The sequence below is a fragment of the Olea europaea genome, chromosome 6 (genome assembly GCF_002742605.1).
Source record: "Olea europaea var. sylvestris chromosome 6, O_europaea_v1, whole genome shotgun sequence".
Lineage (NCBI taxonomy): Eukaryota > Viridiplantae > Streptophyta > Magnoliopsida > Lamiales > Oleaceae > Olea > Olea europaea.
Window position 1 is genome coordinate 25,235,341 of NC_036242.1, and position 71,794 is coordinate 25,307,134.

At 33.2% G+C, this 71,794-nt stretch overlaps 2 protein-coding genes and 1 long non-coding RNA gene across 4 annotated transcripts; all 3 read right to left on the reverse strand.

Moving 5' to 3' along the window:
- Nucleotides 1–19,326: 19,326 nt before the first annotated feature.
- LOC111396253 (phosphate transporter PHO1 homolog 1) lies at nucleotides 19,327–25,255 on the reverse strand. Of its 2 annotated transcripts, none has more exons than XM_023022629.1 (13): nucleotides 24,762–25,255; nucleotides 24,347–24,647; nucleotides 23,622–24,030; nucleotides 23,475–23,523; nucleotides 23,311–23,382; nucleotides 22,848–22,977; nucleotides 21,401–21,521; nucleotides 21,061–21,310; nucleotides 20,832–20,981; nucleotides 20,577–20,729; nucleotides 20,213–20,491; nucleotides 19,721–19,857; nucleotides 19,327–19,561 (listed from the first exon to the last, which is right to left on the reverse strand). In XM_023022629.1, the coding sequence occupies exons 1-13, from the start codon at nucleotides 24,984–24,986 to the stop codon at nucleotides 19,471–19,473; spliced, it is 2,367 nt and encodes a 788-aa protein (XP_022878397.1). In that variant the 5' UTR covers nucleotides 24,987–25,255; the 3' UTR covers nucleotides 19,327–19,470. The 2 variants fall into 2 exon arrangements, with proteins under 2 accessions (XP_022878397.1, XP_022878396.1); XM_023022628.1 differs by having other exon boundaries at nucleotides 23,311–23,400.
- An 8,275-nt stretch (nucleotides 25,256–33,530) lies between these two features.
- Nucleotides 33,531–34,440, reverse strand: LOC111395312 (uncharacterized mitochondrial protein AtMg00810-like). The gene is made up of 2 exons (XM_023021293.1): nucleotides 34,336–34,440; nucleotides 33,531–34,100 (listed from the first exon to the last, which is right to left on the reverse strand). The coding sequence occupies exons 1-2, from the start codon at nucleotides 34,438–34,440 to the stop codon at nucleotides 33,531–33,533; spliced, it is 675 nt and encodes a 224-aa protein (XP_022877061.1).
- A 23,527-nt stretch (nucleotides 34,441–57,967) lies between these two features.
- LOC111396543 lies at nucleotides 57,968–59,313 on the reverse strand. The gene is made up of 3 exons (XR_002703026.1): nucleotides 59,093–59,313; nucleotides 58,555–58,858; nucleotides 57,968–58,149 (listed from the first exon to the last, which is right to left on the reverse strand). It is a non-coding gene; the product is annotated as an uncharacterized LOC111396543 (long non-coding RNA).
- Between the last annotated feature and the right edge of the window lie 12,481 nt (nucleotides 59,314–71,794).

The window sequence follows — 71,794 nt, forward strand, 5'->3', positions numbered from 1 at the left end:
CTAATATGACCTCATTCTCATCTTATTAAATGAGCATATAAGAGAAAAACTATAATTATCTATTGAGGTGACACCACATCAAAGTTCATTTGGGTGAAATTCATCCAGTATTTTTGTTACTTTTAGAGATGCTTATACTTTAGTACTGGTTTTTATTAAGAGCTTAAAGTTTAACACTCATTCAAGTAACAACCAACATTATATTATTAGGATAGGGTTATCGTAGATTTTATAATGTTGAAACTATTCACATATCGAATAACTTGTTGTTATCCTTTAGACTCGTGAATTACTTGTTGAGTAATGATATGTAAGGTTGCCATCATTGATAAAAATCTTTTATTTTAAGAGTTTCAACCTCATCATATTCAAAGTAAATATTACTAAATTTCTATTTAAAGGTTTAGTTAAGGAATCCGCTGGATTCTCAATTGACATAGCATAATCTAAGGAAATTATTTCACTATTGATTAATTTTCTAATGTATTTGTGTTTCAAACTCATATGCTCATCTTATTAAATGAGCATATAAGAGAAAACTATAATTATCTATTGAGGTGACACCACATCAAAGTTCATTTGGGTGAAATTCATCCAGTATTTTTGTTACTTTTAGAGATGCTTATACTTTAGTACTGGTTTTTATTAAGAGCTTAAAGTTTAACACTCATTCAAGTAACAACCAACATTATATTATTAGGATAGGGTTATCGTAGATTTTATAATGTTGAAACTATTCACATATCGAATAACTTGTTGTTATCCTTTAGACTCGTGAATTACTTGTTAAGTAATGATATGTAAGGTTGCCATCATTGATAAAAATCTTTTATTTTAAGAGTTTCAACCTCATCATATTCAAAGTAAATATTACTAAATCTCTATTTAAAGGTTTAGTTAAGGAATCCGCTAGATTCTCAATTGACATAGCATAATCTAAGGAAATTATTTCACTATTGATTAATTTTCTAATGTATTTGTGTTTCAAACTCATATGTTTAGACTTTTCATTGTATATCTCATTGTATGCATTCAATAATATGCCTTGACTATTACACATGGTAGATATTGAAGATGTATTATTCGGTCCCAAAAGTATTTCATAGGGAAAGTCCTTAAGCCACTCAACTTTTTTCTCGATATCTGATAACACTACAAATTCAGATTCCATAGTTGAGTAAACAATACATGTTTGTTTCTTTGATTTCCAAGAAACAACATCTCTTCCAAGAGTAAGCACCTAATTGAAATAGATTTACTCTTACCCATGCTAGATATCCAATCGATATCGATAAATCCTTCTAATATAACCAGAAATTTAGAATATTGTAGACTTCAGTTCTTGGTTTTCTTTAAATAGCTAAAAACTCTTCCAATGTCCTTCTTATGTTCCTTGCTCAAATTGCTTGTAAACCTACTAAGTTTATTAATTGCAAATGCTATGTCCGGTATTGTGCATTGAATTCGTACTTTAGACTTCCTATAGCACTTTTATACTCCAATTAAGTAATTTCTCTTCTATCATTCTTTATAAGTTTTATATTTGGATCAAGAGGTGAATTAGATTATTTTATTTTCAAATGTTTTAATTGACTCGAGAAAAAATCCCACTAGTTTTTGTAACTTTGATACCCAATATGGTATTCCCTTGTCCAAAATCTTTCATCTTAGATGTGGAACATAGAAATCTCTTTGTTTCATGGATTCCATCCATGTGATTACTTATAATCAACATTTTATCAACATACAAGCAAACAAAGATTATATATTCAATACACTTTAGAATATAAACATTTATCTAGATTATTATTTATGAAACCAAATGAATTAATAGCTAAGTCACATTTTTTATGTTATTTCTTAGGTGCTTGCTTTATATAGGGTTTCACTGACTTACAAACTTTATGTTCATTTTCGAATTTAGTGAACCTTTCCGTTATTTCATATAAACCTCCTCATCGAGATCCCCATTTAAGAATGCATTCTTGATATCTATTTGATGAACATGCAAGTCATGTATTGAAGTTAATGTGAATAAAATCTTGATTGAAGTTATTCTAGCTACCCATGTATAAGTATGAAAATAATATATTCAATCATTTTGTTGATACCTTTTAGTTATTAATCTAACTTTAAAGGTATTGAGAGAACCAATAACTTTGTATTTTCTCCTAAGCACCCATTTATATCCAATAGGCTTGGATTTGAGTGGTAAATTGACAAGTTTCTATGTATTATTTAACATAGTTGAATTTATTTCATCTTTAATTGTATCTTTCCAAATGATGCTATCATGAGAAGCCATAACTTCTCTATAAATTTTAGGATTGATCTCTACTTGTAGAATGAAAGGGTTGTTCTTATAACATTTTTAACATGGAAATTTCATCTAGTCCTAAAGACTTCTCAATTCGAGTTCTTTTAATTCTCCATGGTTCACTAAATTCATGAACATCTTTAGAAGATGTTTCATCTCGCTTTTCACTTTAGCTAGAGATCTTATTGTAAGTTTCCCTTAATTCTTTATTCGAGAATAGAGAGTTATCAAAGAACTCAACATTACTTAATTCAATGATTATATTGGTCTCCAAATTTAACAATTTATATTATTGCTATTACTAGCATAATCAATTAAGGCACATTTAATGCCTCTTAGACCCAATTTGGTCCTATTAAGGTTCACGTTCTTACAATATGCAGGATACCCTCACACTCTGAAGTATTCAATGTTAGGTATTCTTCATTACCACAATTCATAAGGAGAAACATTTGTAAATTTCAAATGAATTCTATTTAATATCTTATATGTACCCAACAATGCTCCACTCCATAAATTAAATGGCAACTTAGCAATGTTAACATGTCATTTATCATTTTAATGAAAGTTCTATTTGTCCTTTTAGCCAAACCATTTTATTCGAGTGTCCTAGGTGCATAACATTGATGAATTATGCCTTATTATTCACAAAACAAATTAAAATCACTAGAAAAATATTTATTCCTCTATCACTTAAGAGTTTTATTTTCTTACTTAAGTGATTTTCAACTTTATTTTTTGATCTTTTAAACATATCAAAAGTTTCATATTTATGTTTCATCAAATAAACATAAGTATATTTAGTGTCACACTCCGAATTTTAAATTTTAATTTCGTGTGGGCTAAATTCAATGTTGGTAATTTAGCAAATAAAATAGTTCATCTCTGGCTTTGATGTCACACTAAATTTCAAAAGTTAAAGTAATAAACACGATCCACTTATTTGTATAAATGATTTATTTTGCATACCTATACTTTTTAAAATTATCGTAAGTTATTTGGGTCAACTATTTAAGTATTCTAAAAGTTGATAAAAATATTTAGATATTATACTCATTTTGTAGCTAGTGTTAAACAAAATAAATTAGCTGAAGAAGAAATAATTTTGGATTAGTCATATTCGAATTATTTTAATAGAAAGAAAAGTATTTTAAATTCTATATTTTATTAATATAATTATAATGTGTGTGTGTGTGTGTGTGTTTATATGTGTGTGTGTGTGTGTGTGTGTGTGTGTGTGTGTGTGACACACACAAGAGAAAAGGGTGCACTCCCTACACACACACACAAGAAAAAAGGGTGCACTCCCTATAAATTCACATACACAATCTATTAGAAATAATTTATTTTTCTATTCTACAAGTCATATTTTCAGATTTTATTTTGATGTGATTGAGGTAAGAATATATCGTACAAAGTGGTAAATTCTTATTCCTTGATATTTTTATAATTTTTGACATAAAATGCTATGAGGCCTTCGGTCGAACTCTATGTTAAATCCTTTTGGATGGATCGTTAGATCAAAGATGTTAAATCTTACGGGATGGACCGTTTGGTCAAAGATATTAAATCCTATAGATATGAGGATTCTTAAGAAAATTCTTGAAATCTAAATCTAAAAAATGTTGGCATGTTATGTCAGTTTTATATTTATATACTGTGAATAAGAATGTGTACGTATTCTTATTGAATGAAAATTTTACTCTTACTAAATTTTCAGATTAGAACGGGTCGTGTGGACGCTTGGCAGATTGATCGAGTGATACGTATGAGGTAGCCAAGTAAAAATTTTAGAAAGAATTGTTGCCAATTTCTATTTGAAGAATAATTTTATTTTATATTTAATTCCGTGTATGTTATTTTAGTAGTTTCGACATTTAAGTTATTTCCTACATATATAAAAAAGCGAAGAAATATACATCTTCTTGGACTTTTTTTTTTCCAATTTCATCATTTCTCCATTTTCCCACGCTATCGGTCATACCTCTTTCCTTCTCCTCAATTTCTTTCTCCATTTTCCCACGTTATCCCCATACCTCTTTACTTCTCCTCCATTTGTCCCACACAATCACCCATTTCTTGCAAATTATTTTTGACATATACATGTTCGGTTAGAATTTCAAAATTTTGTTCGATCTTTACTTAATGCTTTCACGAGGATTATAAGAGTTTGTTGTGGGTATAGTAGAGATTTTTTGGCCGATTTGGGATTTTTTACCCATATAGGATAATTTTGCTTTTTAATTCAATTTGAACGATTTGTTCTCATGGTTTATGTGCTCTAAGGTTTGAATTCTTCTGATTTTGATTTCTTTTTTTCTTTTTTATGTCCTGTGAGTTATTAAATTCCAACTCTATGATTGGTCTCAAATTGAAACATTCTATAAGGATTGATTAAGTGATAATTATTGCATTGTAAAAAATACTACGTGCTTTTTATGGTAAATAGGATGTGTGGGTTACCTAGCTGAGGTACTCCAATGGAGTCTAATATGTAGCTTTCATTGGTAGAACTAATGAACTTATAGATTTAAATTTACTGTTGTTTTACTCAAGTAAAAGTATTCTTAGTTCATTTTGCAGATGGTGGGAGATTTTTTTGATTAGCTGAAGTCAAGAAGTATTCTTGGTTCAAGAAGTAAAAAGTTATGCTGGCATGGAGTATTCCTTCATTTGAGTATGGAATCTATGAATTTGAGTTTAACATGAATATGATATTTCCTTATTATAAAGGAAAGTCTATGTTTCTCTTTTCAGTTTTCTAAAGCTGCTAAGCAATTTATATGACAATGTTTTCAGTAATTTATCTTGAATTTATTAGATTTATGATGTGCTTAATTGATTTCTGCTGAAAATTTATTAGTTTATGTTTGCATATTTTTTGGTTGAAAATATGTAGATGACACGGTGTTCAAATTGCTTTGTGCTGCTGGGCTACGGAGTACAACTCCGTAGCACATAGAGCAACCAGGTTCGTGCGCGTATGAAGCAAAAATATAGCTATGGAATTTGTCAAAACATTTGAAGCGCGAAAATATAGCTGTGGAATATGTCAAAACATTTGAAGAATCTTTTCTAGTTTTGAACTCAATTTCATAAATAATTGTCCTCTCTTGAAGCATTTAATTATGTCAACTATTGATGAGAAAGACAAGAAAATTCACCTCCCAAAACATTTAAGAAGAAAAATAAAATAAAATTTTAAGGCTAAAGCAGCTCTGTTTGACGGGAGCACACTTTTTAAAAAAAAAAATTCTCTTTTTATTTTTTTTATTTTTTAGTAGTGGCCCTTATTATTATATAAATATTTTTTAAATATAGATAGTATCCAAATACCCCGGAGATCATATTTCTTTTAGGACAAACAAAATATTGTCTAATAAGTTTTTTTGGACATACAAAATATAATATCAAGTTTCATATTCATACAAAATATTGTCTAATAATAATATTTCATTAATGTAGATGAATGAATCACTAACAAAAGTTGAACTTTATTCATTATAAACATTTTTTTTAAAACCAGTTTCGAAATGTCTTTCACATTAACAAATGAATTTCTAGAAAATTCACACACTTATTTCTAACAATAATTAATCATCAACTAAAAAAATCCCAAACAGTTCCTACTGTACAAACACCACTTTTCTTTTGAAACCACTTCACAAGTTGCATCTATTTTAACCCGTGTAAATGATCTACAATTTTTTTTTCCAATTTCCAAAGTATTCTTTTTTTTTTTTGTTTTACATTGCGTACCATTTTCTAATATAAAATTTTCCCATTTACAGGTTTTTGTATTTATAAGTATTGAACCGTTCTTCCTACTCAAGGCAATCTTGTAAGGATAATTTTTGTATTTTGCTGATTTTTGTTTATTCTTGTTGTTGTTGTTGTTGTTGTTGTTGTTGTTATTATTATTATTATTATTAATTCTTCTGTCATGTTTATAGAATTTGCTCTTTATCATTTGTATTAATTTTTGGATATCTTAAGAATTTTTTATTATTTTAGAATTCCTTTGCAGTTATGAAAATTGCGATATCTACATTTCTCGATCAAGTATAATATATTCAGTTATATGCCTAACAAATTTCTGAGACTTAATTTTTAGCTACCACATCTCTATATTCTCAAATATATGCTTTTTCAGAGCGTTTTCATGCTAGAAATGATGTAGGGTTGATTAAAAATATTGAATTGGCAATGTCAACAAAGGTTTCAAGGGAAATGATGGTAAAGATCACTCACATGTTAATCCCAAGCTAGAGAAAGGATTGTAACTCTAAACAAATTAAAAACCAAGATTGTAATCATGAGTTGTCTGTTTCCATATTGTCTATCAATAGAGTGCATCTTTTAGATAACACTGCACAAGAGATCAAATTTGAAGCATTTCGTCTTATGGTAAAATTGTTCATTTTATAATATAGGTTTCAAAATTTGATTTGATGGTAGCTACATGTCAAGAATGTCCATCATAAGTTTCAGCATTCTTGTCTTAAAAAAAGCAATTTGATTAACAATGATTTGAAATTCGAGTTTTATAAGAAATAATTGCAATGTAATAGTTGGCCGTTTTATGTTACATCTCTTTCCCTAAAGCTTATGCAACTTGGTTTAATTAATATAACAAAAGTTTTATAGTCATTCACTATTGTATGCATATGTTGAAAATCAAAGAGGAAGAATTTTGGTCGGGCTTCCTAGAGTTCTACGAACATTTTTGGATCTCAACATAACCCCATTTCAAGGTGTGATTATACTACTGGCTTTTAGTTGCTAGAATATTCCATCATGGTGGAGCAATACCCATTTCTGCACCTCAGTCCCACCCGATTCAGTTACATGATGTTTTTGGTGAATTTTTTATTGTGAAGAAAAATGTGTGGCAGATAAACATTTCTCTCAATGAAAAAAAGTAACTAGATTATGGTTGAAGAAAGGGATTAGAAGTATTATTTTGTTTCTTTCTTTTCTGGTATTGCCCTTGGTAAAAGTTCCATAAAGGTTACCTTTTTGTCTCTGTTGAGCATAGCCAAATGCAGTTATTTTTTTTGTCTCCCCATTTTTTGACAGTGGTTAAAAGCTTATTTTCTTCAACAGTTGATTAAAATCTATTTTACTTTGGTATTGGATCGTGTACATATGAGAATACAGATTTGGCATTTTATTATGGTGCAATGTCGAGGAGAATGCATTCGCCGCGTAAGTGTTGCTAGGCGAGTGAATGATTTGTTTATGTGCTAATTCAAATATTTGTTTATAATAAGTAACAGTTGACTAGGGGTAACTTTCAAGTTAATTGGAAATCCATCTTAGTTAATTTAAATACCAGTCATTTGAGAGTACCGCTATGCTATGCATTATTTTCTGAAATTATATATAAATTATCGTAATAGCATTTGTACTTTCTATGTTGGGGCCCGAAGCAGTATCTAGATTGTTATACCATCAAATTTACTTTTCATCTTCTACTGTAATTGCACTTTTGTTTGTCGCCAAGTGAGATTTACACCTAGCATTGGAGAGGCAAATGAAATAGATGGATGCTCCCTGGAATCGTTCTCATTATTATGCTACTTCCCTAGTCTCAAGTTAGGTTCTCAAGGGTACAACTACTTTTCACCAATGTGTTGATGAACAGTCATTTGAGAGTACCGCTATGCTATGCATTATTTTCTGAAATTATATATAAATTATGGTAATAGCATTTGTACTTTCTATGTTGGGGCCCGAAGCAGTATCTAGATTGTTATACCATCAAATTTACTTTTCATCTTCTACTATAATTGCACTTTTGTTTGTCGCCAAGTGAGATTTACACCTAGCATTGGAGAGGCAGATGAAATAGATGGATGCTCCCTGGAATCGTTCTCATTATTATGCTACTTCCCTAGTCTCAAGTTAGGTTCTCAAGGGTACAACTACTTTTCACCAATGTGTTGATGATGTAGGTATAATTTCAATTTTCAATGTGAGCACATCATGCCTTTTCCCTTTATGCTTTTAGAATGGTTCAAAGTGGGGGTGTGTGGCCTATTTCTTCACGTTGTATGTGCGAATTGAAAGTAGAAGAATATAAAATGCACGTGTGCTCGTTGATTCTAGTATTATGCTAATTTTTACTAGGAAGAAATAAATTCAAGATTGGTGAAATACTTCCCTTGAGATTTTATTTATTTATTTATTTATTTATTTTTGGGATTTTGGGAAAGGGAGAGGGTGTTTACTGTTACTTTTGATAGATGAAGAAGTCGAGGGAAGGAAGGAGTCTTGTGTTGTGCCTGATGGATAGGGATAGATTGCACAAATTCAATGTAGAAAAAGTGTCGTAGTTTTATCTTTTTATTTTCAAGGTTGCTTAAAATCATTCTCAAAGTTCATTATGTATTATAATAAATTTGGAATTGCGTGATGTTATTTGATTTTAATACCCTTTTGCAGGTTTCCTAAGGATATTCAATAAATTGGAGGAGGTTACTAGCAGTTGATGATACAAAACATCGTATGTTGTCTTCTCTCTCCATTTTTCATTTTTCCTAATGCTCGAGGGTAGGGTGCTTTACTATTTGTAATACAGAAATCATACATAAGTACAACATTAAAATGTCGTGGGGTTTCGAATGACTGCTACAAAAATGGGAAGGAAAAAAAGTGATTCGGTTCAAGAAGATTTGGTTATTACTCATCCATCATTCTTATAATTTCGAGTTCAAATTTGGTGTCTCCTAGAATGTTCCTTATACTTAATGCTCTAAATTAATTTGCTTTACTTTCCATCCACTTATTAAAAAAATAATCATTAATTGTATTTTTTCACCAACTTTTAGCATTTTAAGTGAGACCGTCAGTTAAGCCATTTGAGTTTTATTCTTTCCAACTACATTACTTTGCAATGTGATTTTACATTTTTAAACAATGATTAGTATGGAAAAAATTTAATTTCCATTTGCTTCTAAGATTTTAATAAATACGATTGCTGTTGTAGTGGAAATATTATGTTGTGCGAAATCGATCTACTGCACCATTTCTTTCGAGTTATCACACCTTCGTTAGGCCATGACATTCGTTTGATGAGTGTTATAATTATTCTGTACATTAAGAGTATGTTTTAGTAGAAGTTCCAGTTGGATCCATCAATTCACTCTTTTTCTATGGTGAATTTATATTTGAGAGCCCTTTTTATATAATCTCCATGGAGAATTTGAGAGCCCCTTTTTATGTAATTCCAAGGTTATATTTCTACCTATTTAATTGCATTCCTAATATTTCTATGGCAAGTTCGAAGGAAATTGATTGTTGTTAGATTCACTGATTCTTTAACAACTGTCGTTTGTATTCATTCATAGTCGCCATACACTTATATTTAACATTCACCAACCAACATGCAACACACGTTTTCCTCACTAGTAACATGTTAAATTGACAATTTAATTCGTAGTATTTTAAGCTAGATAAACTTCAAAATTTTATTTTGAATTGTTGAATTCATCTTATTGATTTGATACCAAACATTAGTATTAAATTTCGCTTAAACTATAAAAGAAAGATTTTGGTAACACTTCAAATCTTTTAAAAAAAAAAATGTGTAGTGGATTTGGAATGGAAGGGTAGGCATGATTTTGGGTTGAATTTAGAGAATGACCATGAGCATGAACCTGAGCCACTAGTTGAGATTGGCATAGAGTCCGGGCCTGACCTGAGATAGAATACTCCTTCGAAGATGAAGTTCCATTAAAGAAGATTTGCAAGATTCATAGAGATTAGAAATTTAGATTCAAGTTCCTTAGTACTGTGATATCTTTTCCTTTACGTTATTGGAAATTAAAATTTGTCGGACTATTGTATATCCAGATTTCAAGGAGTTCTTAGATTTGATAAGAAGGGAAAGTTGAGACCTCGATTTAAAGGTCATTTCAAAATTCTAGATAGAATTGGGAATATAGCATATCGTCTAGCATTGCCACCTAGACTATCGACGATACATAATGTATTCCATGTGTCAATACTTAGAAAGTATGTGCATGACCCCGAGCATGTGATAAACCATGATTCATTGGAGGTACAGAAATTTAACGTATGAAGAGACTCTTTTGGAGATTATCGAAAGGAAAATACATGCATTAAGGAATAAAGAAATTGCCTTGGTTAAGGTTCAATGGAAAATCATAGAGTCAAAGAGGCTACTTGGGAAAAAGAAGAAGAAATAAAAGCCAAGTATCCAGAGCTGTTCGACTAAATAAGGTAATTTTGAGGATGAAATTATTTTAAGTGGATAGGGATGTAACACTACGAATTTTAAATTTTAATTCCATGTGGGCTAAATTCAATGTTGGTAATTTAGGAAATACAATAGTCCATGTCTAGTTTTGATGTCATACTAAAGTTCAAAAGTGAAGTAATAAACACGACCCACTTATTTGTATAAATGATTTATTTTGCATACGTATACTTTTTGAAATTATCATGAGTTATTTGAGTCAAATATTTAAGTATTCCAAAAGTTGATAAAACTATATCGATATTATACTCATTTTGTAGCTAGTGTTAAACAACATAAATTGGCTAAAAGGTTGAACCCCAACCTTGAGGGTCCCCCACCACCCCACCCTTGGAATATCGTGAGAGAGGTTAATCGCGAGATGTGCCCCAAGAGGTCAGGGAACAAGAGTTGTCTGTACACTGGTGCCCACAAAGAGTCACAATCCATGTTTCAGGAATCGAACTCTCATACTACGACTGCCAATAAGGCTAAGTATACCCCACCCTTGTTCTTTGCACCACTAGGATATGCCTCGGTGGACAAATATATATATACATATGCATATACACATGTATATATATATATATATGTATATATGCATATATATGTATATATGCATATATATGTATATATATATGTATATATATATATACATATATATATATATATATATATGTGTGTGTGTGTGTGTGTGTATATATATAAATTTATATACGCACAATCTATTAAAAATAATTTATTTTACTGTTCTACAAGCCATATTTTCAAATTTTATTTTGGTGTCATTGAGGTAAGAATACATCATGCAAATTACTAAATTCTTATTTCTTGACATTTGTATAATTTTTGGCATAAAATGCTACGAGGCTTTCAGGTCAAACTCTATGTTAAATCCTTATTGATGGACCGTTAGGTTAAAGATATTAGATCTTACGAATATGGGGATTTTTAAGAAATCTCTTAAGCTCTAAATCTAAGAAATATTGGTATGTTATATCAGTTTTATATTTATATCACGTGAATAAGAATGTATGCATATTCTTATTGAGAGTTTTTAAAATACCCACTCTTACAATATCTTTTAGATGAGAACGAGTCATTTGGACGCATAGAAGACTGACCGAGTGATGGTTATGTGATCGCCAAGTAAATTTTCTGGAGAAGATAATTGTCAAACTTTTATTTGAAAAATATCTTCATATTGAATTTTGTGCACATTGTTTAATAGTTATTTTTATGCATTTTTCAACACTTAATGAAAGTGATATTTCTTTTTAAATTAGACAAAGAAGATGTTGGTAATACCTCGAGCCTGTTTTTATAAAAGATAAAATAATGAAGATGAAAAAAATCTCGGGGTGTTACATTTAGAGTGATCATCTATAAATGTAATAAAATACATATTTTTATCTCTAGTTAGCATACTATTTAATTTACATATGTCCGTAAGAATTAATTCTAAAATATTAAAAGTCGTATTTACAATTTGATAAGGTTTATTAGACATTTTAGATTCGATATATTTAAATAAATGATCTTCATTATATGATATAAAGTCGCATTTAAACATTCTTTTCATGATACTCTCACTTATGTAACCTAATCTAGCATGCCATAATAAATGAATCAACAATATAAACAAAATCAACTTTATTAATAATTTTGTAAATAGTACAAAGTTTGACAATTCTTTCACTAGAATAGCGTATTTTAACAAATTTTCTATTTAGGGATAATACAAGTTTATCGGACTCATAACACTTTTTATGTCCTGGTTTCCTAAGAAATTACCACTAGCCAAGTTCCTATTCAGTTCAGGAATATATAATACATTTGTTAAAGTAACTGTTTTCTTGAAAGTGAAGATAATTTCTACAATTATTTCCCAACCACTTTAGAGTGGCATTGGTTACTCATTTGAATCTTTTGATCTACATTCGCTTCATAATAGGTCTTGAATAAAGACTGATTATATGATACATGTACAGTTGCACATGTATCATACCACCAACCAAGAACTTTTTCCTTGATTGCATTGATTTCACTTACGTTGGCTACAATATTATTTCTTTGATGAAGTTTACTTTTTTCTCGAAGTTGTTTTGCTTTTGGTTCCGTCAATCCTTTACATAATGTTCGGGTTTCTGACATACTAAGCAACCTCCTTTGGACTGTTTTTAGCAGGTATTATCTCGTTGGATTTATTTCAAGGTTTGTTCTTCTAAGAATTGTTAATCTTATCTCTTTCCCTTTATTCTTCTTCAATTCGAAGATGTTTTTGCATTTGCTACAAAGAATAATATTCAACACTATGCATTATTTTTTTCCGATATCTTTCCAAGTCCCCAGGAGTTTTGCAATGATTGCTTTTACTAGAAAAGATTCCAGGATCTCAATTTTGACCGCATTCAACTTGTTGACAAGAACTTGTAACTCATATTCCCCATGAGGAATGTTTTAAAAGAATTTGAAGCCCAAATACCTTGAAATTAGGAATTACTTAGTACATTCTTCTTCGGCTTTGTATTTGTTTTCCAAAGCATCCCATATTTCTTTTGTTGATAATGTATTTGTGAAAAGATCATATAATTGGTCGAATAGAGCGCTAAGAATATGACTGCGACATATAAGTTCATCATCTTGATGCTTTTATCTCTCCATCTTTACGGTTTCGGTATCTTCATCCTTTGGATTCGCAAGTGGTGCCAAATCTAGATCAAGAATGTAAAAGATTTTCAACGCCGTAAGAAAGAACTCCAACTTGTGAAATTTGTCGCATCAAATCAATCTAGACGGACAAGATCTTCATTCATTTGATTGTCGCCGTCGTAGTTTTGTATTCTATTGCAAACTATTGTTTGATATTGTTTAAAAATTGTTTCCACACAGATGGAGAACAAAAAACAAAAAAGATCGGAATTAAAGAAAAAGCTTTAAACATGATATCTGTTGTCGTTAAATATTACTTGCCTCCTCTTGGATTGAATTTGATTGTCAAAGGGATATTGACAATTGGTTTGAAAGATTAATCAAATCTTGCAAATAGTAAGACACTTAAGCACTTAGTGTTTTCTATCAAAATTTCAAAAGCACTTTGAAAGAAATTTGAATATGAAAGAAAGAATATAAATTCTATTTTTTAAAATGAAGATATGATCTTAAGTTGTTAAATTATATTTTTGATGTGGTAATCTAACATGTATTTATAGATTTCAATCAACACCCACGAAAATAGCGCAAAAGACCATGTAAAGTTGCCAGTTTTTCACCAAATGCCAACAAGAGTTCAAACAAAAATCAGCCTTAATGGCTATTTTTCAGTTCTATGCGATCGCATAGAACAAACCTATGCGGACACATAGGTTAATTGCTTGCATGGCATATAAGCCCTGCATGTTTTTAAACGATCGCAGGCCACAAAGGCTTATGCTATCTCATATGCCATGGTTTTGGTCTCCGAATCCCTTTTTCATTCCAAAGCCTATTTTACTGATTTTAAACAATAATTTCAACAACAACAGTAAACCAATCATGCAAACAATCTGATTTATGGGAGGTATAGCTTGCAACTTTGGCATTTAACGAAGTTTATCAAATAGGCTTATGTAAACACCAAATATTGAACTTTAATCAATTCCAAGGACGTGTAAATACGAACTTCACTCAAACTGAAAAACTGTATATAAATATGAGAATGAAAGAAGATAACAAATTATTTTCCATGTCTACATTCTCCTTAATTTATGAACTAAAAACAATTCTAGCTACACATTCAACGAAAAATCCTTTCTATTTTAATTTTTTTTCCTCCCTTCTTATGACCCAACATACATTTGGGTTCTCATCATTGAACATTTGGCAAGCAGGTCCATATAGTTGTGGATAGTAAATAAATTGACTTCCCCATTTGACCCTAGTTCTCATCACCCTCTTCTTCGCTGTCGTTACCATCACTACCATCACCTTTCTCTTGCTTTTCTCCACTATTGCCTCCCTTCCCCTTATCGCTACCAACCTCTTCCTTGTTTCCACTATCTCCACCACCATCCTTCCCCTTTTCAAAACTGCCATCCTTTTTACTGTCATCATTTCCATTATTACCATTACCTTTCTCTAACTTTTCTCCATTTCCGCTTCCCTTCCTTATATCATCTTCGTTATCTACCCATGGGAAAATTTTGTCAATATGTAGGGTTACATATGTAATATTGATCATTAGCGACAAAAATATCCCTCACCAAAGCTGTAGATTTTAGTATTGCCTTCCTATCATTTTTGGCACTAGCTGCACATCAATTTTTCCCTATAATTTGAGTACTTAATCAACCATAACAACAAAATTAAGGAAAAAGAGAGATTAAAAAAGACATATAATGAATGATGTAAAAGAGAAACGGATTATCAGTGGATTATAACGAAATTAATTCTATGGAAACTAATGTAGGAATTTACCAACATAAAGGACAATGACAATTTCATTGATAACTTCTCTAAAACTATTTTTGGTAGCTGTCATAGAAATTCATTGGTAATTTTGATAGAGTTGTATATGTAGGTATATATGTATGTACCGATTCGATCTGAGCTCCTGGAATTGGAATAAGTTCGACAGTGAATGACAAAATCTTGGTGATCTTCTCTATCTAATGAATAGGGATTCTACTTTAAAATCATTCACCCCCCTCGAGTGTATGCTTCAACAAGAATCACACAAGGATAGATTAGAAACCTCTGGTAAAATGCCCATCTGTAACCTAGCAGTTCACATAGTCTAGGGATTGACGAATTACCCATTTAGTGATTTTGGCATTGGACATTCCCAAAATGGGTACACACACACATATATGTATGTATGTATGTATGTATGTATGTATGTATGTATGTATGTATGTATAACTTTTTTCTTAGATTTTTCGAGAAGATTATTTTTGTTACTTTATGTATTTTTAATGTTGAAACATTTTGTGGATTACCCTTCTCTAGAGATTACAAAGTCATTGTCTATTTATTTATCCTTTGTTTTGAGACTAATGTAGTCTTTTACTTTATTGTTAATGTAATTTTGGATACGGTTTGACTTATGGTTATTTTGATGATCCCTTCCTTTCATTCAACTTTAGTGCCCATAATGATACTTTTTTTTTTGTTCAAGTGTTTTACTAAAATAAAATTAGGACTTCGGTGTTATTTTTGTACTGTTCATGCTGTTGTAGTTGCTATTGTTTTTGGGGGTGCCTTTCAATTCCAATATTAAGATTTAGTGTTATTTTTGTATTGTTCATGCTACTGTGGTCGCTGTTGTAAATTTGTTTATCCAAAATTGGGATTTGGTGGAAATGCCATGTCAAATAATTTTGAAGCTTGATATTTTGGGTATTGTTGTTGGCATCGCCAAGGTACTTACTGTGGAGTTTTCCCTATTTCAATTTATTTAATTTTGCTAAATAAGTGTGCTGCCTACTTAATATTTTCTTGCAAGTTTAATGTTTTCCTATCGATGTGTCTCCGTAGTTGTTGTACTTTTACCTGTAGCCTAATAATTTCCCCAAGGCAACTATAAAAGCATGTTACCATGGACTTGCCAGTTCTACAAGGATGGTTCTCGAGCTTCTTTCATGTATTTTTTATTGTAGTTCGTCATGCCATCTAAGTGACGTTCGTGTAGATCTTACATAAAGCTTACAGAAAGGGGATTCCTCTCTCCATCAACTTGTTAGTGTTATAACCTAAGTCCAATCAACTTTGGATATAAACACTTTTAATATATAGTTGATGCAATTTTATGACATATTTATTATTTGATTAATACTCAATTAAATTAAATAATAGAGTCCGCATATTCAAGTTTTGATAACTTGTTAATTACAAAGAGTTGTGATCGTGCGATACAAATTACATATACTGAATCTTAAATTATCCATGGTCATAAGCAATAATGAGATACGAATATCATTATTACGGATAGACCATCATGTGTGACATTTCTTACTTGTGAAGTAAGTATCTAATCTCACAAACTAAAGTGTGGTGACATTTAAATGAACACGTGAATGTTTTGTTATAGAACAAAATATTGAAGACCCATTGGAAAGATTTCATATGGATGATTATCTGAGTGTCAGTGGTTAAGCTCTAATGTTTGGCAATGGAATTGGTCCTTTGACTTGAGGTCATCATAGTGCCTTATATGAGGACAATCATACTTTAGTAACGTTGGATGTTGCTCTGCCAAGGGCCGCTAATATGACATCGTTTGGGTATGTCAAGAATCATATAAAAGTTGTGAATGATTAATAGAAGATTGCCGGTATTAGATAGTAAGAGATTATGATTTATATTTCATCCAATTAAGTTGATAACGGAATCCTTGACAGGGTGTATTCATAAGTCCAAAATGAGTTTTCGACTTACATTAACTTAATAGTGGAATGAAAGATATGATCAATAATTGAGATTGACACATATACATATATCGTAATTGATCGGATCATATTGACGAAATGATTATAGTTTCATGTTACATGAACAAATTTGATTTTGTTATATCATGTGTTATTTTTCGTTACATGTATTGTCCTAATACATTAATAGATATCAATTTGGACGACGAATGTGAATTAATGATAAATTATAAAGGGGTATTTTAATTTATCAATTTTGGTTAAATCAAAATAATAATTCAAATCGTTAGGCATCGTGATTGAATATCTAATGTGTCACACACAAAAGGAGAACTAGAAGAATGCGATTTACTAATTAATTAATTGATAAGTATTGTATAATTAATTAATTGGATTGCTTGTTAAATGACTCGAATTAAATAATTCATGGACCGAATTTAGTTAAGACACGGGTCAAGTACACCTAGACTTATATTAATAGGTTAATAGGGTGTTTGAAAAATCAGAAGAGAAAATAATTATTCTTGTTAGCACAAGAAGAAAAAACTCTAATTCTCTCAACCTTTTTCCCTATGTGGGTTTTAATTGGAGGCTGGACAATTGAATGACTGTGGATTACAAATCGTGATTGTTCTTGTTACAAGATCAGTAAAAGAGTTTACAGAATTTACAAAAAAGTATAATTTCTATCTAAAAACAAAGTAGATCACAACTTGTGGCTGGGGGCAAAGGTTCACCATGGTAGATTCTCACCTGCTTTGTGGTGCGGTATTCCTTGAGCTTGCGCCTTGAGGCCCAAGCTCCTTAATATCCCCACGATCCTTTGTAATGGTCTCTAATTTGGTGGATTTTGTAAATTTTTGGTGCAGGTGATTGCAGCGGTGATGGGGCTGTCCATCTCGATTTGGCTGGACCTCGTGTAATGGTCTTTACGCGGCCGAGGTGTCGGGGACTATAGTCATTATGAGGCTTGCTCTAGTCCGCTCTGTTTCATTCGATCCTTTTGAGGTTCCCAATCGTCTTCTCAATGCAGAGGAAAGTCCTCTAGAAGTTTATGTTACTTGGGCATACATCTCATATTTTTGTTCCGAATATACTAGAAGAGGCTGCTTGTCCGAGACTAGCAAACCTCAATGTGCCAGCTATAATGGCTACTGGGATTATGTGGAGGGACTCTTCAGTGGATTATTGCCTATCAAAGACTAATCACTCATCCTTCGTCTTTGTTTTTACCTCTATGGTGAATATGCCCACGAGACAGGTCATTCGAATGCTTCGTGTTATGATTGATTTGAGGGGATGGAAAGAAGCATTCTGAGACACATGGCTATTTGAGAGCCGAACTTCAAAAGTGCTTCGCAGGATGTGACTCCTCTTGCATCACCTTCATCTGCTCATTTTCCTCTAATTATTAAATTTCTAAGTTGGATTTTATTTTTCGACAATTCTTTTTCCACTGAGATACAAAATGTTTAAACACCAAGAACACCATATCAAGGAAAAGGGCACCGACGTTTGGCACCCCGGGGAACAAGTATTTGGGGATTAGGTGTGGGAGAAACAAATAGATATAAATTTGGCTAGTGTTTGGATTCTTGCATACCTTTACCTTTATATATGCGTAGATATTTACAGGGAGAGAGTCCTTGTGGATCTAAGTTAAGATAATGCCACCCTAATTACATGTGTCACACTCTTAAGTGGTCCAAGGAGCCATAATTTTGTTATGGTCAATTTCCTTCGATATGTTTGTTTCCTTGTAGGACTGTGCCATGCCGATTTATATGAGCTGATAATGTAGTTCCTTGAAGAGTTTTTCTTCTCCAAATGTACTTGGCATCTGTGGCTTATGCCCGCCGAACCTACAAAGATGTTGCTTAGAACATCCGACGAGGGGTTCAACCAGTATGAAGCTCATACATGGTGATGGTGCTGTATGAAGATCATGAGAGATGACTCAATACTGCTGTAGGTGAGGCTTAATAGTTCTATTACCTCGCTCAATGCTAGAATAAGGAGTGAGGATCATGTACGACTGCCACTAGGCATTATATCGAAAGCCTCTGTGGCCCTTGCTTCCATGGTGGTGCTTCTGTGACGACTTATCAGATTTCGGGGGTGTAACAAACATAATTAACAGCAATTTTCCGAGCTTATCTATGTTAAAATTTGGGTTCCTATCAATTGGCTATGAATAGAGAGACTGCCCATAAGATAATTCACATTGAAAGATAACGATCTTCTCATCATTGCGTTGATGAAATATTAAGACCAAAATATTTTAGTCCCATCAAATGTGAGGTTAAATTTTATATATACATGTATAAATTATTTAGCTGAAGTGAATAATCAAGAGAACATGACACAAAACAAGTTGACATTTTGAACATCAACTTGTACAGTGGCAATTTCATTTCTTCTTTGGATAATAATAACATTGTAATAAGTTGCATAGTCCTAGCTAGTAGTCTGTTTGCAAATTGGCCTCAATCTTCATCATCCATTTCATGAAAAGGAAGTGGTACTGTCTTCACAGCTCTGAATTTTCCAGCATTATTTAAATGCTCATTCTCCAACCTGTAAAACAATATATACAATTGTTCAGCTTATGCATAGGGATGGTCTGAGGAAAGTTAAAAATCCCGAGTTTAAGTCTCTTCGACGCCCATTTGTTAAAACTTTGCACTTGTAAGTTCTTTGAACATAAGGGGATGTGCAGAAGATAGTTAGTTTTACCTGTAAAAATTCCATTGCCCTCTTCTAACAACTTCAAGTGCTGCTAAAAATAGTCCAGTTACTCTGTAATCTACACTTCCAAAATTGTAGGGAAGAACTGTTTGCAACCATGCTAGCCTGAGAATAAAGTTCAACCCCTACAGAAAGTAGAAAATTTGTACAAGATCATCGAAAAAGGTAGATTTTGCTAAGAAGACAATTTTCACGTATAGTCGATGATCTATTTACTTGTAATGATTAATTTTTTAGTCATTCTATAAGTATAAAGACATTGGGGAGGTCTTATGAATTAAGTACTTATCCCGACTTTTGGGACCAATAATAATCAGATTTAGAATTGACAACACGGTTAGGCTCCACGTAGTGCACGGTAGGATTATCATGAATTCAGATTGAGATGAATAAATCCACATTGCAAGAGAATATTTTCTCGAGATTTGAGGCTTAAATGCCTTGAATTGATGGGAAGAATCAGAGAGGGGGCATATATACCATTGAGAAAAAGTATATAGACTTTCTCTGAAGCATTAGTTCATCTCTTAGCCATGGATTCTTGGAATGGAACTGGAGCAAACCCCAGTCCTTTACAAAATCCCAATACAGTTGATACAAAGTTGCAGCACTTGACATGACTATAACTAGGCAGAGCCATCCCACACTTTTCTCTTTCTCGTATGCCACTTTAGCTCCAGCTGCCAACATAGCAGACACGTATTTTCCTAGGTTGACAAGATGGCTTTTATGCCCTTCGTCAAACCATCGACGTGCGCACTGTAAAACAAAACCATAGTTCATGGATCAATTTATATCAAACATTTAAAATTAATACGCCAAGGGGATAAAATCAGTGCAAAACCTGCATAGCCCTCCAGTAGTAAGGTAAAAAGGAAACTGCATAAGCAAGGTCCCTATAATATGTGGTCCTCATACAGTAACCATAATCCAGAGTTTTGTAGCTCCCAGTTATATAGTAGCATGCTACATATTCTAGATTCCTTAGCATTGGTACCTGATTTATAATAGAAAATTATACTCAAGATTAGTTACTAAGTGTTTGGAATGTAAGAATTTCATAGTACTTGAAATATCACTCAATTAATGCACTAATTACCTGGCTACAAAGTTGATCAGCCATGAAAAAGTCGAGCATTAAGACCTTATACAAGGGCGATAGGATGATGTTTCGTATTACTGAAAGGAAACGAAAACGACTTGAATTGTAGATAATGTTGAAGGGGCACACCAAGACTAGTAGAAAAACCTGTAAAAAGAATTTATCTATTATTTTAGCGACGGCGAAACTATATTTAATGGCAAGAACTGTAATATCAGCAAATTACCAGGACCAGAAGGCCAGGGATGATTTGAACTTGAGCATAAGAGTAACCTTTTGACATTAGGGATAGGTGAACAAACAAGACCCCGACTACAGCAGTCATTGATGTGGTACAAATCAAGAACACATCTCTGTACTTTAGTTCTTCTGTTGGAGACAGCTCAAATATGAAGCTATAGTTTATTCGAGTCTTTCGCCACATAAATATGTTGCATCCATATAGAAAGAAATGTAGAAATAGCAGGCTAAACATGCTGCAAAATTAAAAATAAAATTCCACTTAGTAGCCGTAGAAACTTCAATCAATTGTCGAATATGAGTATCTATCAAAGTTAAGTACTCGCCTAAGGACAGGGTAGACGGTTTCCATGTAGACTGTATTTGATTTAGGTCTATACATCCCTGTAATATGAGCCATGATGACATATCCAACGAAAAGCGCAAGGAAACATCCAGTAAATAAGCCTGGTTATTAACAAAAAAAAAAAAAAAAGGGATTAGTGAATCTCTTACAGTATTAAGCTGTATAATAATTTTATTTAGTAACAAAGAAATATACTATAACGATATCAGTGTTCTAAAAAGCTGTGCCTAGGCGCGAAGAGGGCGCAAAACTCCCTGTCTTGCTCTTTTCCACTTTCTTTTCCTTTTTCTTTTTTTTTTCCGGCCTAGCTACGGTGCACTTTTTTATGCTTTCAATTATTAAATGATTTTTAGTTTGATTTTCTAAATTTTTAAAATGATATTAAAATAAGAACTTTTTTACGTCTAGGCCTATCCTAACCCAAGCTTGACCTCCTCGTTTCGCAATACTTAACGCTTTTCAGAACACTGAATGATATACATATTATCACTATTTCTATGAGCAACTTTAAAATTTCTTGACAATTTGTCGTATTGATGGATATTTTTTTTCCTCCCTCTCTTTTGAAGGGCCAAAGATGAGACTTGAACCCGTGGTCACTAGGCAAAGACAGGGCATAGTCGGGATGTCTATGCATAGTCGGGATGTCTGTGTAGTCGGCCTTGCATTAAACTTTCATAATGTTAGTGACATATCACATTAAGGAACTTGTACTAGAACTCATGCGATGCTTGTCTCCCTTATATGTTAAGCACAGGCTCAACATTAGTAAATTTTTCATTACAGTCTACCTCTTACATAGCAAGGCACCGCACTTTGGAGACAAAAACAAGATCCCTTTTTTTAAAAATATTTAGTGTTTTTTACAGTTTTAGATATGGGCCTTTCTTTATAGTCCACTTCCAAAATGTGGACCATATTTGACCACCCTTTTTGCATTTTTAGTGGCTGATTCAAGTTTATCAGCCTTGTCCTGTTGGCCCTTTTATATAGATCTTTTATTTTGTATTATCTGATCATCAAGTGAAAGACAGGTGATCAAGAATGTCCACTAATACATGTACTCTAAAAAAAAACAGTCATGTACAAAAACAAGATCCCTTTTTTAAAAAATATTTAGTGTTCTTTACAGTTTTAGATATGGGCCTTTCTTTATAGTCCACTTCCAAAATGTGGACCATATTTGACCACCCTTTTTGCATTTTTAGTGGCTGATTCAAGTTTATCAGCCTTGTCCTGTTGGCCCTTTTATATAGATCTTTTATTTTGTATTATCTGATCATCAAGTGAAAGACAGGTGATCAAGAATGTCCACTAATACATGTACTCTAAAAAAAAACAGTCATGTATAAATTTCTTGAATAATTTCGTCTTTTTGGAAACTTGCAATACTGCACATTTGGATTTGATTGAAAAAAAAAACTTACCAATGAAAAATGTCATGGAGTGCGATTCTTTACGCTGTGTCGGTTTAAGGTATTTCATGGCCTTTCTTCTGTCATCTTCAGCAAAATGCTTAATGAAAAGCTCCTCAACTTCATCTGCTAACTTCAATGCCTGTCATTGCTCAAGCTAATTAGGTTTCTTAATTTGTTTAATAGTGAGAGACAAGAAAATATTTGCAGATAAATGAAAATCTAGGGCCATTTCTTATGAGAGAGGCCCCATACAGTCTGATCATTCACCACTTAAAACTGTCTAAGAATAAACTGATGATGGGATGTTTGATACCCCACATCCAATCATCTTCCAATCAAGGTTTTTCTGTTTCGTGCTCACAATATATTTTACTAAAGATTGTAACATCTTTGGACCTAATAGAGTCCAGAAAAATGATTCATATAGCCTACCCCGTATTTATCAGGGAAAAAGCTTGGATTTGTGGTTTACCTTGTCTGAACTGTTGAAGTAGGAGCTCTCAACCACTCTTATGTAAATGGGAAGAACTTGTTTGTTAGTCACCTGAAAATACATAAAAGTCTGTTGGCCATGATAAAAGAAAGAGGAAATAGATGAATGTCCACAAAACTAAAAAGTTAAGCACATATACTTACTTTGTCAAATTTCTTCATAATCTTTACAAAAGCAAGCATGTTCAAGTGCCTGAAATATTTTAGATAAAAGTATTTTGTAAAGTTGTTTACCAATAAAAAGAGAAGAAATTCTATAAAAAAAAGTACTAGCTATTTAAATATTGATACCTGTAAGTTTTCAGGTAGCCTAATCCTTTATAGAGCTCAATAAATGCTCCTCTAATCATTTTTTCCGCATGATGTAGCTTCATTCTGTTGATATGCAATTTATTTTCGTCTGGACCACATTTCTTGGAGGACTGATTTACCAAATCATCCCAGAGTAAATAAGTGATAGACGAAAATGTTCTAGTTGGATTTGTCATAGGAATGTGAATTCTTAAGTTCTTCCCTTGGTAGTTAATGATTCGACCTGATAAAGACCTAAATTTCCCATCCTCTTTTCTCATTCTCATCGACTTCCCTAGTTCACCATATGTTGGGGACTCTGTACATTGCATGTTATTTTTGTCCAATTCATCGGTTGAGTTCTCTAGCCCCTGTTCTTGTTCTGTCCTGTCCTTAACTGACTCTTCGTCTATGGCCAAATAGAAACAAACAGATGGAAAATTTGTTAAAATACATAAGTAAATGAACTTCTATGAAGCATAAAAATAAGAAAAAGATTCCAAGATTCTTCTTTTAATTTTCTTCTAGTCGAGAAAATGTATTATTCTTAAATTGTATAGGAAATTATTAATGAACAAAACATTAAGGGCACATTTGGTGCAGAAATAGACAGTCTTGTCCATCATTGTTCAGTCCAACGAAGCAAACATGGGGTAAGATGAATCATTTAAGCAGAATGTCTTTTTAGTATTTTATCATAAAAACAGAGGAAATGTGTTTCTTACCACATGATATGGTGCCCGATATCGAGTCCTCCTCCTTCGTGTCCTGAAAAGAAGGTCCTTTAGCACGTTGTTGCTTCACTGCAGTTTTAAGCTCAATGAGAATCTCTATTTGTTTCTTCAATGATTGGCCGCTTTCCAGAAACTCCTTCTCTTTAGTTCTGAAAAATTGATTCACTTTGTTAAGTTGAAGATCAAGACATGCAAAAAACTCGATAGCAGCATCCGTATCAGCAAATTGCTCAAGCAGCTCTGTCTCATATGTGTATTCTTTACTAGCTGATGCTGCCAGCTTCTGATGAACCTGAATGCAAAATTACCAGAAATTCAATGAACTTAATGTCAAAAAAATGGATTCAGAAGATAGAATATGTGATACATTGAGATCAAAAAGCACGTAATGAGAAAGATGGCTTACTTGAATAACTTTGTGTTCTCTTTGCTTCATGCCAAGAGAAGTGTACTTATTTATGGTGGAAACTAGTGTACTTGAAGAATAATTAGTTTGTTTTTTGTTCTCTGTTTTCTCATTGTTGAGGAGATGGATTTTCTTGAGGTCCTTCTTGAGTTTCCAATAATCGACAAAGGCTTCTTTCCATTCGGGAACTAGCTGACCCTCAAATTGCTTTAAGAATTTCACCATCTTGAACAGTTTTTTGCACTTAATACACAAAAAAGTAGTACGTATATGAGACTGTGAGTTAATCAGTGGATGCCTATGGTCTCATTATTTATGGAGAGGAAAAAGAATATTGATAGATGGGCTGGAACAGATTCTAGAGAGCACATTCTATAATATCCTTTGCATCTTCTATATTCTTATGCTCATTCCACTCAATGGTTTGGTTTGCCGGAAAGTTACCAAACTGATGCCGGATTTGGTGACTTATCAGCCAACATTTCCATAAAAAACTCGTAAAAGGGGTGAATTTATAGAAAATGATGAGGGACCTAATGACATGGAATATGGATGATTAGAATGCACATTTTGTCCCGTCTAGGGAAATATTTTGATGATTTCTTACATAGTTTTATGACGAAAACCTTATAATTTCCATGATGCATGCACCAAATGAAGGGCAAAATCGACTTTAGGAAGTGTTACTTAGGATATAAGTCAAGAACTGCCTATTTTTAATGGAAACTTATTGGCCTTATCATTTTCAATAACACAAAGGCTCCTTCTAATTAGACCAGCCCGATTTCCACTAGATTGGCTGTGCAATAATTTTACTTCTCCCACTTTCACTGAGAAAAAAGATGTGAATTTGTTATTAAAAAGAAGAGATAACACAACATACTTTAATCATTGTCTAAATAATAAACATATTAAGCACGTCGACAACATCAGCCCTTGAACTCCATTTTTCGGAGTCAATATTTTGTACAACTTGTTTATGCAAGTAAAATATCTCTGTAAATCAATGTAACTTTCTCCTTAGAATCCAGGGGAAACATCCTCACTAACTACCCCAAGTCGGCTTATGCATTATTTTTGAACGAAACATCTAAAGCTGATTTAAGCATCAGAGTGTTTTTAGTCGAGAAAAGATGCTAGTGGTAATTATACCGAAGAAGTTTCTAATTTCTATTCCTCTTAGCAATAGTTCCGCCAACTTGCAGCATATGAAAACATCCACTACAACAACAATCTTCAAAACTCTCTCTCTCTCTCTCTCTCTCTCTCTCTCTCTCTCTGTAACAATGATGTTACAAATGTGGAAAACTGAAAGCGAAATCTTTGATGGATGACTCAAAGATTCACGATTTGTTTTCTTCTTCATCTTTTCTTGCACGCACAGAAAGCTGGACGCTACAAACACAAATAAATAGATTTACTTTAGTCCAGTCAGGGCCCATCTAGTATAGGAAACCGAACATGCTTAAGTTATATTTATTTTTGATTCAACTCAAAAATATGTTTCGAGTTCATCGTAAACTGAAAATAACCAATGATCATGTCATTGTTATACATGTGTCATTCAGGACTACAAAAGAAACCAGTTTCTTGTATTGTGCTGGCATGGCATTTGGAGAAGTAGGGTGACATTTCAGCTTTAAGTATTTGACTGGAACAAAAGCTATAAATTAGCTTTGAAACTGTACCTGTCACAGGGTATAAACCAGCATGATCTTGAAACACTTGTAATTCATTGCGTCGAATGCATGATTTCTACTAAAGAATTTTGAACGTCAATTTTTGGTTTACCATTCAACAACTACTTTGTCTGTTGTCAACCTTGTAAAGTTCAAATGAAGACAAAAACAAGTTACATTACTCAAATTTCATGGTTTTATTTTTATCAGATCGTTCACAGCATCTCTAAATGTCATTTATCATTCTTAAGTTCTAATTTTTAAGTTATTAAATTTTATAGCGTCTACGTCAAAGTAGCAAAAATAGTAACTAACATAGAAGTTCGCAGAATTCACAAGACTTCAATCACAAAATCTCTATGAGACATGATTAATATCGAGATTGTAACCTAGAAAATAGACAATTCTATGCCTATGAAGAGAGTACTTTATTGTGCTAGGTCATCCATGTAACCTTCTTATTTGCCCTCAAGAATAGAATTTCACATTGAAAACTCTTACTTTTAAATTAATTTCATAACTATTGGGAGTGGACAATAACCATGTGAAAGTTGGGTAATTAAATTTGATATGAGAAGTTCATAAGCACTTAAAAAATTTCGTTATAAATTTAGTAGTCATGTACATATTTTTTACATTGTCTATTTCATCGAGCCTTTTTCTTTACAATTTTCAATTGACATTTAGCCCTTGTTTGGGCCCCATTTTTTTGAAAAAATACATTCTTAAAAAGTATTTTGACATTATTTCAACCACATATTTTTCAATAAAATAATATTACACGAAAATCTAAAATTTTTCCTTATTTTTTAACCACACATTTCACATTATTACACTATTCAAAAATGTATTTTCTTGGCAAAAATGGAGCTCAAACAAGGGCTTAGTTTGGTAAATAGACGTAGTTCAAAGTCTAGAAAAGAAAAAAAAAATGAAAAAGGTTCCTAGGAGTCTAAGAAGTCCACGACTTTTAGTCCATAGAACGACACTTTTTAAGAATCATGGTGTGACTAGGATGCCAATTTCTCTGGGTGCGCCCTCGTAAGCAGCTACCCCACATAAACACATTCCCCCTTCCATCTAATCGCAAATTACGCACATTGTTATCTTTATATTTTTTCTTTGTGTGTTCAAAAAATTAGTTGGAAATTTAGAACGTTGATATTTTGGCACCAATGGAATAGTTAGAATATGATCTTTACCAGAAATTCATGCACACGTCTCTATACAATGTTGTCAAGTGCATAGATTATATAAAAATGAATTACTTTTCATGTCCAAGTCATTCGTCTCATTGATTTTTTTTTTTATTTAAACGGTTCATTTTAATATAGATACTGACTTCCTTATTATAAAGACATCTACTTCCTTCATATTTTGATATTGTCGTTTGGAATACAAAAGTTCAATAATTCTAAATACATTTTACAGTTTTCATACTGATAAATGGAGAAAATTATTGAGGGTTTTATTTATTTATTTTTTTAATTTATAAAATATGATTTTAGATGACAATGGGGATAGTCTCCAACAAAACATATGATGAAATGTTGTAACGAAGAGGGCATAAAAGATATAGTTCTTACTACTTTGCTCTTAAATTATTCGTATACATTTTTAATTTTTTTGCACGAGATATGCATGGAGATGTATTATAACGAAATTCCATTTACAAATTCCAAAAAGATAAAAATAAAAATAAAAATCATCGTACTTTCAACCCTTCAATAAATACCATTAACACTGTCTTCTATCAACTTCCTAAAATTATAACCTCGTATGAACTTTAGAAAAGTGGAATACTATATGAGCTTAACCTTAGCCATTCATTGACATTCATTTTTTTGATGTTTTTGAGAAAATAGAAGAAGCAAATAAAGAAGTTTGTAGCATCAAATTAGGCAGTTCAATATTGTGGTGTCATTATAATATTAAAATATTGCACATTAAAAGCATCCAAAATATAAAAAGATGATTCTAAGCATACGATTCTGGATTATGATTCCATGCAAATGCCCTTATATTAATGGTTAATATGAATATCAATAAAGGCTATCCCACTTTAATGGCAGAAAAAATTCATTTTTCAATAAATTAGGGAGCATATTTTCTCCCTGCCTAAATCCTTGGGGCATGGATTGATGATTCAGTTAAGGCATATATGCCATATTTTGCATAATGTTTCTTCACTGAGTATCCCATATGGAGATGGCTAGTACAGATATTGATTCTTGAGTATTGCTAATATTTCAATAACCACACAACCTAAAATAGTACCTGGAATAAATTTTTTCCATGTGTCTTTGCATAATAGATATAGTGTACTTTGTCATCTTTATAGGACATTTTAACTTACAATGTTGGAATAACACTTCAATTATTTGGAATAGAACTAATACCATCTGTCGTACTGCATTTTAAACTTATCTTGCCACTTAATCATCTTAAGTCATTTGGATCAGCAAAATTTTGAACCCCACCGATCTTTTTCCGTAGACAGTCTCAAGCCCGGATAAAGGAGGGGAATTGTCCTAACTTGTTAACTAGCATAAGACTTTACCAAACCTTTTAAGATTTAATTCCTAACTTGTAGAGGTAACAAATGATAGTTGTTAAGGACATAGTTGCTTTAGATTTTCCATTAGATCAAACAACGAACAAGAAAAGTGTCCATTAAGTCAGCATCAAATTGATCAGGAACAATACTTGGATTTTATTGTCGGGAAAATTCTGGTTGGTTTCAGTCTTGTACTCTTTTAGTTCAAAATTTCTTCCATGCTATTCTGACTCTTGCCATGTAACGCAATGTCATAATCTTGATAAGGATTCGGAAACTTATCTTACCATGTTATCTTGTTGATTTTAAGCTTTTCATGCAAGATAGCCAGTATCTTGATCTTTGATTCAGGTATTGGAAAGTGGAAACTTATGATATCTTGTAATATATAATATTGTTTCACTGAAATTCTGGTTGATTTTTTACTGTTTTAGTTGAAGATTTCGCCCATTTTATTCAGATTCTTGAAATTCATGCAGCATCATAATCTACTAAAGAGTAGGTGATAAATGAAAATGGTGGGATATTTATATTGAGGGGCTTGTTTGACAGAGTAATGTTATTTGCAGTCATTTACTGTTATAATCATCATAGGTGGTATATATGTGGTGGTTAGTAATTTGATACATTAATGTGGCAATTTTTTATTGTCTTGTGCATCAAATCACTAATCGCCACATATATGTCACGTAGAAGATTACAGTAGTGATCGAGTGTAAATAGCATTATTCATTTGGCAGTGCTTCTGTTTTTGTTTCTACTTCTTATAAAAAATTTATTGAGAAAATTATCTTAAACCAGTTTTCTTTAAAAACTTTTTATAAAACGTCTCTTAAAAATTATACAAACATATTCAAAAGCAATTTTTTAATCTCAAAATCAGTTTTTGACTTTAAAAAAAGTCCTGCCAAACGTGAGGGATTCTGATAATTAAATAGTTGATGCATCATTTGAGTTTAATATTGCTAATACTAGAGGATAACTGTTAAATCATAGTTGTACTTAAGATCTATACTACCATGCCACTCTTACTTTAATATAATATATCTCGAATACACAATATCGTGCATGATTGGATGTATGTTAATTTTTTTATACTATCCAACACGATATAGTCCAGCCACCAGATGAAGGCAAAATAATGGGGTTTAACTAATTGTTCTATTAATCTAATTCAAGAATGAAGGTTGTTTTTTCACTTGTGTCATCATAGTTTTTTGTAAGATTTTACCATTAAAACTAGAGTTAAGACTTTTGATGTTTAAGGTTATTTATTGATAAAATTACAGAACTTAGATCTTTATAATTTAGTCACCGTTTGACAATCATTTTATTCAATTTTTTCATGCTCATTTTCAATCACACATTTTCACAATAAAATATTCTTCACATAAACTTAATTTTTTCTTACTTTTTAACTACACATTCTTTAAAAATTTACTATTCAAAAACTCATTCTACACAAAAAAATAGCCGTTAAACAGGGATTTAATCTTCATACCAATGTTTGAATCAACCGGTTTATTAATCAAATACTCGATATTTTAAAAATCAACGAGAACTTGATTTCAATTAGTGCTCAATATTTAGTTAAATCAATAACAGTTGATCTCCATATTGTTGAGCATTAGCCTTCGAACTTGTCTTGTATTTTTTTCTCTCTTCTCCTTGCATCACCACGTCATTGATCCACATTGCAAACAAAGTTTAAAATATAGGCGATCAACATAATCAGGGGTGGACCCAGACATTTTGAACTGTGAGGTCAAAAATGATTTTTTTTAAACCAACGTATCATTAACGAAAATAAAACAATATGATACTACAATAGGATTTGGGTTTGGGCTTTTTGGGCATTGGACTGGGGAAATTAATTGGGTTGACTCGTTACTTTGACAGAAAATTACGTTTTAAACAAGGAAAAAAATCCAAAAAACTGTGAGGTCATTTGACCCCACATGAACCCATGTGGTTCCGCCAGTGAACATAATCTGGTCTTCCTGGTTCAGCTTACTTTCCCTCTATTATGTTTTCAATCTTCAACAAATCATCCTGATGCATTGATTACAAGCGTATACGCATGGTGTTTGGTATGTAAAGTGCAATATTAATTATACTGTGGTATTTCGTTATTTCAGAACAGTTTTTTCACCATCATTGAAATCTTTTCCATTAAGATTATCCTCTTTATCCATTACAACAAATTTACGTACCTCTTTATCACTTTCTTTCAAATAATTGCGTGTAAATCATAGGAGAGACAGATAATAAACGATCATGCTTATCCTTAGATTAAGTACAAATGCACTATGAAAAGTTGTAATTTAGTCAATCAAAAATCTAACTAATTGTTCCTTAAACGTAATTGCCATGCTGAAACAATGACTTCTGATAAAAAAAAAATCCAAAAACATTAAGCCGTTGTACTTTCTTACCTTAATTTATAGTAAATACGCAATCAGCAAAAGTGTGACATTCAAAGATGAATTATAATGTTGTAGACTAAGTCGACATCTAATCCAAATCTCTGTAGCACTTTCGCAAAAGATTTTAAGCATAATAAAAACAAAAGCAACATGGGTAGACTTTTAGATTTGATTTAATGCTCGCATGCATGATAAACAAAACCAAATGACATTGTTATTGAAAAAGACTTTCATAAATGGGCCGCTTGGGTACGATGACAAAAAGAAAAGGACATTGCAAAATGACTACGTTGTATTAACAATGTTGTGAAATATCACATCATACAATGGTTATTTTCAAGGCTCTCAGGAATTTTTTTTTGCTATATTGAAAAGTTTTATGAAAAACTATACCATATTATTAAATTTGTTACGAAATTGTCAAAATCAATGTTCTAGATAGTGCGCATAGAAGTAGGCAAAACGCTCTGCCTTGGTCGTAAACCCCAATTAAGCAATTAACTACTAAGTTGACCGCATAATGCATGCCTAGGCATACGGCGGGCTTTATTAAATTTTTTTTCTTTTTAAAATTTTTATCTGACTTTTTTCATTAAATTTTTTTTATTCCCTTTTTTATTAAAAGGCTTTTATTGACTTTAGTTTGTCTGTACAAAAATTAAAAATGATTTTATACGATAAAATTTATATAAGATTTAAACTACAATGCTATCTATATCATATAATTATAATTTTGAGGCTTATCGTTGTGTTGGAAATTGGAAAATATGTATAAAGCCTCCATAAAAATTTTTAAGTAAGACTTGTCTAGTTGAAAGTTAAAATTATGAAAAATAGTCTAGTTTTTGCATTTCATAAACTTGAAAATTGTATAATTGATTAATTGTAAGAATTATTAAGTAAATATCATATTTTATAATTTTAAATGTTTGATATGTATTATTCTAAATATTAAATTATTTTTAGAATGATTAAAGTAATAATAGAAATAAGTAACGCTTTTTACGTCTAAGACTCACTTAAGTATGTAAATCTTGAAGTTTGACCTTCACGCTAGTCACATTTTATGCTTTTCAAAAAATTTGTAAAATGCATCGATCAACTTTCTTTAAATGATAATGGTTTGCCTAAAGATTTAGGGCCAATAGAAGAAAAAACACCCTTGCATATCCTCACCTTGTCAACTTCCTAGCTAAGAAACATTTCACCGTGGAATGATAGCTCAATAAACCAAATTTAATTTGAGGAATAAGTTCCCTTGCTCGACATTATTAGCTTGTCCATAACATGGCGATACATTCCTCATGGAAATGCTCAAGCTAAAGGTAGGTGTTCATAAACTATAGAAGCCGAAACATCGAGTCCTCCTCACCCTCTATATATAGGCCTTGCCTATATAGACAAGAGTTAAGAGTATTCACTCGAATAAAGCAATGGAAGGGTTAGATAAAATAATTTAAAGTGTAAAATATATCCCTTATTGACGCTTTAAATCTGTCAAAGAAGAAAATGGATAATTCTGCTGTATGTTTCATTCATTCTTGAAGTCAATAAATAGGTACAATGAGGTTGCTATACAAAGAAAATTGGTTAAGATCTATGCTAACATTTTGCAATTTTTCTATAAAGGTTTACAAGAAAAATTGACAAACATTCATGCTGATTTTGTGCAAGACTATGATCCATGCTGATTTTGTGCACGTTGCAATCCCTGTTGATTTGCGATTGGATGGAAATGTCCATACTCCCCCTCAAGTTGGCGCATGAAGATCTATGATGCCCAACTTGCGATAGAAGCGATGAAACAAATCATGTCCCAATGCCTTGGTAAAGATATCTGCAATCTGATCAGCTGCGGAGACATGAGATAGAGTGAGGAAACCAAAGCGAAGCTTGTCACGAACAATGTGGCAATCAATCTCTATGTGTTTGGTCCGCTCGTGAAATACTGGATTCCGAGCAATATGTAGTGCTGATTGATTATCACAGAAAAGATTAATAGCAAACGAGTGGGATATACCGAGATCAGCAAGTAAGGTTTTGAGCCAGATAAGGTCACATGTGGTTACGGCCATTGCTCGGTATTCGGCCTTAGCTGAGGAGTTAGCTACTGTTGTCTGTTTCTTGGTGCGCCAAGAAATGGGATTGGTCCCGAGTTGGATGAAGTAGCCGTAGTAGAACGACGAGTGGTTGAGCAGCTGGCCCAGTCTGAATCTGTGTAGGCAATGAGCTGAAGACCACTGGAGGCTGCAAAGAAAATGCCATGACCTGAAGTGCACTTGAAATAGCGAAGAACCTGATGAGCAGCAGTCAAATGAGGAGCTCGAGGTGTATGCATGAACTGACTGAGTATGTTGACTGCGAAGGCAATGTCAGGTCGGGTGATGGTGAGGTAAATGAGACGGCCAACAAGTTGACGATAGGGGCTCGGGTCTGACAGAAGATTACCATCACTGGCGGTGAGCTTCAGATTCTGTTCCATGGGAAAGGAGGCGGGGCGAGCACCTAGCTGGCCACTATTAGATAGAATATCAAGAGTATACTTCCGTTGGTTAATGAAGATCCCAGTAAAAGAACGAGCCACTTCAAGACTAAGAAAATATTTTAGAGGGCCTAGATCCTTAGTTTTGAAGTGTCTGGAGAGAACAGATTTGTAATGATCAATCTGTAACAGTGCCTGCAATCAAAATGTCATCAACATAGACTAGAATCACAATAATGCAAGTAGGAGTAACTAATGTCAAAAGAGAATGGTCCGCCGAAGATTGTGTGAATCCTATATCAATTAACGCAGTTGTTAGTTTGAAGAACGAATTCCGGGAGTCTTGTTTGAGTCCGTAGAGAGCTTTTCGGAGGCGATAGACTCAGCTCTCCCCCTTAGTACAATATCCAGGTGGAGGAGTCATGTAAACTTTCTCATCAAGGTCACCATGAAGAAAAGCATTGTGAATGTCCATTTGATGAATTATCCATTGTCGAGAGGCAGCAACGGAAAGGAGACAGTAGACAATGGTCATCTTGGCAACAGGGGCAAATGTCTCATGGTAGTCCAGTCCTTCAATTTAGGTATAGCCCTTGGCCACTAATTGGGGCTTGTAGCGCTCAATTGAACCATCCGCTTTAAGTTTGGTCTTGAACGCCCATTTATAACCAATGGGTTTCTTGCCAGAAGGAAGTGGCTTGAGTGTCCAAGTGCAATTTTCTTCGAGCGCTCGAAGTTCAGAATTCATAGCCTCACTCCAGTGAGAATGTTTCTTGGCATCAGTGTAGCAAGTAGGATCTGCAGTAGTATTAAGAGCAGTTAGAAAAGAATGGCGAGTAGATGAAAAGCAAGAGTATGAAAGAAAAGATGATAGGGGATGAGCACTACCAGAGGACTGTGCAGCAGATAAAGATGTAGTGGGCCCGGGTGGAAGAGTTGGGCAGATGTAATCAAACAAGTAAGATGGATGAGTGGTGGTGCAAGTAGAACGACGAGAGGGAAAGGAAGCAGAGTAGGGCTATGATTCAAGGTGGAATGAGGTGGTGCAAGATCAAGGGTAGGGTTGGAGAGCTCAGGAATAGGGAAGGGGATGATAGGGTCATGACGATCGGGGGCCGAGGATAGATGGTGATAAGGAAAATCATTCTCATGAAAAGTGACATCACGAGAATAAAAAATAGAATGTGTGTCAAGGTTATAAAGCTTGTAGGCTTTGTGAAAGCTAGGGTACCCGAGGAAAAGGCATTTAGAGGCTCGGGGAGAGAATTTGTCTCGATGGCTGGTGAGAGTTTGAGCATAACAGAGGCAGTCGAAGACACGAAGGTGATCATAGGATGGTTTTTTATTAAAGAGGAGTTCGAAAGGTGTTTGTCGTTAAGGTTGCGACTAGGTGTGCGATTGATGAGATAAGCAGCTGTAAGGATACATTCCCCCCAAAATTTGAGAGGGAGGTTGGCTTGGAAGCGTAGGCTATGAGCAAAATTCAGAAGGTGTCAGTGTTTGCGTTCTGCAACACCATTTTGTTGTGGAGTTTCAACGCAAGTATGTTCATGAATAATACCGTAGTCGCGAAAGTAGTTTTGTAGGGAATGGAAGAGAAATTCTTGGCCATTGTCTGTGCGAATGTGTTTAATGGTAGTGTTAAACTGATTTTTTATGAGAGAAAAAAATGGAGGGGATTAGTACTTGTTTCTATTTAAATCGCATTAGATATATCTAGGTGGTGCGTGAAAAATCATCAACAATTGTAAGAAAATAATGTGCGCCACAGAGAGAAGCAGTCGGGTAGCCACCCCAAATATCACAGTAAATTCGATGAAAAATAAATTCACTTTTATTTATATTGTTTGGAAAAGGTAGTCGAGTATGCTTTGAACGACTACAAATATCACATTGAGAAATGATACATGGAGTGTCAATAATACTCGGTATTGTAAAGCAAGAAGGATGACCTATGCATTTATGCCATAATGTTTTATTAGCAGAAGTGGAAACAGTAAGGGCAAGGGGGTCAAGTGCCTGAAAAATATAGAGCCCATTCCACATCTCACTCGCTCCAATCAGCCTCTTTGACTGTGGGTCCTGAAAAACACAAGAATCAGAAGAAAAAAGAACTACACATGGTAAGTCTTGAGTAAGTCTTGGGTTGGAAAGCAGGTTATATTTAAAATTAGGAATATAAAGGACATTATGTAAAAATAGGGTAGGGGACAATTGAATAGAGCCACTCCCTTCGACTCTTGATGATTCACCATTTGAGAAAGATATAGAGTTAGCCAAAGAGTGAGGCTCGAGAGTTATGAAGGAAGATCGATAGTGGCACATGTGATTGCTAGCATCGCTGTCGATGATCCAATCGTGGGGGCTGGTGACAGTATGTGTGGTGGAAAAGGAGTTATCGACGAAATTGACATGGGTTGGGACTGGCTTGAGGATTTCTAGCAGTTTCTAGTATAACTCTGGTGGAAGAGTCTGAATGGAGGGTGAATCTGAGGTAGAAGCAACGGTGGTTTGTACTACAGTAGCTACCGGTGGGCGACCAAGAATGGATGATTGGCTATTCTTGGGTTCGTGCCCCGGAGGATATCCGATGATGAGCCAGCATCGCTCACGACGGTGCCCGTTCCTTCCACATTCTATGCATTTTAGGGGTGTGCGATTTTGGACGGGAGTGTGGGCAGCCATGGAAATAGTGTTGGGGGCCGATGATGCTGTGCGGAGGTGGAGAAGTCGCTGTTGTTCTTGCTGAAAGAGAGTTGAAAATACTTTTTGCATCGAAGGCAATGGATCAAGGGCAAGGATTTGTGTATGTAATGAGGAGTAGGAGTCATTCAATCCAAGAAGGAATTGAAAAAGTCGCTCATCTTCAACCTTTTTTTTCATTTCAGCAAGGTCCATAACATTCTGTAAGTCACCCAACTCATCCCATATCTGCTTAATTTGGTTGTAGTAATCATGGATGGGTTGGGTATTTTATGTGAGGTTGTATAAATCACGTTTTAGGTGATAGAGCCGGATGTTGTTGCCGTGGCTGAAATGAGAGTGAAGATCTGTCCATAGGTCCCTAGGATTTGTGTGATATTCAAGAGAATTTACAATAGAGGGGCTGATGGTATTGAGCAACCACATGAGGACCATGTCCTTGGTTTGGCTCCATTGAGAATAGGTGGGAGAATTGGCTGTAGGGTTTTGGAGAGTGCCATCCACAAAACAAAGTTTGTTTTTGGCATTGAGGGCACGACTTATAGCTCGCTGCCATTTAGGATAATTGTCTTCAATGAGTAGTCCGGAAACAAGAATGAGATTAGGAGAATTAGAGGGATGTAGGAGGTAAGGAGAGGAATTTGGGGCTGGAGGAGGTGTGTTGGTTTCAGCAACCATGAGGACACAGAAAGAAGAGGACCGATCAGGCTGATACCATGTTAAAGAAGAAAATGGATGATTCTGTTGTATGTTTCATTCATTCTTGAAGTCAATAAATAGGTACAATGAGGTTGCTATACAAAGAAAATTGGCTAAGATCTACGCTAACATTGTGCAATTTTTCTATAAAGGTTTGCAAGGAAAATTGACAAGCATTCATGTTGATTTTGTGCAAGACTATGATCCATGCTGATTTTGTGTAATATGCTGATTTTGTGCAAGTTGCAATCCATGTTGATTTGCAATTGGATGGAAATGTCAATAAAATCATTGCTTTCACTCCAAAAGAAAATTATGTAAAATGATCATCAAAATTGAATCGAAGCTGACCACTCTGTCCAGAAATCATGACGCTAATTGTCGTCTATTTTCTTACAGGAACAGAGAAAGAAGAAGATACCGTCTTCGAAGTGAACCCGATCGACTTCACCTGATGTGGACTAGTTGCTGGAGTGCACGTGAGGCAGTCAAGAAGCATTAGCATCCCAACTTGAGCATGAAGTATCTGATTTTATTGATGTGAAGGAAAATATTTTCAACAAAATCTACAAGTCGAGAAATATAAATCTTTTAGGACCATTAAGTGATTCAACATTGTATCAAAGTAAACAAATATTTTTGGTTCACGATAGAGCACAAAATTAGCACTCATTTATGGAAAGATATACTATATTCTTGACCATAATTTTCTTGCAATTCTCTCCTTATTTAGGTGATGTAGTTTCCTAGAATGGTAGAATTATATGGTCAGTCTGCTGTATATATTGATACTCACCAATAGTTAATAGATATTGCATTCTTTCACCAAAATTGTTTAGTTCAAGCCTTGCCACTTCTCATTCATGTAATGTTTTAATGATAAAGAATAAATCTCACATCTAAATAAAGGGACGTGTTGAACATAAGATTGAAACGCCATATGATATTACCTAACAACACTGTGATAAACGAATGGAAGGTTATACTAATTGTAGGGTAAAACTTAAAAATCCTTCTTGAATATAGACTATAGTCTTGATTATACTTCCATATATACCCCATCTCAACTCCTTTGGCGGTTGCTCCATCACCACTCTCCCAAAAAATCATGATGCTAATTGAAATATGTTTAGCTCACAAGAAAAGAGGACTTCACCCAATATCGAGAAGTTCAAATGCCATCAACTGTCATCTAAATCACTTATGACAACATTCGTATGTATGACGACTTCCTTAAAAAAAAAAAAATGTTAATACAAATTTTCGTCATTGTCAAGAGTGAACTTGGATAATGATAAACGCAACTGCTACACGACAACAATTGTTTTGCTGTTCATTCAATCACGTTCATTGCCCTTCTCATTAAAAAGTAAAAACAACAAACATTAAGCCATTGTGCTTTGCTACCTTAATCTTGTTAAGGGATGTGTTATCCAACATCGGTTTAATACCAAAACAAATACCAATTAATAAATATCTTGGACTTTTCCATTTAATAAGGTTGACGTTATTAAGATGGATCACAAGTCTTAACATGGTATCAGAGCCATCCTGTGAATTTCAAGATTGATCTGCTCAAATGAATCACCATCTTGACGGGACTTATTAAGGAATGTGTTATCTCACATCGGTTTAATACCAAAATAAATACCAATTTATAAATATCTTGGACTTTTCCATTTAATAAGGTTGACTTTATTAAGATGAATCACAAGTCTTAACAATTCTCTAGTATTTACGCAATATGCAAAAGTATGCCAATCAAGGATGAATCATGTTTTAGTGGACCTCTAATCCAATTTTTTTTCTACACCTTTTGCCAAAAAAAAAAAAATAAATAAATAAATCAGATACAGCAAATAAATCAGACATTGGAAAATTTCGATATGAGCTAAGTCATTTATGAATCTCTCGATTTATGTGGTCATGATTCCATATTTTCTGATTGAGGCTACGCTTGTGGATGTTGAAATTAAATTGTCGTTCCTCTTTTGCAGTTTAGATAAATCATCATCAACAACTTAAGCCTCATTTTTAATGAATTTAATATCAATTAAAAAAATCTTTCTTCGTCATTTTCTTCTAGCAACCTCTAGATATATTATGAGATCGAAAGAAATAAACAATTACAATGATCAATGGCTCAGTACATATTGACGACTTTTGATCCCAAATACAAAAGTTCGTCAATTGATACTAATTACTTCAAATATTCGATGAGAGAATTTTTTAAGAAAGCAGAGTTCTAGACTTCAAGTCATTTGGATTTTTACTTGTTGAAGGCTACAATTAAATATACCTATAATATATAAGATATCACATCAAGTGAGAATTATTTTTGAACGATTTTAGTCCTATTACAATTCAATTATTTCAATAATATCTTACTTTACGTTCTTCAATATTTATTCAACATTCAGTTATGCATTTCACTATACACGTGCATGTATAATAATCAATATTTACTTTCAGGGACTTGCATTACTCTCATATTTAAATAAAAAAGGTAAAAATTAATTATACTTTATATATTTTGGGGCTATTCAATTACTCTAAGAGTAAATAAATTATTCAAGGTTATGTACAGTCATTTATATTCAAAATTATTCATTTAATCTATTATATAAATTTATTCTCTAGATTCACATACAAACCATTTTGTCTAATTTTTTTTTTCTTTTTTTTCAAGATCACGCATATATAAATTATTATTTTTCTATATTCATTAATTCAAATTAATTAAATTTTATGTTCATGAATGCATTTGATTGATCTCATGAGTATTAAACATGAATGAATATATTTGATTCTAGCCCTACTACAGTTCGTTTATTTCAATAATATTTTATTTTTCGTTTTTCAATATGTACTTAAACATTTAGTTATGCATTTCACTATTTATGTGTATGTATAATAATTAACATTTATTTTCAGGGGCTTACATTTCTCTCATGTTTAGATCAATATGGTACAAATTAATTATACATGTTTTGGGGGCTATTCAATTACTGTGGGAGTAGATAGATTATTCAAGTTCATGTACTTTTATTTATTTTCAAGGGTATCCATTTAATCTATTATATAAATTTATTCTCTAGGTTCACATGAACACCTTTTGTCTAAATTCTATTTCAAGATTACATGTACATAAATTATTATTTTTTTATATTAATTAATTCAAATTAATTAAATTCCATGGTTCTCATGGGTTTTGTTGGACAATAATGAATTAATCTCTAAACTATTTAAATTGTTTTTATAAATTAGTATTATTTTATTTCAATCATCAAATATTTTGCTCTCCCGCATCGTGAAATCAAAGGCTATAAGAGAAATATCGACATATGGAAATAAATGATATATTGATGTGACAGTAGTTCGAAATAATGCTTGAAAGTTTTATATTTTGGGGCTCATCCTAATTGACAAGGAGGTAATACGTTTACTATGATGATTATCTATTTCCTAATTACATTATCCATAAAATATCCTCAATCTTAATCTTAATATTCAATTATTAATTTAATTTTTTCGTTGATCATTATTTTTGAACTTAAGGTAAACAATTCAGATTTTCTCTGTGCGAATGCATATGGACACCAAATCTCAATTAACTGCCCAAAGTCATAAGACAGATATAAAGATTTTAGTTAAAAGTCAGATACCCTAAGTAGAAAGAGATTCTCATCGATTAAGAATTTCACTTCACATAAATAATTTTTTCTACCATTTTTTTATATTCAAGCATCTTCAAGTATTATTTTTACAACACTTATAAAATAATTCAAAATAACTTGCAACACACGTTTACCTGTAACTAGTTGCTTTGATGCCTCTTGTTAGATTCAATAAACAAGAGGAATAAGGCAAGATGAAAACAACAATCAAGAACATCAAGATTTTCTACCATTTTTTTATATTCAAGCATCTTCAAGTATTATTTTTACAACACTTATAAAATAATTCAAAATAACTTGCAACACACGTTTACCTGTAAATAGTTGCTTTGATGCCTCTTGTTAGATTCAATAAACAAGAGGAATAAGGCAAGATGAAAACAACAATCAAGAACATCAAGATTTACGTAGAAAAATGTCATGAACAGAAGAGTAGAATTCAATATAAGATGAAAGAATACAATAACTTGTATATCTAACTTCTCTAATTCAATGAAGAGCCAACTATATATAGAATGTACATGTCAAACCTTAAAATTAGTGTTTTAGATGAAAAAGTAACATAAAATTCGTCAAAATGTGAAACAAATCATAGGATAACACTAGTGTTCAGGAGGCAAACCTCGCACATAGTGAGAGGCGCTTTAGGAGAGCAATGGGCTCCATGTTTTGAGCATTCGAGCAGGAGAGGAGTGCTAAATGAGCCAAAATGCAATGACTTCTTCTCCTTAATCCATCTTTAGACTTCTTCATGGCCTCTTCATATGAAAGACCAATACCCAAAGGAATTTGGGTCACAATTCAACAAATCTTCAATTATTTTCCACATGGAGACAAATTTCACTACAAGGAATATAACGTAACTCTTCAACAAAATTCTCCAACTCACCCGTAAAAGCCCAACTAGGACAAGCTAAATGTCAACTGTATTCAAGCATTGCATAACAGGATTACCTTGGGTATCAAAATCACTTGAACTATCACCACGGGCAACAAAATCACTAATAACTCAACAATAATTTCCAAACAGTGTAGAAACATACATTGTAAAAAGGTTCTTCACTAGACTCAATACCTTCAACCGTATTTAAAGCATAGGTAACTAAATTAGCTTTTTCGTACTTTTTGTAGAGGTTTAATATCTCTTTTGGGTCTGTCTCTAGAGTTGTATACCGTGGCACCACTGGTGATGGTGGTAAAGCGACATTACCTATGACTTCTAAACTTAACTCAAACATATTCTTCAATGTAGATCCAAAACCAAATTCCAACAAGTATTGTACCAAACTCATACTCCACTAGACTGCCTAATACTTGCTTTTTTTATATGCAAAGATTCTGTAGAACATTGCAAGATATATAACTGAAACCTTTTCTGTCCCTTTACCACAACACGGGCTTATTTACTAACATTAAGATTCCACTTTCACTAGTGTACTTGTACTCTTTTAAATCAAGAGTATACAATGAGATAAGATTTTTCTAGATTTCTCTCCAAATCTAGACTATGCCTCATATCACCAGGTGTCCTGATCATCACATCAAACATTTTAATTCTAACCCTTCCAATACCATATATCTTACAAGGTGCTCTATTTCTCATTACTACAAAATATTTGGAACCTGTTTCGTATCTTGAAAACGAATTTTGATTAAGACATGTATGAAAAGTGCAAGTTGTATCAAGAATCCAAATTCTCTTCAAGTTTGGAGTCATCGTCAGAATATCTAAAAGTTCTCTATTATTGTATCAAGCGTCTAGCTTCTCCGGAATTTTCTAGTTGTTTTCCTTTCTAATTTGTAGCAATGGATTTATCCATATTATGCAATTTATAATAATCATTATGAATGTGCCCATTTTTCTTGCAATAATTATAAATTGATTGAAAGCAAAAAATGTTTTCATGTGCGATAAACCCTCATACTTAATGAAAATTGCAGAAAATCCCCTGTTTGAAACCTTTTGTGCAAAATACATACTTTTTGGTTAAAAATCTCCCTACTGTCATTAATTTTTATTGTTAAAAACAGTAAAAATTGCCAGAATTAAAAGAAATAATTACAATTGTGATCCCAAACTTTTTATTTTTGCATATTAAAAAAAATCTTTTATTTATACTACCCACAATCCCAAACCTTTAAAACTTTATCTTCTTCCCCATTCCTACCATATTCCACACACTTCTTCTTCTTTCCCCCACTCCAAACCAAACAAAAAACTACAAAATTCTTCCCTCATTTTTATTCATCTCTCAAACCCTCTCATATCGCCAATGCCCAACCCAAAATCAACAGTTTCTTCGATTTTCAATCCAAAACCCCTCTCCTCCATGAGCTTCTGTAGGTTGATAGCCATTCCAAGCAACCTTAGAACCTGGAAACCTTAGTGGTACACATTCATGCTAACAAATTGCTATATAAACACAAAGGGTTCCGACTAAATTCATCATGCTATGTGGTGAAAAGTCGAATATGTTCCTCGATCGATGAACTGACCATGTCAATCGTTCCTTCTTTTGGACCTCCTCAAACAAAATATCCTCAAGAGCTTAGTAAAAATTTGGGTAATTCAACTTGGGTAAATCGTTGTGGTAAGGATTATCATTCATTTTGATTTGTCGTATGATTCAAATTGACCAATGTAATGCTTCCTTCCAGTCTGCAAACAGACATGCTGTTAATTAGGGCAATTAGGAATCAATACATCGAGCAAATTCCTAAACATTTTCCCATTAACTTCGCTATTTTCAACCTTAGTGGATCTATTATTCCATGTGACATAGAATAGGCGGGTGACTCCGATGAGAACAGAGAGCTTCGATTCGACATATTCAAGATCCGATATGTTGCATCGAACATATTGAACCAGACTGCGTGCCACGTTGTATACCTTTCATGGGCCAAGATGTTGGTTATCTCAATTATTAGCACCACGTTTTGATGCTTTGGTGGTGTATCATCTTCTTCAAATTTATTCTGCTTCAATTAATCATTGGATCAAATATACAAAATATTAACCTGAATAAGCTACATATTAATGTATACCAAAAAAATAAAATAAAATAATCCATATGCATCTACAATGAATTATGTTACTTGACTTTGGTGAAGTTAAATGGAAGAAACCATTGATTTTGGGTTAGGGAATGGGCTATAGGAGAAGCGTTTTAGAGAAGAGTAAAAACTGGGAAGAATTTTTTGGGTTTGTTGTTTGGTTTGAGGTGGGATGTGGTGTGATGGGATGGGAGAAGAAGAAAAAGTAGGGTGGGATGTGGTGAGAGTGGGAATGGTAGTCGGAGTGGGGAAGAAGATAAAGTTTTAGATTTTTTGGATTGTGGATAGTACAAATAAAAGATTTTGGTGTAATTTACAAAAAAAAAAAAAATAAAATAAAATAAAAAAAATAAAATTAAAAATAAAATTAAAAAATTAAAAATTAAAAGTTTGGGACCACCCACAATAATTCCTTTTTAATTTTGGCAACTTTTAATGTTTTGGCGGTTAAACTAACGGAATAGGACGATAAGGGGGGTTTTTTTTTGTATGGGTTAATTGCACAAAACGTCCCTACGTTTGACACTTATTGCAAAAAACGTCCTTACGTTTCATTTTTTTGCATTTTCGTCCTTATTTCAACGTTTCAATGTTAAAAAATCATTTTCACCATTTTTGTCAAAATGACAAAAATACCCTCTTATTTAAATAAAACAAAAAAAGAAAAAGAAAAATAAAGAATAAATTGTAATTTTACTCCTAAATGTTTTAAAAAGTGCAAGTGAGTCCAAATAATTATTAAAAGGCCTAATAGCATAAAACGTCCCTACGTTTGGCATGTAGTGTGCAAAACGTCTCTACGTTTCAAATTAATGAAAATGACGTTTTTCGCAAGGAAACGTGAAAATATGGATGAAAATGAAAAAAAATTGAAACGTATGAATGTTTTCTGCAAGAAGTGTCAAAGGTAGTGACGTTTTCTGCAAGAAATGTCAAACGCATGGATGTTTTGTGCTATTATGTCTTATTAAAATTAAAACCATTGCCAAACTGGTGAACCTCCATACCATTTTCAAAATACTATCACCCAAACTCCGACGATACTACCTATTTCGGAGAGATCCATGTCATTTTCAACACACCAATTGACTATACTTACATGTGCGTTTCTTTTCATGATCTCTTTTTCTCCAAATGGGGCTGCTATTTTAGAAATGAAAAAACTCCGATCAACCATTGTCCAAACCGTCGAACTTCCATATCGCTAAACCATCTGTTGATGTTTTAAGACCATGAAGAGAAGCGTCCTGGTGAGCATCGTCGATTGGTGTGTTGGAAATGACATGGATCTCTTTATAATAGGTAGTGTCGTCGAAGTTTGGGTTATGGTATTTTGGAAATGGTATAGATGTTCACAAATTTGGCAATAGTTTCAAGTTTAATAAGGTCTAATAGCACAAAACATCCATACGTTTGACACTTCTTGCGGAAAACGTCCATACGTTTCAATTATTTTACATTTTCACCCCTATTTTCATATTTTATTGCGGAAAACGTCATTTTCATCAATTTGAAACGTAGAGACGTTTTGCACACTACATGCCAAACGTAGGGACGTTTTGTGCTATTAGGCATTTTAATAATTATTTGGACTTACTTGCACTTTTTAAAACATTTAGGAGTAAAATTGTAATTTATTCTTTATTTTTCTTTATTTTTGTTTTATTTAAAAGGACGTTTTTAGCAATGAAACGTTGAAATAAGGATGAAAATGTAAAAAGATGAAATATAGGGATGTTTTCCACAATAAGTGTCAAACATAAGGACGTTTTGTGCTATTAACCATTTTTTGTATTTTGCACAAAATATTTCAAATACGGGGTTTCTGAATTTTTTTTTTGTATTTTGATTTTTTTTTTGCACAAAATATTTCAAATAGGGGGTTTCTGAAATTTCCAATAGGTTGGGGGTGTATCGCACATGGATACGTTTTTAGGGAGATTTTTTTGCTATTAATCCAATTACAGATTTATTGTTGGAATTATACTTGATCTACCTCTCTCATAATCACCACAAACAACATGGTTTTCTCTTTGAGCCTTATATTTAACAATACGCTTTTTTTTCTCCTATGAAAACTTAGCATTATGTACTTCTTCAATGGTGAGTGTATCACGACCGCATAAGATCATGTCTCTAAAAAACATATATGAAGTGAGCAGTGACTCAATAAAGTCAACCTTAAATCTTTTTTATCATATATACTTGACCTCCAAAATCTCTAAATCCATGACATTTTCCTTAAAAACAACTAGGTGATCTTCAAGAGATGAACTTTCGATCACACGATGAGAATACAATTGCTGCTTCAAATACAATTTGCTAGTTAGACTTTTCGTTATGCATAATTGCTCCAATTTCAACCATAATGCAGTGGCGATGTTCTCCTTTAAAATGTCTTGAAGAATATTATTTGAAAAATGAATATGAGTATATGATAGGGCCTTTTGATCATTACATTTTTCTCCTTCAATGTCCAATTTGAGGGTATCTAGTTAAATCCTAATAAAATATCATTCAAATCCATCTTTGGGCCTTATATTTAACAAGATGATTTATTTTCACCTTCGAAAATTGAGCATTATATACTTTTTCAATGGTGAGAGTATCACGACCGCATAAGATCATGTCTTTAAAAGACATATATGAAATGAGCAACGACTCAATAAAGTCAACCTTAAATCTTCTTTATCACATATATTTGACCTCTAAAATCTCTAAATCAACAACATTTCCCTTAAAAACAACTAGTTGATCTTCAAGAGATGAACTTTCGATCACACGATGAGAATACAATTGCTGCTTCAAATACAATTTGCTAGTTAGACTTTTCGTTATGCGCAATTGCTCCAATTTCAACCATAACGCAGTGGCAGCGTTCTTTGTTAAAATATCTTGAAGAATATTATTTGAAAAATGAATATGAATATATGATAGGGCCTTTTGATCGTTACATTTTTCTCCTCCAACGTTCAATTTGAGGGTATCTTGTTAAATCCCAATAAAGTATCATTCAAATCCATCTTTGAGCCTTATATTTGACAAGATGCATTATTTTCTTTGTTGAAAACTGAGCATCATATGTTTCTTCAATGGTGAGAGTATCACGACCGGATAAGATCATTCATCTAAATGACATATATGAAGTGACCAGCGACTCAATAAAGTAAACCTTGAATGTCCTTTGTCATATAAAACTAGACCTCCACAATCTCCAAATCAGCGATATTTTCCTTAAAAACAGCTATGTGATCTTCAAGAGATGTACCTTCTGTCACACGATGAATACAATTGCTACTTCAAATACAATTTGCGAGTTAGACTTTTCATTATACACAGTTGCTCCAATTTCAACCATAATGTAGTGGCGGCATTCTCCTTTAAAATGTCTTGAAGAATATTATTTGAAAGATAAAACATGAATATATGATAGGGCTTTTCATTCATTACATTTGTATGCTCCAATGTTCAATTTGAGGGTATCTTGTTAAATCCCAACAAAGTATCATTCAAATCCATTTGAATGAGCACTACTTGCATCTTTACCTGTCATAACGAAAAACTTGTAATACGATCCGAAAGCAGAATATCATATTTCATGATTGCCATCACAAAAATAAACGTCGAACTAAGTTGATTGAACGTGGCTTTGATAACGGTTTGTTATAAAACAAGGCAATACCAATTTTCTTTGATACCACTTGTTGGATTTGATAAATGTGAATAACATGGAAAGATTAAAATAACAATTGTTGACCCAAAAAAATGGGACAACAGATGTCGGGGCCCACTTGCATCCACGTAGCAAATTTTGGCACATTTGGACCGAAGATTCGATTGAAAAGTTGGTAAAGCCATGAACGTGAGAGATGCTTTGGATACGAGATTTAACTATTTTGAGCACTGACTATAATATCGAAAGTGAGAGTAGAAACAATAGGATCACAAACACTTTTACTCAAACGTATGTAATCCAACACTCCAGCGAATTAATATCCAGAAAGGGGTGACTTTATAACAAGCATATATAGTTTGCATATTTTATTTTTATCATCCTTTATAATGTTACAAGAGTCGCTATTTATAGCCTTCAAGTCGAAGTGGTCACATTGGATTAGATCTATGTGACTTTATCCAGTGCAATGAAGTCTCACATCAATTTATCCTGCATTAATTACATTGAGAAGAGATTAGCCTCCCTATACTTCTAGGCTAACAGGTTTGACACACATTAATATAAGTGTTACATCAATCATTCATAAAGATATTCTTCAGTCCCATTTAAACACAAAGCATCTCGGCCTTAAGAAGAGGAGGAGCCTCGGATATGAGAAGGTTCAACTTCAATGTGAAGCGCTTTGGCAGATTGACTTCGAATGAAGATATCACTTCGGCCATCTAGCAGTTCTTGTCTCTATCATTACCTTGGCTTGTTTAACGCCTGTACGTGATGCCTCTACGTAGCACCTCCATGTGGCCTTTGCTGGAAGCTTCATATAGGTGGGATAACAACAATCACGAACACCAAGATTTACATGGAAAAACACCTTGTGTAGAAGAGGTAAATTCAATATAAGATGAAAGAATACAAGATGTCATGTTTCTAACTTCTTCTCTAAAACAATGAAGAGCTAACTATGTGTAGAGGACACGTCAAACCTTAAAAATAGTTGTTTAGATGAAAAAAAATCATAAAATTCGTTAAAACACTAAACAAGCCGTGAGCTATATAACAACAATGCTCGAGTGACAAAGCCTGCGCACGGTGCTCAAGTGCCCAAGTTCGTGGTAGGCGAGCAGTGAACTCCCAGTTCTGAGCACTTGAGCGGTAGATGAGTGCTCAACGAGCCAAAATGAGCCTTTCCATGAAAAACACCAATATCCAAAGGAATTTAGGTCACAATTCGACATATATAAATTTATTTTGTCTAATAAAGTGAGCTTTTAATGAGGTGTTGTAACATGACATGAAAATACTGAATATACAAAAGACTTGTAAGGTTTAAGTTTTGCTTCTATTTATAATAAGTGTATAGGTAGCAAATGTTTAATAAAAAGTGTTATAAAATTAAGATAAAGGGGGAAATGAGAAAGTGACAAAAATCTTGTGTGAAGGTAGCGAAATAATGAGGGTTCTCCGTATTTTATTGGGAACCAAAATTCTATATTTATAGGGTATAATTAGGACCTCATGGATATGCATTCACAAATAATATTTAATTTACAATTATTCACTTAGATGATTAGTTGCACATGTACCTCATTTAAAACATTGTTTGGCAAAAAGTCTGTACGACTAAAATGCCTAACAAAGAAAAAATATAGTACTAAGAAAATTTGATGTGACAAATGATGCCTTGTTAAAATTTGTCAAGAAAATTCGATGTGACAAAAATTTTAGAAAGGGAAAAAGAATGTAACTATTCCCCTACTTTCAATTAATGACGTGTTTGTGTTGAGTCATCCATATTTTGTATGCCAATGTCTTCATTTTACAATTTTGCTAAAAAAATTTCATGTTTTCTTGTTATAGTCTTCAAGTAATACTGATGCGAAGCCGCGTAGCGCGATCACTACCAAACCTACAACAAATTGAGAATCAAACCCAAGAAAGCCAAAGACAAAGTTTTTGATTAAACCCAATAAACTGGAACCAAGCAACCCGAATTGCCGACAATATGTGGACCTCTTGATTACGCAATTTAAATGAATCTCACCCGGTTGATTTGAACGCTACAAGATTAATCTTGATAAGTTCACAAGTTGTTCAACGAAGAATGAGAGAAAGCAATTAATGCCTCACGAATAATATTCAATAATATGAGAGTTGTAATGTTTTACAATAAGGAATAAAGTATTTATACTATTCTAGAGAATCCTAAGTAAATTAGGAAAAATATCTAAAAATAATACAAAATTCATCCACAATAGCCTAATTATAGTAAAAATCTACTAATAATGAAATTCTATTAAAATAAGGAAAAAACGCGAAATTTGGAAAAATTCGCCTCGGACTTGGCCTATGCGGCCGCATAGCTTTAGAGCATGCGGTCGCATAGTGCAGTTAGTCTGCGACTTTGGGATTTCTGCTGGTTGTATGCGACCGCAGGACTTTAGACCTGTGCGGCCGCATGATTTAATACTCTAGCTCCGTTTTCTTCATCTTTAAACATGTTGATCCAATACTCTTCGATCTTCGTCCCCAACACGAAACTTGCTTCATTTTGAAGCCTGAACATTGTTTCATCAACTGTTGCTTTGACGACCAATCTCATCGCCTCTTTCACACGCTTGGCCTTCGATCGCGTCATTGGCCCCTTGACTATCAATAGATCTTTCCTCGGGCTCGACTCTGGACTTGACTTTGGTACTTGTGCTTCCTGGATCACATTATCCACTCCCTCTTCAAAAGGATTCAACCTTGAATCTGCACCTGTATCGAAAAGAGATAAGTCAGAAACAATAGGGAGGGAATTGTTAGTTATCACCACGACCTCCTCAACTTCAGGCTTCCTTTCAATTAAACTCACTTCCAACTCCTCCTTCCCTTCCGAAGACTCTTTTTCATTTTTTTCTGCAAATCCACTTCCCCTTTTGGATTTTCACTCTCAACTTCTTTTTCACTCTATAGTGCCATGTCTTCTTATTTCTCACAATTAACCACCTTACTATTTTCTCTCTTACCCGTTTGTTCTTCCATGTGAGTTTTCTTAGAGTTAATCACGTCACATATCTCTGAGAGTTCACGCTTATAATCCAACCAAATACTCTTGCTTGATGTACTACCCGTACACCTCCCAAAATATGTTTTCTGTTCCCTTGGATACTCATTCCCATAACTTCTTCTAGGCTTCTCCTTAAATTCTATTTCTCGCCGATCCCTCATATAATAATTTGGCACATATCGTCTTCTCATGATCGCCCTCAACTCATCCCAATTCTTAATCGGCTTTTCACCATACCTTCGCCTAGATTTCGTAAATTCATCATACCAAGTTATTGCATAATCTACGAATGAGCTCACAACCAACTTCAACTCTTTCTTCCCGGAATAATTGTAGTGCTCAAACATCAACTCAACCTTTTCTTCCCATGCCACATACGCCTCGAGATCTTTCCTACATTTGAAAGAAGGAATGGTCATTTTAATACTTCCCAAATTACCATCCAGCTCGTCTACCAAGATTCCTACCTCTCACACCTTGCCTAACGCCTCTATTCCTAACCCTTCCAGCCTCCGAATCCACAAGTGCATCCTCATCGAATCCACTATCAGCCTCAAAGTCATCCTGATCATCTATCCTAACTTCCCGCATTCCAGTCCCCCGTGCATTATTGGCTCCCCGTCGAGGATCGCAGGCATTAGATTAAGCCTGTCTAACCGCACATCCTGTCGATCCAACCGATCCCTCATGTCCCCCATTATCCTTTCCATCCGCGGTATCGATTCCGCCATCATGTTAAGTTGATCATTGTCCCTGCCAGAATTTGTTCCTTCCATGTCAGACATCCTATAATCTAACTTTTTCCTGCCTCACCAAGTTCACTCGAAATTTGGTCAATTTGGCTTTTACCCTCAATTGATCTTACCACTCTACCTTTTATCGCTCGTTGCTTTCACTACGTGCTTCAAAAACAAATTGGAACTCAACCAAGGAATTAATCTCGTGAAACCTAAACCGGATGTGAGTGAGATTACAAAACAAAGAAGGACTCGAATTTGGAAGATTTGAAATTCAAGAAAGTGGTTTTTGAATTGATTTGGACTAAGAAAGACAATTTAAGAAACAAGGGACTAATTTGCAAATAAATAATTTTTTTTAACAATACTGACTGAACAGTACTTTTTTCGATTTTTTTGACTTTTTTTTTCTTTTTCTGCTACTGTACGATTTTGTTTGGGACCCAGACTTTAACTACAACATCAATGAAAGAAACGGAAGTTGTTTTGGATTCTAAATGAGCCCAAAAACAACTTTTGAAGTTTTAGACGAAAAGAATTCAGATCAAAGACTCAAGAATTTTACTGGACAGAAGAACGCGAAGAATGAAGAAAAAATAGAGATAAAGACTCAACAAGAATTTAAAAGGGATATAACCTTGAGTTGGAGCCTAAGTTCTGATATCAACTGATGCGAACCTGCGTAGCGCAATCACTACCAAACCCATAACAAATTGAGAATCAAACCCAAGAAAGTCAAAGACAAAGTTTTGGATTAAACCCAATAAACTGGAACCAAGCAACCAGAATCGCCGACAATATGCGGACATCTTGATTACGCAATTTAAATGAATCTCACCCGATTGATTTGAACGCCACAAGAATATTAATTCCTGATAAGTTCGGTAGATTTGCCCATTGAAGAACAAAAGTTTTGAAGCGAAGCTTCGAGAGAAAATCTCTAATTTAATTCATATCAGAGTTCTGAATACAATTATGAAAGATATTTCCTATTTATACTAAAGCTAGAATATAATATAAAAACGGAAAAAAAAATAAATCCAAAATATATTAAAGATGCTAAAATATTAGAATTCTAACTAAACTAGAAAACTGTCAAAATATGGAATTCTCGAATCACATTAAATACCGTCTTCATACAAGATAGTTACCAATCATTGATAATTGTAGTCAACACAATGGTTACGTGAATAATAGATTTTGTTAATGCATAAGTGTAAATACAGTTTGTAATATATGAGAATATATTTATGGTAAATGTCATGTGGGTTATGGATATTCATTATACAAATAATATACGTTTTAGAAATTATAAGAAAAAATTATGTAGGAAAAATCCTTGTAAAGAAAAAAGAATACATTATTGTTTTTAATATGAACGAAAATTGTCTCATTAAAAACCTTGTCAGAATCACCTATTAGGAAAAAACCTTGCTTATGGAAAAAAGAATACAATGCACATATACTCTCTTAATGATAATATCAGTAGATAATGCTTTTGTCAACATCCGTGCCACATAAAACATCATAATAGTCACATATGAATAGATAAATTGGTTGATGAGCTTTATGTGCATTGTGTATTACTCAATGTCATGATAACTAATTAGTCGCAAATCATGAACTATTAGCAAAATAAAATAGTATATCTATTGCATTAATATACATTTTTTTTTATTATCCTGATCACAAAAAGAATCATCCTTTCACTTCAAGGGAACAAATAACCATTGTATGTCCAATAATTGTGTGTCATTTTGCACATAAAATTTTTTCACAACTTTTTCTATATAAGTTGATTGATAATTCAATTTTCTAAATGCTTGTCAATAGGTCAAAACGAAATTTTATGTTTCCAAGAACTATTTATCTTGAATACTTAATTTAAGTAATTAAATGTCTTTGAAAGCCCAACACGAGTTACAAAAATATTTAAATCATCAGCTTATAATCTTGAGAATACATTTTGATTCATAACAACAAGGGCTAAAAACGAATCTTACCCCAAATGAATCTCCTTCTTTGAGTCCATCCAAAACCAGCAGAAACTCCAGCGTCTACCCCCTTTTCCTAATTCCGTCCAATAATCACTATTCAATCTTCGGGATTGGCCTTCTGTGTCCCTTTAATGGAACCAAGCAACCAGAATCGCCGACAATATGCGGACATCTTGATTACGCAATTTAAATGAATCTCACCCGATTGATTTGAACGCCACAAGAATATTAATTCCTGATAAGTTCGGTAGATTTGCCCATTGAAGAACAAAAGTTTTGAAGCGAAGCTTCGAGAGAAAATCTCTAATTTAATTCATATCAGAGTTCTGAATACAATTATGAAAGATATTTCCTATTTATACTAAAGCTAGAATATAATATAAAAACGGAAAAAAAAATAAATCCAAAATATATTAAAGATGCTAAAATATTAGAATTCTAACTAAACTAGAAAACTGTCAAAATATGGAATTCTCGAATCACATTAAATACCGTCTTCATACAAGATAGTTACCAATCATTGATAATTGTAGTCAACACAATGGTTACGTGAATAATAGATTTTGTTAATGCATAAGTGTAAATACAGTTTGTAATATATGAGAATATATTTATGGTAAATGTCATGTGGGTTATGGATATTCATTATACAAATAATATACGTTTTAGAAATTATAAGAAAAAATTATGTAGGAAAAATCCTTGTAAAGAAAAAAGAATACATTATTGTTTTTAATATGAACGAAAATTGTCTCATTAAAAACCTTGTCAGAATCACCTATTAGGAAAAAACCTTGCTTATGGAAAAAAGAATACAATGCACATATACTCTCTTAATGATAATATCAGTAGATAATGCTTTTGTCAACATCCGTGCCACATAAAACATCATAATAGTCACATATGAATAGATAAATTGGTTGATGAGCTTTATGTGCATTGTGTATTACTCAATGTCATGATAACTAATTAGTCGCAAATCATGAACTATTAGCAAAATAAAATAGTATATCTATTGCATTAATATACATTTTTTTTTATTATCCTGATCACAAAAAGAATCATCCTTTCACTTCAAGGGAACAAATAACCATTGTATGTCCAATAATTGTGTGTCATTTTGCACATAAAATTTTTTCACAACTTTTTCTATATAAGTTGATTGATAATTCAATTTTCTAAATGCTTGTCAATAGGTCAAAACGAAATTTTATGTTTCCAAGAACTATTTATCTTGAATACTTAATTTAAGTAATTAAATGTCTTTGAAAGCCCAACACGAGTTACAAAAATATTTAAATCATCAGCTTATAATCTTGAGAATACATTTTGATTCATAACAACAAGGGCTACAGAGAAATGATAATCATTCACTAGTAAACATATAATTTACAATACAAATTAGAATATCTAGTCATAATTATAAAACAAAATATTTCCACTAATTAAACTTGAGTTACCTCAAGTCGTGTATAAAATTAGTAGCCCTTGTTATTAGTAGCCCTTGTTGAACCTTATAAATAAGGTATTTTCGAATCTGACAATACTAATCAATCTCCATATAAATGATTACTTTATAAGGTGCACGTCAGTTGCATCAGGTCGGAATCTGAAGTACGTTATTTATTTTTAAATTCAAATTTAACAATGTGTGAACTTTTTAATTATACGTGAACTTTTTAATTACAAGGCACGTTACTTTCTAATTCAAACTTTAATTCAAAGCTAAAACTGGTATAGCATGTCACATTTGTAATGTAGCTATATAACCTTTTAATAAAAAATTAGCATTGTATGTCATATTTCTGATATAGCTCTATCACTTTTCTAATGTAGAATATTATTTGCGTCTAACGCAGCAAAAACTTAATAGTAACAACTAAATATAATTTATGTAATCTTTATCACGTTGTGAACTTGTCAAAAGTTTTTTAGTCAACTTACATGTCACTTTTTAACTAAAATGTTACACATAATCAATTTATAGTTGAACAATACATATTTGGCTAGACTTTCAATTTGCTTATAAGAATTTGTTTTAAATGTTAATTTATTTTATAGTGTGTTAAATGTGATTTAAATTTTCATGATAGAGAAAGTGACATTGTATGTCACTTTTTAGTTAAAAAGTTTAACTTGACTTTACATAGTATTTTTTATTTTCCTTGTTACGGCATGAACTTGTCGAAGATATTATTAAGAAGAGTCAAATGGCATGGTTTGTGACATCTTTATAAAAAAATGACATGTCATGTTGTGTTAAAATGTCACACACAATAATTTCTAATAGAACAATATATCCTTTGCTAAACTTTCAACTTGTTTATATAGTCTTTATAGGTTTCCCACCCTTAATTTGTTGAGCGTGGAGCTGAATGGGCAGATCTTCATCTGATATTTCTTAGCAATCTCGCTATTTCCCTTGATATCACCTACACGGTGGCTCTGAGGTTGAAAAATAGAGGCTATCCCATAATGGCATCATAAGGTGACGTGGAATCAAACATCGCGAACTCGATGTTTAATTTAGCTCGGCGTGGGGTTTCGCCAGCCTCAACAACAAGCTTGATCAGCCTTTTTGCCTTAGTGAGAGCTCCATTTAATCCTAAAACCACATTTGAATATAGTTGTAAGAAGTGTAGCGGAATACCTACCCATTTCAGTGTGTAGGTTTAGAGTATGTTGAGGGCATTTCCAGGGTCAACCAAGACCTTGGGGATGGTGACCTTAGCTATGGGTATTGAGATCACTAGGACTCCAAGGATAAGGATGTAGGTCCGCTTTCTTATCATCGAATGACAGGTGATCGTCCATTAGGTTTTATTGGTGTTTCTCGATGAGGTTGGCTAGTATGTGTCTCTTCATCCTTGCCTTCCTAGCTCAAATGCACTATTTGTCCCTCAACATGCTGATATAAGGTCTATAGATATCAATGTTGCATACCTTAGCATTGGCACGTTTCCAATCACATTTGACTAAAATTTCACCAAAAATGGTAACTTCAAAATTTCTCCAAAATCGGGAAATTGGAGTTCTTAACTTAAAGAAATGAGAAAAAAGAAAAAAAAATCGTGCAACATTAAGAGGCAACTGTGTACTCTCCGCGCTGCTCTAAATCTTACAAAACATCATCGCACATATACAAGATTATAAACCCTCTTTTTCTTTCTTAACACTGTCCATCCAATCTACCTTACAAAACATGCACAAAATCCACAAAATTTCCACAATTTCTAGACCTAAGAAGGCACATGTTTTCCTAAAACAAATTAAATATGCAAGAAAAAAGAGATTTTAAAATTTAAAATGAAGTGTGAGAAGAGTACAAACCTGGGTATTGGAATAATTACTCCAGAAACGAATCTTACCCCAAATGAATCTCCTTCTTTGAGTCCATCCAAAACCAGCAAAAACTCCAGCGTCTACCCCCTTTTCCTAATTCCGTCCAATAATCACTATTCAATCTTCGGGATTGGCCTTCTGTGTCCCTTTAATATGAAAGCAAGTGTGAAATTTACAAGCATTTTTCATCATTCCTCATTGCGCTGAATAATTTCTAAGTAAGAGAAATTAATTTCAAAAGCATAGTTCTTACAAAATTATTTTAGAAACTAGAATTCACCATCCTCTTGAAGCTATCTTTGAACAAAACTAATACCATGGCCCGTTTATGTAAACCTCAAACAAAACACGATAATCAAATGAAAATTTAAGAAAAATGATGATTAATTCAAAATCAAATGAAGATGAAGAAAATCAACAAAATAAGTAGGTAAAAGCTTTGATTTTTCACACGCTTAGTGATTGATAAACAATATTTATACATTATTCTGTAAATTTTTGGGGGAACCCAGAACACTGAACACTCAACTTACAGATGAGCCTCCGAAAAAATTCTTCTCCTACAAGTTTTCAACAATTTTGTTGATACTTTCTTTAAGAGGGGTGAATTCAATGCCCAAGGTTTCACTACACCAAAAAAGGGCTATTGCAACGGCCAAAAAACGTTGCAAAAAGTCATTTGCAGCGTTTGAGCGTATGTTGCGAAGCTTGATGTTGCTGTTACGGTAAGAGTTTTTGCAGCGTTTAAAAAACGTTGCAAAAGCCTATCTATTGCAACGTTTGACGAATGTTGCAAAAGCCTATCTATTGCAATGTTAACGTTTGTCAGATGTTGCAATAGATAGACTTTTGCAACATTGAAAAGATGTTGCAATAGTCTGTCTATTGCAACGTTGGATAGATGTTGCAATAGCCTATCTATTGCAAGTTATTGCAACGTTTTTTAAACATTGCAATAGATAATTCACATTTTTTTTATCTATGCTTTAAACACTATTAAAAATCTTGTTCTTTAATCAAATAAGTCATTCAAAACTAAAAAACATGTACCACCAAAATAATAATCTAACAAACATGTACTCATTAAATTTGTAAAATATTCAACATATAATCTTTTCAAAAATAAAATTAAGAGTCTCCAAACATGTACTACCAAAATGTAATTAGAAAAGTACAAAAATTGAAACTTAAACTTGAGCTCCGTCACATGTTACTTGATCAATACTATTGCCAGTGGAACAATTTATGTCCAACGAGCCTTGCATCAATCTCACTTGAAAAAGAAACTTCTTGTTGGAAAAAAGATCGGCCTGTAATCAACGAGTCCCGTAAAGGTATTTTTAGCCAACAACTATTGAATAATAAATAAACATTCAAATAGCAAAACTTCACCTTTTCAATAGAAAGGCTTAATTGTAACAAATCAAGACAATCACAAAGGCATTTCAGGCTTAGCACAAAATCATGTTGTCCACACATTAAATCAGTCTCAGCATGAAATCATGTTTCGACCATTCAATAACAAAAAACTTATTGAATGAAACCTAATAATTAAGCCAAGTAACCTATTAATCCTCACTGCCAAAATCTCACTAGCTAACCAACCAATTACATGAAACCACTTCATACGTACCAACCAACCAACACTAATACTATTTGGGATGGAAAGAAAACGAAAACAGGACGCGTATATGTTATAAATTCAAAAAATATACCTTAATCAAGAAGTCTAATACTGCTCTTTGGCTAAGCAACAGTACTTTCCATGGCTTCACTAAGAGTGCGAAACTCATTTGTGGGTCTGTATAAAGTGAAATTACCCATATAGACTTCATCAACCCAAACCTTCCAATAGTCTCGACTGAGTGGCAAGTGATGCACCTTTGCACTAGGGTCTGTTGTGCCAATCTTCCATTCTACTACGACTTCTTCCTCCTTAAACATGTACCAATGCAACAGTTGACATCTTGCATTTGTTTTGGGGGTAGTACTTCCTTGGACACCACTTCCTTGGTGTGACTACAAATTTATAATAAAGAGAAAGTATTCTTTTTAAAATTAGAATGCTACAAACTCAATAGATATTCAATGAACATTAAATAATATAGGAAATGGAAACCTGAGTAAAACCATTTGAATTCCTACCCTCCACATTCTGTATAATGATACAAAAATTACAAAAATTATTATACATGTAATTGGCTATATAAAGCTATATAATCATAAAATGTGTAAAAAGTAACTAGTCATAACCTGCTGAGAAAACCTAATAAATGCTTCCATTTTTTCTTCTAATGCCCCTACCGTTTGTGCCTGAATCTGTAATTGACTTTCAAGTTTTCTAACTCTCCCACTACTTTGTATTTGTCTATCCACTTTTGATGGTACAACTCCAAATCCGAGTCCCCTAACTCTCCCATGACGTTCATGACCTAAAACTCGAGCAATAGCATCATCACGGATGGAATCTTTGGCAGGCGTATCGAAAATTGATGTGGCACAATCTTCAATCCTTTTCTGCACTTATGAAACTCAAAAATCAGATACTTACAAGTGATACAACTAATAAATCAAATTATACTTAATTGAACATTGGTATAATACACATACCAAAGTTTCGGCAACTGCTTCATTAATTGGTTTTCCATCTTTTCTGAGATGTCCCCATTTCCATACTTCTGTTCATAACCCTTTTAAATGTGGATTTTTTTTTCCTGCAGTACAAATGTAGTAATTACATATATTGAAATTGGACAATCCAAGTAAAAAGACATAATATGTTCGTAAGAAGTACCATTTCATAAGCCACACGTAGATAACCCTTTCTACCCATAGTATGGAGAAGCTTCTGATTAGTTCGCATGTTGCTGAACCTGGAACTTTTCTCCTATTGAAAAAAAAAAACATAGTATAAAACGACAATAATTAAAATAAGAGTCAAGCTTTACATGAAAATCAGCAGAAAGAGTATCCTCAACAAATTTAACCCAGACTTCTTCAGAGTTGACACTTTTTGGTCTAAGAAGGGTAATAGTGCATGCTCTATGCACAGATGATTCAACTTGAGTTCTAATTTGTTTTTTCAATCTTGATTTGAATGTTTTCCAGTACTTCCCCATACATTGAAATGTCATTCTTTGATGACAATCACTGACATTGAACCTTTGCTATATTTGTGCACAAACATGAATTTAAGACTTTAGAAAATGGCATCATTAAGTTGATAGTAATAAATACAACATAATAATCTGAAAAGGTAGTCACGAAATGTTACCTGTATGAAAGTCCAGAGCTCCATTTTAGTCTCTTCATTAACTGAAGTCCAATCTTTGATTACAATAGGTACATGTTCTCGTACCATGGCCCCAACTACGCTAGAAAATTTTTCCGAGTTCTGCCCAACAACTTGGCCATATTCATTGAATTTTAGATTTATCTTCTGATAATTATGTTCAGGAATCATCTTCACTTGTGTTGGACCTCTTTTCTTTTTTGGAGCATTTATAGTTGTTGGCAACGTGGTTTGCTCATCATTAGTTGGACTAGTTATAGTATTGTCTTGTTCACTAGAATTGTTTAGTCTCTTACTGGTCTCCCGAATTGCATTAGCAATTGAAGCTCTTCTTCTTTTAGAGCTCTTCGAAGTTTGCTTAGTTGGCTTTGAGAATACAACATGGAAACATAAGTTAAACGCAATTATTTTCAAAACTTAGCATATATCTTATGTATTATAAGAAAACACAATTACCCGAGCCTTGTCCATCGTGCAAAATGTATTTCAGATTGAAACGATTCTCTGGAGCTAGAGTAAAAACCTACAACATCAAAACAAATAGATGTTATTTAACATTTCATCGCAATATTAATGGATAGATAAATCACATGTCAAAATATTCTAGAAAAATTGATCATTATATAAAAAAATTGTTGTCTACAAAAAAAGGAGTTACCAAACTACTATATGTATCACACAGTACGCCTTCAACATCTATCCTTGCATAATTGTCATCTTCATCATGGTTGTCTGTAATTGGCTGCAATATATCTAGTGGAATAGTTACCTCATAGACTGTATCTTCTTCCAAATGTGATGCATCAAAGTCTCTTTGTGGCGCTTGTAAAGCCACATACCAACTAGATGTTTCATTTTCCCTAGAATAAAATACTTGTTTCGCCTGTGTTGCCAAAATGAACGGATCATTTTCAAATTGTCTGTGTCCCTCGTTAAGGTTAACCAAAGTGAATCCATCTTCCTTTTTTATTCCGTTCACAATATTTACACAATCACACTTGAATATTGGAACATGAAACGTATGATAGTCAAGCACTATAACGTCATGCAAAACCCCATAATAAAGAACTTGCCAAACTATTTGTGCATTATCTTTTGTACTAGATCTACATATGGTCGTTGCTTCAACTAAAACGCCACTATTTTGGCTAGATTTTTCTGCATCTTTGGTGTGAAATCGAAGACCATTTATAACAAAACTAGAATATGACTTGGATTGATATCTAGGACCACGTGCAAGCCACTTCAAATTGTTCGAAACTTTGTCCGTCAATAGCTAAATTTGAATCCGTTATTATGTTAAAAATATTAGAAATAAAAGAATAAATATCACAACTTTAAGACATTTATTTGTTGATGTGTATTCCAACCTTATCATCCAACTATGCAGAAAAAGCATCAATGTACTTCTTATTCAATAAAGTCTCATTTCTTTCCAGTCGTTTGTCAAAACTCTTCAATTCATCCATATGCATCCTAAGGTGAATACAATATATCAAAAACTATTGTTAACTACTTCAAATTATTGAACTCAATATTTAATAAATGTACTCTATGTATGGTTGAACTTCAGTAACACGTAGCGATGAGCAACTTTCAACATCTCATTGGATAGTATAATTTCCTTCCCTTTAGAAATTGTACGCCCTGCAACTAGGAAATTAGTCTCGTATTCTTCATTGCGTATAGGCTTAGAACCTATTTTAGATGCTTGTGTTACATATTTGCTACAAAACCTGGCATTTTCTTCAACAATATATCATTCAGCTATACACCCTTCAAGCCATGTACGATTCATAACATACCCTTTCAACACTTTCATGTATCTCTCAAATGGATACATCCAACGATATTGTACTGGTCTACATAGACGAACTTCTCTCCCAATATGGATTGTTAAATGAACCATTATATCAAAAAAGGAAGGCGGGGAGTACCTTTCCAACATGCATAAAATTTCAGCAATGTCTTCCTCTAATTGTTCAATCATATTTCTATCTACAATTCCTTGACATATTTCTTTGAAAAATGAACTCAATTTAAAAATGGAATTCCTCGGTCCTTTAGGTAGAAGCCCTCTCAACGCAACTGATAATAATTGTTGCATTAACATATGACAATCATGAGACTTCAACCCAGCCATCTTACATTCTTCCACCGATATACAATTTCCAATATTAGATCCATAACCATCGGGTAATCTCAAGCTAACACGCCTTGTGAAAAAAATTTGCTTTTCTGCTTTTGATAAGATGTGAGGAGCAGCTGGTAGATAGAATTTATTTCCTCTGCTCTGAGAATGTAAATTATGCCTAATATTCATTTCTTCCATGTCCTTACGAGAGTTAATGCCATCTTTAGGTTTTCCTTTGACATCCAAAAGTGTACTGATGATGCTTTCACAAACATTCTTCTCCACATGCATCACATCCAAATTATGACGTACAAGTAAAGTTTGCTAATCAAATGCCATTGGAGTCATAAAAACTACACACAATTATAAGTATTGAATAAAAATGAAGGAAATATCACAAAAATTACCTTCCAATATAGTAGATTGAAAAATATTGACCTCTTCTTCCACGTTACATTAGATTGAACTGTATTCTTCTTCCTCTTCCGTTTCCCACTTTTTCCCCAGTTGTTTGTAATTTTATCAACTTCAATAAAATCTTCTTCACCATTTTTTATCTGTGGCCTAATACCATGTCCAATATGTCCATTAAACCAACTACTTTTCATACGAAACGAATGATCAAACGCGAGGAATTTTATATACCCCATGTACACAAACTTCCTACCATGCTTCAACCATAATGAACATGTACTTTCACGACAAATAGGGCATGCAATTTTTCCTTTGACGGGCCACTCATATATTTCCAAATGCGGGAAAATCATTTATTGTCCACATCAAAAGAGCTTTTAAGTTAAACATAGACTTTGTAACAGCATCATACATATCAACCCCATCATTCCATAACAACTTTAAGTCGTCCACAAGTGGTGCCAAATAAACATCTATGTTATTACCTGGTTGTTTCGATCTTGGGATCAATAAACTCAATATCAAATTTTCCTTTGACATGCAAATTGAGAGAGGCAAGTTATATATAGTTAAGATTAATGGCCAACACCTGTATTTAGAGCTAAGATCTTTGAAAGGATTAAATCCATCAGTAGCAGGACCTAATCTAATATTTCGAGGATCGGATGCAAAATCTGGCCACCTTCGATTAATCATTTCCCAACTCAATGAATCAACTGGATGCCTAATCTTACCATCTGAACTTTTATTATTTGAGTGCCATCGATGTTGTCTGGTACTGGTAGGATAAACAATAGAAGAGCAATTGTAGGAAGTGCCGCTCCGAGGTGTTAATTTCATATGTTAAAAACAGCAATTTAAAAACCAAATATTATTACAATTTACACAAATCTAAAAATAAAAAAGGAGAAAAAAGCTTCAAAATTAGGGTTGGTGGAAAATTGGAAATTGGGGCTTTACCTTATTCTTCTGTTGGCTGCCTATTGTTGGAATTCAGAAGAATTGTCGGGCATCGATGGTCGATTTTGCCTCGACCTTCAAAGTCGAAGGTTAACTTGAGGCTGGGGCAGTGGAGACGTGGACGGTGGAGCTACCACCAATAGGAAGCAACGCCTCTTACGGACTATGGTGTACGGAGCAAGTCTGATCAGAGGTAGAGTGGCTTGAGTCGGAGACGGGCTTAGGCGGAGACTGGAGAGGGAAGATAATTTTGGTACCAGCCAGTTGAAATTGAATCGGAGCTATTGCCAATTGATTCAATTGAATGGGTCAATGAGTTGGTTGGAAACGGGTCATGGAGTTTGATTGGGTTAATGGGTTATTGGGCTAGTGGGCGCTCTGGGCTTGGGCTTTGGCTTGGGCTTGGGCTTGAGCTTGAGAGTTTTGGATTATAAATGGGTATTCAAATTACAATATTGTTTGGGCCAAAAAGGTCTACGTTTTGCAACGTTTAAAAAACGTTGCGAAAAGTTTTATTTTTGCAACGTTTAAAAAATGTTGCGAAAGGCGTTTTTTGCAACATTTAAAAAATGTTGCGAAAAGTCTACCTTTTGCAACGTTCGAAAAGTCTACATTTTGCAATGTTTACAAAACGTTGCAAAAGACGCCTTTCGCAACGTATTTTAAACGTTGCAAAAAATTAAACATTTCGCAACGTTCCAAAAACGTTGTGGAAAGTATCATTAGCAACATTTATTCTAAAAATGTTGCTGTTGCCAAAACTCAATTTCATTGAGTAATTGCAACATTCACTTATTCAAATGTTGCAATAGACCCTTTTAGTAGCATATAACTACCGAATGTTGCCTTTTATGTGTTGCAATAGACCATTTTTGGTGTAGTGTTTTTGCCTTCTCGTTTGGAATGGCGGATTTGTTTAAGAGGCGTGGTCAGTAGTGTATGAAAATAAAGAAAGGGTGTTTCTTTGTCAGATTGACATGAATTGAGAAAAGGTGAAGGCGTGTCTGTGCTAAAAAACCGTGCTATTTTTTTGTAAAAAAAAAAAAAGATGAAAATAAAAGAGAGAAATCCGTACGGGACGATGTATATTTTTGATACGTGTCATGTTCTTTCATTTGCTCTTTTATATATGTAGGATGTAGGATAGTTGAATTATTAAAACAACTTGGTACCAAATCTTTCAGCCATGGAAGACCAAATTATTGGACTTTCTCCATCAATGATTAATTCAATAATGCACGTCTGATCGCCCCCTGGGGTACAGCTCAACTGGCGGATCAATCAACATTTGTCTTGCTTCCAGCGGTAGGGTGGAGGTTCGAATCCTGGTGGGAACCTGCCGCCAGATTTATTTGGTATGGAACAATCACTTTGGAGGAGGATCTCTTGTGTGCAGAAGTGTACAGGCGGTGGGGGGAACCTGTGATCCAGTTGAGGCATAACCCGCGATTTACCTCCTCCAAGGTTCTAGGGGCAAGAGTCTTGGGAGTCCAGAATTTAGTCTAGTGTAAGTTGGGATACCTGGATATCAAAAAAATAATAATAATAATTAAAAAAATAATGCACGTCTGATGAGTCAAGTGGGTCATAAGAAATATATAGTTAAAAGTAGGTAAAAATTATAAATTTCAAAAAATATATAGATAGAAAATTGAATTTAATCAACTTATAAGTAATTATAAACCTTATCAAACATGCATGAAATCAATTCTCTATTTTAGTTTGGCTAAAAAAATTATAAAAATTTAAGTAAAAGTTAACAATAAATTTTAACTACCTATTTGATCAACTTTTTATTTATCAAAACCAAATAGAGGCTAATCAATTAATTTTATACATTTTTCTAAGTCAGTCTAATCTAGTCAAGGGAAGTCAATGTAAAATAATTGAGATCGAAAAAACAAAAATGCATTTCTTATTTTTATTTAGGGGAAACAGCAGTAGAGGTCCTCAATTTTCATCCCGTGTTAAAATTTTGTCCCTAAACTTCGAAACCAGACTATTCATCTCTAAACTTTCATTTTGGTATTCAATGGACAACCCTACCCTCAAATTTAATCAATAAGTCAAAAAGGGAAAGATTTAGGACCAAAATTTTTAAAACACTAACATGAAAACAAATAAATAAATAAAAGAATAAATTCATATTCTATACTAAGTTGTCTGCCTAAATTTTGTTTGGAATGCACACTCTCCCCAAGATAAGTACCTAGAGAAGCTACTTTAAAGTTTAGCCAGACGTGCTCTATATCGTTTCCAGTTTGCTCTTTTATATCATCGTCAATTTGTTTAACCTTAATCAAGCATTTTCTAAAAATATCATATGTGACTAGTCTTTAAGAAATCCTTTCCCCAAATAATAAAAACAAATTGTTGTGGACCCATCATTTCACTGCCAAATTCTCCAACAATTAAGAATATTTATCTAAAAAAATTGCATTACCTTATCGCTGATATAGGTGCATATTCTTATATGTGAATACTGATAGAGGGGTGCACAGAGATAGGGGGAGAGCTACCTTAAGTCCAGTGCAGGCATATGCCTGTACTGAACTTTTAATTGAGAGATATAGAGAGAAGAGGGGTGGACTTTAAAGGATGCAAGAGAAATGAGTGGAAATGCTATGTAATGGTTTCCTTATTCTTGTTTCTCTCACTAAATCTATCTGTATCTCTATTTTTATGTGTCTTTTGTTTTAACTCTTGCGGGTTTATATGTATATCTTTTATTAATGGGTCCATTTCATTCATCCTCTAAAATCTCTAGTTGCCCATGACTATTGGTTACTGCCCGCTCTTAGAGCAAGAGGGAAAGTGCACAATTGCTTTATATGATTCTTGATTTTATTTTTTGCATTTTTTTTCCAACTAAAATTGAGTATCTGAAGATAGAATTCGATGCTGCTAGGGAGAAAAATGATAGCACAATTTCCTATATAGAAATATGTTTTTGAAACTCGATAATGAAGTTATTGTATAACGATATCAAAGTATGAAAACTCGCATGGAACAAGTATAATATGTAAATTATATCATTTTTAGTATTGTCATAATAGTGTTTTATTTTTTATCATCATCAAATTCATGACGAAAATCTCGACGTTCAGCGTCGAAATTTTTTTGCCCGCACTGAACTAATATTTTGGCTCCGCTCCTGCATAGAGAGAGAGGGGAGGGGAGGCAGGCTTAGGGGTTTAGGGTCATGGAGCGACGATGGCATGGTGGTTGTCGGAAGGCGATCTAGTGGAAATGGGGAAGCCAATTGATGTTTTTCTTTTTGGATTTTTTTTTTCTCGTTCTCTCTTCTCTGTTTTCTAACTTGCTAGTGTTTTTCATAACTTGTTTATTTAAAACTAAGGGTAAAATAGTCTTTATAGAAAAGTTTTGACTTAGAAAAGGGTAAAATCATCCAGACTTGACCAAATGCTCCTTTCAAAAGTTAAGGATCAAAATAATACATGCCAAAAGTTAGGAACCTCAACTATTATTTTCATTCTATTGATATGAGCTAAAGTCGAAGGTATGTAGCAAGGACTCACAATCGTCAATATGTTTATCTTGTCTTAGTGATAAGTAGATTTTCAGAGGAAAAACTAGTAGAATTGCCGTACTTTAAGTGTGTGTAATTCCTTTATGATATAAAAAACTTGAATAAAAATTAAGATGAATAGATAAACATCATACATAATTTTATGACATTCATGTCAGTCTTATTGTGTTTTTGTGTTAACATAAAAAAAAAGGAAAAAAAATTAATTTATAAATTTTGTGTTCTGTAAATTTTTTTTGAATGATATTAATTCAATAAATTGAAATATGAAGTTTAAAATGGGAGCTCTTAAATTTGTAGTCAATAAAGAATACTCCAATTAGATAAAGGTATTTGATTAAGTATTTGAAATCAAGTTCATGGGGTAATTTTCTTTTTCTTTTTGCTTTTAGTTAAAACTAATAATGTTCTCTTACATGTTAGTTAATTTTTATGAGCTTAAAATTATGTTACTTCATGACAGTCCATTAAAAAAAAATGGCTACTTTCCTTTATTTTATTAAAAAATTAAAGTACATGACCTACTTGCACCTTTTGCAAAGTTAGGAACCCAACTGTAGTTTTACCTAATGAAAATAAAAGGTTTATTGGCCTTTTTCATAAAAAAGAACCAATTATGTACCAAATCGTTATCAATAAAATGACCCGACCTATAACTATTTAAGCTATTGGAAGTAGCCTAATTTAATTAGTATTGCTCATGGCCGGTTTCCCATCTTTTTGGATGGCTTATAGTGTCAGCCCATTTCGTGATATACTTGGCCTACTAACCTATCCTATTGGGCTAGGTCCACTATTTGTCCTAGTGTGGTCTTATATATTGCTGCCCCTTCGGTTTATTGTGACCGTGTAGTGATGTTTATGTCAATAGAGATTTCCTGCAAAATTCTCTTAAAATAAAGAGTATTATTATAGATTGGGAAAATTTCATAAGTAAGAATTTAAGTATTACACATTTCACAATTAAGAAAATAAGTTTCAAGCTTCAAAAATCAGATTTTTATTAAAATTTATTTATGATTTAATTTGTTAATTAATTATTTTATTAATTAAATATATTTAGGTCACGGATCTATACAATTTGGGTGTAGTGATGTTTATGTCAATAGAGATTTCCTGCAAAATTCTCTTAAAATAAAGAGTATTATTATAGATTGGGAAAATTTCATAAGTAAGAATTTAAGTATTACACATTTCACAATTAAGAAAATAAGTTTCAAGCTTCAAAAATCAGATTTTTATTAAAATTTATTTATGATTTAATTTGTTAATTAATTATTTTATTAATTAAATATATTTAGGTCACGGATCTATACAATTTGGTCACAAATTAACAATATAATTAGTTACTTATTATTTTTTGGTCACAAATCAAAAATTTTATGTCACAAATTTTTTTACGATCACAATTCAAAAATTTTGTAAGTCACAGTTTGTTTATTGGTCACAAATCAAAAAATAATTAGTCACAGATTAATTTTTAGTCACGCCTTATCATATTATTGGCCACAACTTATTTTTCGGTCAAAAATTAAAAAATTTATAGTGACATATTATTTTTCGGCCACGAATCAAAAATTTTATAGGTCACAGATTAATTTTTTGATCACAACTCAATAAATTTTAAGTCACAAACACAATTTTTAGGTCATGTATTATTTATTTATTACAAATTAACCAATTATTGGCCACATTCAACTTATTAGTTGGTCACAACACATGTGACCATCGCCTAGCCACTTCTTGCAATAGCCCACCTCCACTGCTATATCTAGAAATTTTATAGGTCACCGATTATTCAACGGTCACAGAATTAAAAATTTTATTGTCACTATTCATTTACTCATAGTAAATTATTGAATTATTTTTTGGTCACAATTTAATCAATTGGGAGTCACGGTCGCATAATCAATGTTAAGTCACAATTGGGAGTCACGGTCACAATCACAATTATCAGCACAGCCAACATCCCTAGCTGCGGTAGCTAGCACCACTTCCTCTACCTCCATCGAAACCTACTCCGCCGCCAGATCTAACAAAAATAAACAAGCCGCCCAAAATCATCGCCCTAGAACCACGACGACCACCAGAATCATCATCAATTCTCTGAACGCCAACAGCAGCTCCACCTCTCTGTCATTGCCACCACGACATGCAACCACCAACATCTCATCATCACCACTACCACGACCCCCCACCGTCAGCCACCATTCCAACACCACTGCTACCTGCGTACCCACCAGATCAACCATCACACAACATCGTACACCCAGCCACCGGTCACCACACTCAACCACAACATCGAACCATCCACTCACTGCACAAAAAAAAGATCTGTAGCGCCCATGAAGAAATGCCGGCGTCGAACGCATCTACTGCAGATCGCGACCAGATCTTGTCATTCACGGCCAGACTGCTGCTGCTGTCGGTCGCCTCCGAATCGCGACGCTACACAACACAGCATACCCAGCCACCGGTCACCGCACATGACCATCGCTAGCACCACTATCCCCACAACCGTCGGAACCTCATCCCCACCATAACCACAATCAATACAACCCAAACACATAACACTCACGCCACCACCGCTGCACACACCACCACACCCACGCACATACACACCGCCACTGCACACATACCACCCCAACCACCACAGATTGCCACCAGTTCGTCGACAGTACAATAGAGCAGCTCCTCCATTTGTCGTCGGGCAGTGTTGAGAGAGAGAGAGAATTGGGGGTTAGGGGTAGGGGGAAATGAAAGTTGAAGAATAATTAGGGCATGAAATTATTATTTATTAGATTAATTTTTAAATATATTAATTAATTAAAAAAATCATGATTTGTGAAATATTAAACATTACATCTTCTTTATGAAATGGAAATTTTTAATCTATTATAATCTGTAATTTCCACTTATAGATATCATTAATAATTATATAATTTTGTAGGCGTCCGTGCCAAATCCTTTTCTTGTGTTTTTTTCCGCTTTCCCTTTTTATTTTTCCATTAGCCATCGATGTATCAGTATAAAAATTTCATAATTAATCTATTGTTCTCAATTAAGCTATTGATAGATTTCATGTTTATTTTGATGGGAATTGTAAAATCTTGAGGCCCAGTGGTTGGTGATCCTTCCGGTAATGGTCCTTTGATGGGTCTAGTGCCACCCAAAATGAAGAAATCGTACTCTGTTGTAGTTACACGTCAAATTCCATATAGAAGGGATTGCCCCTTCAAAAATGGATGCTGATCAACCGTCGAACCATGAAACTTTGATCATCGTTCTTGATGATGACACGGTATGTTCCTCTTCGAAAAATAAACATAAATAAATAAGGGAAGACCACATAATCACTACATTATAAAAACACATTTCACAATTGACAAACTACCTAAAATCTTTCATAAATCAAGGGGTAAATAAAAAATAAAAAATATATTATGTTATAATATAATAAACATTATTTTTGGAGAAAAAAAATACTAATCTGCTCCAAATAAATAAATATACCATATTTAATATATTTCTCACATTCCTCACAAAATCAAACCCGATTTTCTCTCTCTAACCAACGAAAACTCTCCAAAACCACACCCGATTTTCTCTCTCTAAACATCTCGTTCCTGAAAAACTCTCCAAAGCCACAAAACTTCATTGCCATTCCTCAATTTCAAGTTAAGATCAATAAATAAAGTCACAATCTCGTTAAAATACTTCTGATTTTCATTATTATGGAAAAGTTGAAGCTCGGATATGGAGGAATTGGATTTTCTCTGGACAAAAAATTGAAGTTCCGTGATTGTCAAAACGACATTAGATCACGAAAAATATATTGTTAATCGTTGATTTCAAGCTACAATCATCCAACGAAGTCACAATTTTGTTGACATAGTTCTGACTTTAGTTTTGGAGAAGTTGAAGCTAGGCAATTTTAAGGTTTTTTCTTACATTTAAAATTATCGTTCAATTTACTCTTTTTTGATACATGTTGAAGCTCGACAAAAAGTACGAGCATAACTATTTATACATTTATAAACATGCTGATCTGTGACTATCTATAACCGTTTATGTAATTCATTCATATAGATACATGTTTCTATTGACTGTGACAAGTTGTGACTAGGAAATTGAATAGATTGTGACCTATATGTTAAATGTCCTGACATATGTGGAAATAGTTTGATCTATGATCAATGTCATCGTATTAAAAGTTACTCTCTCTGACCTTATCTTTCTTCATTGTATGTGAGTATATTGACATTTCATCTGGACTTTTATGACCTATAACTTTTTGATCTGTGACCTGTATTGACCAATGTCATTGCATCTGAATGTTTCCCGATTTTGATGAATAAAATGTGACATGCTTTTATTTGTCTATGATCAGGGATGGCAATTATTCACGCATGCCTGTTATATGGAAGTCACGTATCACTTATACTCGTGAATGATACATGCAAGTATGATGAATTGATTGAGCTTACTGCTTCAGAGTTGGGGCTTAGTCACGCATAAGTATCTGTGAGATTGACATATTTTTTGGATTCTACTTTACCTCTAGTCCGGATTCTAAGCAACAACAATGTCTTAACATATTTGAGG

Excerpts from the sequence above, each read along its gene's own strand:
- LOC111395312 (XM_023021293.1), bottom strand. The coding sequence starts at position 34,440 with ATGACCATTGTCTACTGTCTCCTTTCCGTTGCTGCCTCTCGACAATGG. Across the intron at positions 34,101-34,335 it reads ATGGTGACCTTGATGAGAAA|GCACTGTTACAGATTGATCA; the intron begins GTTTACATGACT and ends TTTTGATTGCAG.
- LOC111396253 (XM_023022628.1), bottom strand. The coding sequence starts at position 24,986 with ATGGTGAAATTCTTAAAGCAATTTGAGGGTCAGCTAGTTCCCGAATGG. Across the intron at positions 20,982-21,060 it reads TCCCTGGCCTTCTGGTCCTG|GTTTTTCTACTAGTCTTGGT; the intron begins GTAATTTGCTGA and ends TTCTTTTTACAG. Across the intron at positions 19,562-19,720 it reads GGGCAATGGAATTTTTACAG|GTTGGAGAATGAGCATTTAA; the intron begins GTAAAACTAACT and ends ATTGTTTTACAG.